A 71805-nucleotide genomic window follows, 5' to 3' on the forward strand; every position below is an offset into this window, starting at 1 on the left:
CCTCTGATTGCTCTGCATCTTTTCCCCTTTTGCACCTCCCCACTCTGATTTTGCAGCCTTCGGGGATCCCTGTGCGTGTGTAGGCCCTCTTGGAGATCTGAGAAGGCAGGAAGTGATCTCTCTTTGAGAACATTCTGGTGTGCTCTAGAGCAAACTCTATAACTCAACTTTAGGAGTTACAGAAACCATGGTAACTCCATGGTTTATGGTGAGCTCTACTCTCTTCTTCCCCTCACTTGTTTTGAGCCATTCCGATGCTCCTAGATTTGAACTGGCCAATCACCAATGGCAACAGTAATGGAAACAGCCATTCACCAAACCAATAGAAGGTGTTGTGATTACTCACAGACACTGTACTGGGTTGTATATTGTCCCCCACTAAATTCATGACTATCCAGAACCTGTGAATGTGACCTCATTTTGAAATACGGTCTTTGCAGATATAATCAAGTTAAGATGAGGTCATACTGGATTAGGGTGGGCTCTAATCCAGTGACTGGTGTTCTCAAGAGAGGGAAATTCTCAGGCTTCCCTGGTGGTGCAGTAGTTAAGAATCTGCCTGCCAATGCAAGGAACACGGGTTTGAGCCCTGGCCTGGGAAGATCCCACATGCCGCAGAGCAACTAAGCCTGTGCACCACAACTACTGAGCCCACGTGCCACAACTACTGAAGCCTGCGCGCCTAGAGCCCATGCTTCGCAACAAGAGAAGCCACCGCAATGAGAAGCCCGCACACTGCAACGAAGAGTAGCCCCCGCTCGCTGCAACTAGAGAAAGCCCACATGCAGCAACGAAGACCCAACACAGCCAAAAATTAAAGAAACAAACAAATAAGTAAATAAATTTTTTTTTTGCGTTACGCGGGCCTCTCACTGTTGTGGCCTCTCCCGTTGCGGAGCACAGGTTCCGGACGCGCAGGCTCAGTGGCCATGGCTCACGGGCCTAGCCGCTCCGTGGCATGTGGGATTTTCCCGGACCGGGGCACGAACCCGCGTCCCCTGCATCGGCAGGCGGACCCTCAGCCACTGCGCCACCAGGGAAGCCCCAGTAAATAAATTTATTTAAAAAAAAAAAAAGAGAGAGGGAAATTCTCGGACAGAGACACACGTACAACAGAGAAGATGGCCATGTGAGATAGGCAGGATTGGAGTCATCCTGCCACAAACCAAGGAATGTCAAGGATTCCCAGCAACCACCAGAAGCAAGAAGAGGCAGGGAAGGATTCTTCCCTAGAGGGGGAGCATGGGAGTGTGGCCCTACCAGTGCACTGATTTTGGGATTCTAGACTCCAGAACTGTGAGAGAATACATTTCTGTTTTTTTAAGCCACCCAGTTTGTGATAATTTTGTTATGGTAGTCCTAGGAAACAAATATAGGCACCATGTTCATCATGAAATATTCCTGCATGAAACATTTTTTTATTTGGGGGTGCCTAATTAGGATGGGGGCCAGGCTGCAAAGGCACTTTGCTTTTTTGTTTTAATTTGTGATTAAAAAAAAATTTATTTTTGGCTGTGCGGCTTGCAGTATCTTAGTTCCCTGACCAGGGATTGAACCCGGGCCCCCAGCAGTGGAAGCACAGAGTCCCAACCACTGGACTGCCAGGGAATTCCCGGCACTTTGGATTGTATCAAAAAGCTAGTGTTTATCTTTGACCCAACTTTCTTCTCTTACCTTGGGAACAGATGCTTCAGGCCTTCCACGGCATATACCTCTTCCTTTCCATGTCACAGCATCCTGTAGAATTCCAAAACGTTCAGACTTCCTGGATGCTCCATTTTGAATGACCCTTCCACTCTTAATGGCTTCAACTTTACCTTCTCCCTATGTTTCTTTCTTTTTGTAAAAAAATTTTTAATTGGGTCATCACACCTAGATTTCCCCTCTACCTTTCTGCACTTCTCCCTTTCTCCTTTTCTGCCATGTTCCCATGCCCATTCCACCTCATGTACTGCTCTCAATTTCCTAAAGAATGTGAGGCAACCTAGAGGTTGCCCATCCTGACTACCCATCTGCCCCAGGGTACAGCACACCCACACTGGCAGTAACAATTAGGTGGCTGACTGTGGACTTTCAGAAGGGCAGGCAAGAATTGTTACCCTCCAAGTAATTTGAGTCTCCCTAGTACCTCATTCCTGCATTTTAGACATGCTCTTCCAGACTGAACGTATCCCAGCATTTTTGCCTTGTAAACTAATTTTTTTTAACCCCAAATAATCTGTAAGCAGTGAAGTGTGTTGAGATGAGCTTCTGCTTCCTCACCTCTAGATACACACATACACTTTGAGTGAGAGACTCCCTTTCCTGTTGAGCTATCTTTCAGAATAAGCTATTTCCCATCTGGCCTCATACAAGGCAGAGAGGGGTCAGGGCTAATACCTGGGCATGACCACAAATAGCTTTTCTGACTCCCTTTTGCCGCCTTTTGTCTCCTTATTACCCTGCAAAGCTGCCCATTAGAGGGTTTTATGTTGTTTTTTATAAATACTTATTAACTCTTGATCATAGACTTCAATTTCCCAATTTTCCCTTGAACTTAATCTCTCTAATTAGGATTTCAAGTTACAGATTATCTTTCAGGAACTATTCTTAGTATAATTTAGAGTTCAGAAGATCGTTAGGGAGACAGAGGTACAAATAAAATTGCTTAAAGGTGTTAAAAAAATATGTTCCCATTCTCCTTTGGTGGGGCTGGCAGAATTACAATGAATGGAAATGGTATGATGTTTTTTTCTCACTTCTCCTCATTTGTTTTGGACTACAGGCTCCATCCTGATTTAGGAGTCTTTCCTGCTCAGTATTTCAGTGATAATTCTCCCCATGGTCTACAGGATCCCTGTTCTCTTTGTTTCTATAGCAACAGTCCTGTGTTGCTTGGCTAGAAGCAATTTTCTGCTGCTGTGGTGAAGCCCCATTTTTTCATTCCTTGCTCCCCAGTTGCCTTGGTAACCAGCCTCTCCCTCTTCTGGTCTCTCAGTGGTAAATTCCACCACCACCACCCCCCTTCTCTCTCTCTTTCTCTCTCTCATAACAGTCACCTGGTCATGACTTGGACAGTACTTTCCCATCTGTGAGTGAGCCTCCTCTGTCATGGTCAGATTGTCATCATGAAATTAGCCTCCCTTTTGCTTTATTTGCATCATTTCTCCGGCCTGCCTTCTTTCTGCTTGTTGTCAAGGTAACTGTACCCTCGGAAAATCTGCAGGCAAAGGCTCTACAGTTAACAACCATCATGTGAGAGTGTCTGCCAATATGTGGCCACACATCTAGATTTTAAAACCAGCCCCAGGCGGGTACCACAAATTGGAGAGAACAAGGCTTTTGATCAAAGCAGGCTGGACTGAGAAAAGGAGGTACAAGGACCCTGGGATATATGTGACTACAAGGTTTAGGCTGGGTCTGCAAGAATGGCCATTATGCCAGGGGTGATCCAAGTGATTGAGAAATGTATTTATTGGCAGTCATTCAGGGCAGGCCTATCATATTCTCTAACCATCCAGGGGTGATTCCTCTGACCCAAGGGTGATATGACCTGTGAGCTAGGCAGAGCCAGGTAGTAATCTCAGGCAGAAAACAATTAAGACTCTTAAATTGGCTAACAAAGGGTTAGTAGAATAGGTATTTAGGCACTTTCACACATTACTGAAAATTCCTCTGCCCTTAGGCTGCTGCTCTAACCTCTTTAGTAAGGCAGATGGGGTGTTACTATTATAATACAAAATGTTTAACAAATGGTGGTGATTATGTGCCAGGGCGTTGTAGCAGGCACTTTTCAGGCATTACTTCATTTTCTCCTTATGGCAGGCAGTCTTGAGAGGTACTTAAGGATGAGAAAACTGAGGCTAAGCGAATTGTGTGAAGTCACTCAGCTGACAAGTGGCAGAGTTGGGATTTGAACCCATGTTCCTCTGGTTCCAACGTTCTTTTTTTTTTTTTTTTTTTTTGGCTACACGCCACATGCAGGATCTTAGTTCCCCAATCAGGGATCCACCCCGTGCCCCCTGCAGTAGAAGCGTGGAGTCTTAACCACTGGACTGCCAGGGAAATCCCCCATAGGCCTTTCTTAAAGGTTGTGTAGTCCCCAGAATTTTGGTCCTCTCTGGACCTAGTTTTCCCCACCCCCACTTTAATCTGAGGGTTGCTACTATTTTATCCTTTCTGCCTTCCTTATTTTTTCCCTTTGTATGTTGTGGGTTGTTTACCTGCTTGTTTTTTTATCTGTTCTCACCCCATCTCTTGCATCTTTTCGCCAAATAGATGAAAAATCTTGTTCTGCCTTATGATTGTGTCTCAGTTTGAGTTGTTGGATGAAAACATTAGAGCAGCCGCCCTTGCCTGAGAACTGGGTAGATCTGATCCTGGAGAACGCCACACCTCTGAGCTCACTGGCTGTAGCACTAGATATGCAAGCCATTCTCCCCTCTATTAACAATTATTGGGTGTCTGTTCGGTATCAGGTACTGTACTGGAGATACAGTAGTGACCGAGGCAGAATCTGTTCCTTGCCTTTATAGAACTAACAGTCTGGAGAGAAAGTCAGACAATGGACAAGAGGTCAATATATAATTTCATATTGTAATTAGTGCTATGAAGAAAAAGAACTGGGTGCCGTGAAAGAATAATACGGATAGATCTATTTTAGATACGACTGCCATGCCCCACTTAAGAGAGGAGGTAGTTGAGGTTCTCACATCAGCAGCTAGTTGATGGCAGTCACAGCGGAAGCTTCTGAGCGTGGGGACCTGGGTCCCTCACCTCCTTCCTCCCTCCGCACCCTCCCTTCAGAGCCCGAGGTCCGCGCAGACGCACTGACGGTTGCCATGGGGACAGCTGCTCCTGCGCAAGCGTAGACTTCTTTAAGATGGCGGCGGTAGCGGCTGCACGAGCTGTGTCTGCGGGCCCTGGCCTCCGGGGTCTAAAACGGACACTGCCTCTTGTAGTAATTCTCGGGGCCACGGGTACCGGCAAATCCACGCTGGCGTTACAGCTAGGCCAGCGGCTCGGTGGCGAGATCGTCAGCGCTGACTCCATGCAGGTATGACAGTGCGGCTGTCCCCAGCCTGGTAAACCGGAGGCCTCTGGCTGATTGGATACCCTGTCGCTTGGTGGTAGTGGGTGAACCCCGAGGCTGTGGGGCGGAGGGGGCCGGGGAAGGGCACCAATAATTCCTAGGCGCCCACCATATGCCGGACATCGTGCCAGGTGTTTCACTGCCATCATCTCATTTACTTCTCAGGATATTACTGTATTACCTACTGGTGTAGGTACTGTTATTATCTCCATTTACCGATGAGGGAATTCACTTAGGGAGGTGAAACGACTATCTCTGTGTCACTAAGCGAATACTTGGAGATGGTATTTGAAGCTTTAAGGTTGACCTATAGGTGTCCATTATATACCTTTTGAAAGAAAATTATTCCAGAGCTTTTGCTATTTAGAGTTCCCAGCGACACCAGGATAAATCATTTACCATCTACGAGTGTCTGCTGAGGGAATGAAGCAGGGTGGATAGTCAGGAGACCTGGATTCTTCTCCCTCATCTGCCATCGACCACGTGACCTAAACAGTGTCGGTTTGGGGGGACGTTATTTATCCGTGAAGTGGAGAAAATGCCACTTACTTCACAGGGCTCTGGTGCTTAATAAGTGAGAACATGAGTGTTAGAAAGAAGAGCAGGGTGGCCTGTCCTGAAAAAGTCCAGGCACTTGGCAAATGCTTTATGATGCTGAGATTTTTAACGTACCGGCTGATGGGAATCAGGAGGCTTTGCCCTCTTCCTTGAGCCACAGGGAGGCCCAGAAGGAGTGTGAACACATCACACCTGGGAGCATTTGTGCTCCGATTGAGGATGGGTGACATTTGGGGTAAATCTCCGATGGAGGAATTACAGGTTAAGAGTTTTCACAGTGTAAATTAGATGCTCGGTGAAATGCCCCGTGCTGAACCTAGCACCTGATGGGTATTAAGCAAGGAGGGGCAGTCCTTCTCCCCACTGTACCCCGTAAACTCTGGGCATGGTTTCCACCCTCATTAATTCATGTGGGATGACACGACCATCAACACACATCAGATGATTAAGATAATTCAACAAATCTTTGTTCACAACCTCTACTGTGTGCTGGCTTTGAGAGGCAGACTTTAGCTCAAATCCCAGCCTTGTCTTTTCTAAGATATGCATCCTCAGCCTGACCTCTTCATGTCTTTGTTTCTTCTGTAAAATAGGAAGAATAATATCAATAACACGATATTATTGTGATGGTTAAGCGAGATTAAATATGTAAAGCACTTAATACAATATCAGGCACATAGTAAGTGCTAAAAATATGATTAGGTGCTATTTTCTGCAAGGCCGTTTTGGAGAGACAAAACTGCAATCCCTGTCTTCAAGGAGTTTTAGTCCAGATAAACATGAAACAAAGCAAGTTAACACGTGTTTGAAGTGAGTTATTAGTGATGCTTTGCAAGGGGTGGGGATGGGAGGTGGGGAGGAGAGAGACTACCGTATTAGATCTTATGATAAACCGTAGAATTTCTGAGAAGAGAGAAATCAGTGAAAGCTGATATAGTCATGGAAAGGCTCTGTGAAAAGGGACTTGAAGGATAGGTGAGTTTTAGATAGATAAAGAAGAAAAGGCATCGAAGGAATGTGAATGAAGATTTGGAAGGTGAAATGAGCTTAGTGTGCATGTAGGACAGTGAAAGGAGACTATTTAACAGGTATTGTAGATATTGTGGAATGGGGGATGAGTAACATGATGAAGACAGTGTGTAAGAAGCATTCATTTGTGAGCAGTATGCTGATGAATTGAATTTGGGGGTGGGTGGGAGGGGCATACCAAAAAAAAATCCAAGAATGTAATAATAATAGGTCTTTGGCTTGATACTTCCGAGACTTGGGTAATATGGGCTTCAGTAAGATGGCGTTGCACTGATAATATCTAAGGTCCATTGCAGTCTTAATGTTCTGTAATTTTGGGCTGGTATGTTAGTGGGAATGAATGGAAGAGAAAGATGTAACATTTTGAAGGTAGTATCATGTTACAGTATAAGTTGGTCACTGATTGTGGAAAGAAGAGAGCAGTGCACACAGTGTGTTTCAGGTTTGTGTGCCTGGGAGAGTATGGTGAGCCTGGAAGTCAGGAAGATCTGGCGGGGCACAGTGGAGGTGGCAGCAGGACATCCATGGGGAAAGTCTAGTGGGTGTGTGAAGAATGCAGCAGGTGTGATCCCATGTTAGGACTCTTACACTCAGAGGTTCCCTCTGCTTGGTGGAATGTCTTCCCCTACATAAGCATGTGGCTTGCTTCCTCTGTTTGTTCAGGTCTTTACTTAGGTGTCATCTTGTTGAGGCCTCTGACAATCCTATTTAAAATAACACAACACTGTTGCTCCCTGTTTCCGCCTCTTCCTCATGTACCACCCATAGTCCTTGTCAGGAAAGCGTTCTCAATAAAACATCTTAATTTTACAAATGTTTTTAAGTAAATTAGCGGGTTCTGGCAATAAGGATTGGTTATAGCTCTGTAATTGCTGTTATACATCATTCAGAAATGTTTCTTTACTCATAGCTGTGTACCATAAGGTTGAGCTTGCTAAAAGTCTTGCTCGATGTGAAATGGGCCACATCAGTTAGAAACTTTGTGCCTTATATAGTGCTGATGGTATGGTAGATCCTTAACATTTGATGAAACATTTGTTGACCTGTCTTATCAAAATGGCACATCACGATCCACTTAGATTCTTCCTGTTGTTATAAATAACTAGAATATGAAAATTAAATTTCTTTCATCCTTGGGATGCCATGAGGATTAATTAATGTGTGAAAAACACTTTGAAGATAATTGAGCTTTCTGCACTGGCAATAGGTTGTGTTTAATATTCAAAACATGGATATATTCCTCTCAGACCCGTTGGAAAACTTTGACCTTTAATTTTTCTTTTCAGTTCAAATAATGAAATAAAGTATCTCTGCCCCATTCACTGTGGGTATACGCAGCTCTTCATTTCTTTCTTTGCTCACCATGCTCCTGGTAGGGTAGTGCTGCTCTGCTTGTTTTTTAGCCAACGAAAGGAGATAATGCTTTTCAGTGACTTGAGGTTGACTCAGAAAATTTTTGTAAGCATGTGAACAAATGACGTTCTTTTTTTTTTTTTTTTTTTTTTGCGGTACTGGGGCCTCTCACTGTTGTGGCCTCTCCCGTTGCGGACACAGGCTCCGGACGCGCAGGCTCAGCGGCCATGGCTCACGGGCCCAGCCGCTCCGCGGCACGTGGGATCTTCCCAGACCGGGGCACGAACCCGCGTTATTTATTTATTTATTTATGGCTATGTTGGGTCTTTGTTGCTGCACACAGGCTTTCTCTAGTTGCAGAGAGTGGGGGCTACTCTTTGTTGCGGAGCACAGGCTCTAGGCGTACGGGCTTCAGTAGTTGTGGTGCTCCGGCTTAGTTGCTCCACGGCATGTGGGATCTTCCCGGACCACGGCTCAAACCCATGTCCCATGCATTGGCAGACAGATTCTTAACCACTGTGCCACCAGGGAAGTCCCTAACCAGCTTCTTCTTTTTTTTTTTATTTTTAAAGCAGATCTTTTTTTTTTTTTAATTTATTTATTTATTTTTGGCTGTGTTGGGTCTTCGTTTCTGTGTGAGGGCTTTCTCTAGTTGTGGCGAGCGGGGGCCACTCTTCATCGCAGTGCACGGGCCTTCTCACTGTCGTGGCCTCTCTTGTTGCGGAACACAGGCTCCAGACGCGCAGGCTCAGTAGTTGTGGCTCACGGGCCTAGTTGCTCCGTGGCATGTGGGATCTTCCCAGATCAGGGCTCAAACCCGTGTCCCCTGCATTGGCAGGCAGATTCTCAACCACTGTGCCACCAGGGAAGCCCTAACCAGCTTCTTAAAAGAACTTTTTCAGCTTTAGTTAAATCCACAGGCAGAATAATAACTTAAATTTGAATAGCACTGTTTATAAAATGCTTACATTTGCTTTTTTATCCTCACAATAACCTTGTAAGGTAGACATTATTATCACCTCACAGTTAAGGAAACAGGTACAAGGTCTTACAGTAGGTAGCAGACCTGGAGTTGGACATAGGTCTCTACTTTCCATGCTCAGTGCCTGCCTTATCCATACACAAAGTTATCCCTTTAGATGAGGCAGGAGCTGTGGGATTCAATTATTAGAGAGTATTTCTTGTATGACACTCATCCTTCACAGGAGTGTGCTGCATTTTGATCAGGGTATAAAATGTATTTTAGGATTCATATTGTGGATCTTAGTGTGAATTCATAATGATATCTCTCAAATTGAGTGTTGAGCTGAGTGTTGGCCATGTGATGCATTGCTAGGGGGCTGAAATTTACTGCAGCTGAGATATAATTTAATGTCAATAATTCGAAGATACCAAAGGCAGTGTTTACTGGAACAGAGGGAAACTAGGCCTTGTGGAGAGCCTAGACTGAGCAGTAAACTTCCTTGTTGTGACAGCCACACAGACTAAAGGGGGACCACATGGAAAGTGGATAATTAGAAAGGTTTTTCAAGTTTCCAAATTGATCTTTCTAAAAATCAGTATTTGAATTTTAATAATCTCTTGCTGCCTGTATTTCAGAATTGTACCAGTAACTCAGAAAGGATTGTAAAACACTGCCTTAAATCTTAAATTCTCTTGCACCTCATACTTCTTTTGTCATCCCTTTGTCCTACCTTAACTGTAGGGTCATCCCAAGGCAATCCCAGCAGGGTACTTCCCATCCAGGGAAAGTGCTTGTTTTTTGTAAACATTGAAGAAGTAAGTGCTCTAGGTATTGAGGTAGCTTCTTTGAGATAAAACCACAATGGGTGTTAAGGGTAGTGTGTCTAGGGTGATAATATTGTCCGGGAACATAATAGACAATGACTTGCTTTTTTAGCCATGTAGCACCTGAGGTCCTGCCTGGCCTCTCACTTCTCATTCTTGTGTCAGTGGTCTGTTGAGTGGGAAGTCAGAACTAACTTTCTGAGGGATTACTTGCTTAGGGACTTCTGCTGGGCTCAACTGTGGATTTTTCATGGTAAGGCTGACAAAAGTGAGAAACATTTGTGCTTAATTTTCTGAGTTTTCCAAACCCCAGTTTCACAAGTTGTAGAAGCATAAATATTCTCAGCTAGCAGTAAGAGTCTAAATTCAAGGAGGCACAGGTAATACAATCCCTGTTTTCCAGGATGGAAAAACTGAGGTGCAGAAAGATTAAAGAGCAGACTAGAGATCACACTGCAAGACACTTGCACACCTGGGAATTGGATCTGGATCTTCTAACTCATGTGTAGTGTCTGATATATTGCAGGAAGATGATACTGAAGGTCTTCTTTTCAGTCTGAGTCTTTTTCTTGCCATGTAAATTTAAGGTACAATGCGTCGCCTTCAGTGACTGGATGAAACATTGTACTGAGAAATTTGAAGGCACTTGCCAAAAGATGTACAATCGCTGCCTGGAAATACAGACTACCAACTATATGCCAAGAGAAAATAAACAAAGTGTTCTATTTGGGTTTATAGAGAGGAAGTATCTCTAATGCCTTATTTCTTCAAGTCCTGTGGAGAAGCAGTAGTCATACATAGGAGCACAGTTCCCTTGTGTTTGCCTAAATCTACAAGAGGGGAAGCAAATTATTTTTGGCAGTCTGACTAGTAAGCAGGCTATGTGTCACCTAATAAATGTGGAGTTCTGCATTCTTTGTCTGCTTTGGAACATAATTCAGGAGCAGTGTTTTTTTACCAAAGGACTGTTTGTCTGATAGTGCTCAAGGGAGATCTGGGTTGCCTGGAGGAGAGATATGAAAGGAGAGATGGGATAGTGGATCACAGTGGCTTACCAGGACATGAAAATGAAAGCTAGAAAAATCTGTTAACTAGGAGAAATGAGGGTTATCCAGAGGCTACTTGCCACAACTTACAGAGGCAGTGTTTTAAAGGACTGAGCTTGAGAGTAGGCCAGAGGAAATCTCAAAACTTTTGACTCATCTAAAAAAATATACATTAATTTCTAGGTCCCTGGGTTCAGATCCGTTGTGAGTGAATTTGGTTTTCCTTTGGCTACAGTATTAAGCTTGGGTGGGTTGTACATATATATTCAGTTTTTTTGCAGCTGTGGGAAGAACTTTAGGGTCAAACCTCCCATGTTATGTAAGGAAAGAGCAGTGACTACTGGCTCAATGGGAAACCATAGGAGAGCACAGATGGGACTTGCAGTTTCAGATCTGTGAGGATGAGGTGCTGCCCTGATGTTTCAGTGCCTGGGGCAGGATGTTGAAACAGCTCCACTTCAAGAAGGAATATATGTTTGAGGGGTGTAAGTTATTTGGGTATATAGGAATTCACCTGTGTGCTCTGCATATACTCTAGTATGGCTTAACTGAACTGGTTTTGGTTTCCTGTATAGTTTGTTGGATTCTTTAGATAAGTTTGAATCAGACCAGGGTCCTGTTTGTCTCTTTGCTTACCTTTGGGGCCCTACTTCTGAGCTGGAACTTCACCGCTGCTCCTTCCTCACTGTGGCAGCCAGAGTTCAAGCTCTTACCACTGTACCATGAATAATAATAATACTGAAAATAATAACAATAATAAAATGTATGTCAGGCAGTGTTCTAGAAGTTTGACATATATTATCTCATTTAATATCCTCAGCACAACCTTATTATGTAGGCCCTATTATTATCTCACCCCTACCAAAAATTACTTTCTTGAACCCTCATCTATGTCTCTATCTGGGGTAATTTTGCCCCCCCGGGGGACACTTGGCAATCTCTAGACGTTTTTGGTTGTAACAAATGGAAAGGTGGGTTCCTAGCGTCTAGTGGGTAGAGGCCAGGAATGCTGCAGAACATCCTACTATGCATAAAACAGCTCCTCCCAACAGAGAATTATCTGGCCCAAAATATCAATATATTGTACTGAGGTTGAGAAACCCTGTTTTACATTACTGTTAGTTATTAAATTTTGAAGTAATTACAAGATTTACACAAGAGTTTCAAAGATAGTACAGAGAGTTCTTGTATATTCTTCACCCAGCTTCTTCTAAAATTAACATATCATCATGGCACATTTATCAAAACTAAGAGATTGACATAGGCACAATACTGTTAACTAAACTGTAGACTTTATTTGGATTTTACCAGTTTTTCTACTACTGTCCCTTTTCTGTTTCAGGATCCAATATAGGATACCATATTACATTTAGTCCTCATGTCTGCTTGTCTCCAGTCTGTGACAGATTTCTTGGTCTTTCCTTGTCTTTCATGACTTTGTTACTTTTTGAAGTGTACTGGTCAGCTGTTTTGTAGATTGTCTCTCAATTTGGGTTTGTCTGATGGTTTCACATGATTATGAATTTTGAGAAGGCATACCACATAGGTGAAGTACCTTTCTCATTGCATCATATCAGGGTATAATGTCAGCATGATTTAACATCAACTGGTGATGTTAACCTTGATCATTTGGTTTAGGTTGTGTCTGCCAGCTTCCTCTACTGTAAAGTTAAATCTTCTTCTTTTCATTTTTAAAAATTTATTTATTTATTTTTGGCTGTATCGTGTGACATGTGGGATCTTAGTTCCCTGACCGGGGATTGAACCTGCGCCCCCTGCAGTGGAAGCTCGGAGTCTTGACCACCGGACCGCTGGGGAAGTCCCTATTTTTCCTTTCTATACTCTCTTTGTTGGAAATGAGTTGCTAAGTCCATCCCACATTGAAGGCGAGGGGATTTAAGCTCCACATCCTGAAGGGAGGAGTATCAAAGAATTTGTGGGCATATGTTAAAAGCACCACAGTAATTAATATTTTAGGGGAGATGCTTGAAGCAATGCAGATATCATGTTTTTCCTTAAAGTTTCACCTCCTAATTTTAACATTTATCAATGAATCTTTCCTGCTATAATTATTGTGGTAATTTCCTTCATTCTTCCTACTTCTATTTTAGTTTATTTTATTTTTAATTATGTGTATGTTTTGGGTCTTTATTTAATTAATTTATTTATTTGGCTGTGTTGGGTCCTTTTTAAAAATAAATTTATTTATTATCTTTTTATTTTTGTCTGTGTTGGGTCTTCATTGCTGCGCACGGGCTTTCTCTAGTTGTGACGAGCGGGGGCTACTCTTCGTTGCGGTGCGTGGGCTTCTTACTGAGGTGGCTTCTCTTGTTGCGGAGCATGGGCCCGCTCTAGGCACGCGGGCTTCAGTAGTTGTAGCACGCGGGCTCAGTAGTTGTGGCTTGCAGGCTCTAGAATGCAGGCTCAGTAGTTGTGGCCCACAGGCTTAGTTGCTCCACAGCATGTGGGATCTTCCCGGACCAGGGCTCGAACCTGTATCCCCTGCATTGGCAGGCAGATTCTTAACCACTGTGCCCTCCAGTGAGGTTATGTCATACATTTGTAATATAATTAGATTCATTTATTGCAGTCTGCGTTCTGTCCTGGTTCTTCAGACATTCTGGTTATTATTTTTTTTTAATTTGCATACAGTAGAGTGCATTCATTGTTGTGCACAGTTCTGTGGGTTTTTACAAATGGAGAGAGTCAGGTATCCACCATCACAGTACCATACTGAACACTTCCATCACTCTAAAAATTGCCTTATGTGGCCTCTTTGTAGTCAACTCCTCTACCTACACCAATTTTTGGCAACCACTGATCTGTTTTCTGTCCCTATAGTTTTGCCTTTTCCAGAAGGTGACATACATGGAGTCATACAACATGCAGCTTTTGAGGTCTGACTTTTTTCACTTAGCAAAATACATTTAAATTCTTCAGTGTTGTTGCATGAGTCCATTTCTCTTTGTTGTCGAGTATTATTCCATTGTACGTAATATGTTCATTGACATATGAAAGGCCATCTGAGTGTCAAGTTTTTAGTAGTTGTAAAGAAAGCTATTATAAACATAGCTAGTGGTTTAACTTTACAGGACTGGTTTAACTTTATAGGAAACTACTATTTTCCAAAATGAATGTACCGTTTTGCATTCCTACCAGCAGTGAATGAGAATTTCTGTTTCTTTGTTTTCTTTCCAGCATTTGATATTGTTGTTTTTAATTTTAGCAATTCTAATAGGTGTGTACTGGTATCTATGGTGGTTAATTTGCATTCCCCTAAAGGTTAATGATGTTGAGCATCTTTTCACATGCTTATTTACTATCTGTATGTCTTTGGTGAAGTGTCTGTCAGATCTTTTTTTGGGGGGGCTGTCTTATTGTTGAATTTTAAGAGTTTTTTTCATATATTCTGTATACAAATCCTTTATATAGACATGTTATTTGCAAATATTTTCTTCTAATCTGTATCTTATTTTTTCATTCTCTTCACAGTGTCTTTCACAAAAGAAAATTTTACATTTTCATTAAGTCCAGTTTATCTATTTTTTTCTTTTATGAATTGTGGCTTTAGTGACATATCTTAAAAACTCATTGCCAGGGAATTCCCTGGCAGACCAGTGGTTAGGACTCAGTTCTTTCACTGCCGTGGCCCCGCGTTCAATCCCTGGTCTGGGGACTAAGATCCCGCAAGCAGTGCGCCGCGGCCAAAAAAAAGCAAAAAAAACCAACTCATTTCCAAACCCAAGGTCATGCTGATTTTTCTCCTATTTTCAAAAAAGAAGTTTTATATATATATTTATATATATTTTTAAATATACATATGAGTTTTATAGCTTTTCATTTTACATTTAGGCCTGTGATCTGTTTTGAGTGAATTTTTATATAAGGTGTAAGATACGTATGAATGTCCAGTTGTACCAGCTCTGATTTTGAAAGACTGTCCTTTCTCCATTGAATTGCCTTTGCACCTTTGTCAAAGACCAGTTGACTATATTTGTGTGGGTGTACTTCTGGGGCCTCTAATCTGTTGCATTGATCTGTGTGTCTGTTCTTTTGCCAGTATTGCATTGTCTTTAGTTACTGTAGCTTTATAATAAGTCTTGAAATTTGATAGTGCAAGCTTTCCAACTTTCTACATTATTGTTTTTAATCTCTGTGTAGTATTCCATTTTATAGGTGTATCATAATTTACTTAACCAGGTTTCTGCTGAAGGACATGTAGTAGGTTTAGTTTTTTGGTTTTTTTTTTTTTTTTTTTTGCTTTAATAAATGATGCTGAGATGAACATCTTTGCACAAACATCTCTGCATTTGTGTGATTCTCTCTTCAGGGTAAATTTCTGGAATGGGATTGCTGGATGAGAGGATGTACATGTTACTTTCTTCTTCTTCCAGTTTTCCAAGAGCTTTATTAGAGTATATACTTTTTTTTTAAAAGCTTTTTTTGTTTGTTTGATGTGGACCATTTTTAAAGTCTTTATTGAATTTGTTACAATATAGCTTCTGTTTTATGTTTTGGTTTTCTGGCCTTGAGGCATGTGGGATCTTAGCTCCCTGACCAGGGATCGAACCCGCACCCCCTGCACTGGAAGGCAAAGTCTTAACTACTGGACTGCCAGGGAAGTCCCAAGAGTATATGCTTACTTTATATTATTTTTCTTATTGAGGTTAAATTCACATAACATTAACCATTTTAAAATGAAGAATTCAGGGACTTCCATGGACAGCGGGCACAGGTTCAATCCCTGGTCGGGGAACTAAGATCCCAAATGCTGTGCGGTGTAGCCAAAAAAAAAAAAGAACAATTCATTGGCACTTAGTACATTCACAGTGTTGTATACCAACTACTACCTCTATCTAGTTCCAAAACATTTCCATCACCACAAAAGAAAACCCGTACTCATTAAGCCACTATTTTGAGTTTCCCCTCCCCGCCAGCCCCTGACAGCCACAAGTCTGCTTTTAGTTTCTATAGATTTTACCTGTTCTGGATATTTCATAGAAATGGGATCATACAATATGTGACCTTTTATGTCTGTCTTCTTTCACTTACATTGGTTGTAGCATGTATTGGTGCTTCATTCCATGCTTGAATAATATTCCATTGTATGTATTGGTCACAATTTGTCCATCTGTTGATGGACATTAGCACCTTTAGGCTGTTGTGAATAGTGCTGCTATGAACATATGTGTAATGTATTTGAGTATGTGATTTAAATTATTTTGGGTATATACCTAGGAGTGGAATTGCTGGGTCATATGGTAATTCTGTGTTTAACTTTTTGAGAAATTGCCAAACTGTTTTACACAGTGGCTACATCATTTTACATTCCCATCATCAATGTATGAGGACACCAGTTTCTCCACATCTTCTCCAACACTTATTTCCTTAAAAAAAAAAAAAAGTTATAGCAATCCTAGTGGGTGTGAAAGTGGTATCTCATTGTGGTTTGGATTTACATTTCCCTAGTGACTAATTGGGCATCTTTTCATGTGTTTGCTGGCCATTTATGTATCTTCTTTGGAGAAATGTCTATTCAGGTCCTTTGCTTATTTTTATTTTTATTTATTTATTTATTTATTTTTTTACTAATATAGTATTTTTATTATTCAAATTGAATTATATTACTAAAATGAATTACATGGGTGATTCCTAATGATTTTAAACATGGAAATGTTGTCTCTGCACTTGAAATAAAACAGTAATTAAAAGCAAATATAAGTATTAGGAAGCCTGGATCTTTGCTTATTTTTAAATTGGGTCCCTTGTGTTTTTGTTTGAGCTGCACACATTACATTTTGATACATATTGCCAGACTGCTTTCAAAAAAGTTTGTACCAGTAGTATGTCTATTTCCCTGTACCCTTGCAATTCTGTGTGTTATCAATCTTTTCATTGTTGTCAGTCTGGTAGACAAGAAATGGATTTAATTTAAATTTCATTTCTGAGGTAGATTGTCTCTTTAAGGGTGCATTGGCCATTTGTGTTTTTCTTTTTTGAATTTCCTGTTCAATACCTATTATGCCTACTTCTGTATAATGTTTTTCATTTTTGTGTTTATCAATTTGTAAGAGCATTTTGTGTATTATGAGTTTTAACCCTTTGTCCAGTCTCATGAGTTGGAAGTATTTTTTCAGTTGGTCATTTGTCTTTTATGAATTTTTTTTGCCATATTAAGGTTTTTATTTTTTTTATTTTTTAACATCTTTATTGGAGTATAATTGCTTTACAGTTGTGTGTTAGTTTCTGCTGTATAACAAAGTGAATCAGCTATACATATACATATAGCCCCATATCTCCTCCCTCTTGCATCTCCCTCCCACCCTCTCTATCCCACCCCTCTAGGTGGACACAAAGCACCGAGCTGATCTCCCTGTGCTATCTGGCTGCTTCCCACTAGCTATCTATTTTACATTTGGTAGTGTATATATGTCCATGCCACGCTCTCACTTTGTCCCAGCTTACCCTTCCCCCTCCCCATGTCCTCAAGTCCTTTCTCTACATATGCATCTTTATTCCTGTCTTGCCCCTAGGTTCTTACAAAAAAAAAAAAATGTTTTTAATTTGTATATTCTTATACGCTTTTTAGGAGTACAAGTTAGTTTTAGTATTCTTTTAGAAAGAGTTGACATCTGCAGTTTATAATCCATTGAACTGTTGGAATTTACAGATGTGAATAAAAGGTGTTGTTGATTCTCTAGTGTGAATGAAGATATATCCAGGGCCTCCTTGCCTTCACTATGCATGTTGCTGTCCCCTTGGAGTCTCCTACGCATTTGTTCAGGTAGATGCAGATTAAGCATGGGATCCTGCATTGTCCAGGCTTACTTAGGTCTGGATACCTTTGGTTAGCTACCCAGTTTCCTTGCTCGCTCTCTCTCTCTTTTTTTTTTTTAACGTCTTGCTGCCTAGCACAATACTTGTAACAATGGTTTTTACCTTCAGCTGCACACTGGAATCACCTAGAGAGCATTAAAAAAATACTGATGCCTAGGCTTATAGTATTCAATAAATACCTGTTGATTCGGATTAGATGATTTGCCTAACTCTTCAGGTGCCAGTATTCTCTCCTAATTTATAGTTAGTCTTTAAGGTTTTCATTTAGCCCACTTATTTAGCCTGGTAGGCAGTTTTATTTACTGGGAAAACTGGGTTTTAGTCCCAGCTTTGCTACTAGCTCACTGTATATATAACTTTGGAAAGTTGCTGCCCCTCTCTGGGCTTTTAAAAAAAAATTTATTTATTTTATTTATTTATTTTTGGCTGTGTTGGGTGTTCGTTGCTGCGCGCGGGCTTTCTCTAGTTGTGGAGAGCGGGGGCTACTCTTCGTTGCAGTGCGCGGGCTTCTCATTGCAGTGGCTTCTCTCGTTGTGGAGCATGGGCTGTAGGTGCGTGGGCTTCTGTAGTTGCGGGACATGGGCTCAGTAGTTGTGGCTCACGGGCTCTAGAGCACAGGCTCAGTAGTTGTGGTGCACTGACTTAGTTGCTCCATGGCATGTGGGATCTTCCCAGACCAGGGCTCGAAGCCGTGTCCCCTGCATTGGCAGGCGGATTCTCAACCACTGCACCACCAGGGAAGCCCCCCTCTCTGGGCTTTAATTTCCTCTTTGGATATGTTAGGGAGGGGAAACTGACTGGATTAGATCAGGGATCAGCAGACTTACTAAAGTCCAGATAGTAAATATTTTAGGCTTTGTGGGCCATACAGTGTCTGTTTGTCTCAGTGTCTAAAGCTCCTTTCAGCTCTGGTATTTTTTGTTTCTCTCCTTTCAAACTCTAGTCAGGGAACTTATCTCAAAGAGCCAAGGAAAATCTTATTTAACCACCAGCAATTAAATATAGGTAATATCAAGCATTTGTGTACTGCTTACCATCTGCCTGGCACAGTTCCAAACATTTTACATATATTAACTCTAATCCTCAGAATGACCCAGTGAGTATAGATGCTGTTATTATCCCCATTTTACAGAGGCAAACTTCAGGCAAAGGAAAATTAGATTCTTAAATAACCTGCCAGATGAAGGCTAACTGGGCTGTAGAGCCAGATTTGAACCTGGATTTTCTGGTTCTGTTATGCTATACTCCTCTCCCTAACTTAGACATATACCTCCAAATAATGGAGCATCTCAGCTATTATACTCTAGCATAACTATCCTAAGAGAAAATATCACTGAAACCATCAAAAGTGTGCCAATCTTGAGGCTGTAAAGATGGCCACAAAATAGAAACTTTATCATTAACTTTGTTTTTTTCTCTTAAAGTAGCCCTTTTGTTTCTGTCTCAGCATTATAGTCACATGGCACTGTCTGTGTGCGTATTTCTAGCTTTCTGTCACACTTACACTGAACCCCTTCAAGGTTCTCAAGAGTATGGTAGCTGTATTCTCCTCAGCTTCTTGAATTTAATTCCACGTCAGTAGGAATTCATTACTTCAAGCAAGCAAACAGACCAGAGTCAAATGAGGATAAAACTTCTACTGATAAGAGGCAGCAGAAACAGCTTGGGTTATAGGCATAGCATCTAGGCTTTAGTTCTGCTTCCACTACCATCAACTATATGGCCAGGGGAGCTCTCTGAGCCTCAGTATTCGCAACATAAAATTTAGGTGATAAGACTGGTTACGTTATCTCTGAATTTCCTTATATCCATGCTTCATCAGTGTTTGCAGGTGGACTGTTTTTTTTAACGTTTTGCTTTTTTTTTTAAATTTTATATTTATTTTATTTATTTCTTCTTGGCTGCGTCGGGTCTTAGTTGTGGCACGAGGGATCTTTTCATTGCAGCACGCGGTCTCTTCGTTGGCAGCGCTTGGGCTTCTCTCTAGTAGTGGCTTGCGGGTTTTCTCTCTCTAGTTGTGGCGCACAGGCTCCAGGGCGCATGGGCCCTGTAGTTGTGGTGCGTGGGCTTAGTTTGCCCGCAGTATGTGGGATGTTAGTTCCCTAACCAAGGAGTGAACCTGTGTCCCCTGCATTGGAAGGCGGATTCTTTACCTCTGGACCACCAGAGAAGTCCCCTGCAGGTGGACTTCTAAGCAGCCACAGCATAGGCTCTGCATTGCAAAGTTTCTCATTTTAACTTACAAGTATGTGCTCATTTTGCATTCTCTGTTCTTATCTGTCTATATTTATTCAGACGTACAAATGTTTCAAATTCTTGTTGCCACCAAGTAATTGATGCTCTGGAAGAATACATCACATACATATTATGTATGCAGGTTTTTTTTTGGTTGTGCTGCGAGGCTTGTGGGATCTCAGTTCCTTGAGCAGGAATTGAACCCTGGTCACAGCAGTGAAAGCCCAGAATCCTAACCACTAGGCGACCAGGGAACTCGCTGTGTGCACTTCTTTTTTCTTATTTATTTATTTATTTTATTTTAATTTATTTTATTTTTGGCTGCGTTGGCTCTTTGTTGCCATGCGTGGGCTTTCTCTAGTTGCGGCGAGCCGGGGCTACTCTTCGTTGTGGTGGGCAGGCTTCTCATTGCGGTGGCTTCTCTTGTTGCGGAGCACGGGCTCTAGGCGCGCGGTCTTCAGTAGTTGTGGCACACGGGCTCAGTAGTTGTGGCTCACAGGCTCTAGAGCGCAGGCTCAGTAGTTGTGGCGCATGGGCTTAGTTGCTCCGCGGCATGTGGGATCTTCATGGACCAGGGATCGAACCTGTGTCCCCTGCATTGGCAGGCGGACCACTGCGCCACCAGGGAAGCCCTGTGTGCGTTTCTTAATTTGATAAGCATAGCTTTATGTGATTCTAATCCCTTTTCCTTTGAAGAGAGATAGCCATAAGAAAATAAAAGTCATGATTGGCACTATAAATTTCAAACCACTCCTTTTACCAGACTGACTGAACAGGTCAAGGTACTGGTTCTCCTGCTTTCTGGGCACCTTAATCTGGCTGTTTATTCAACGTGTCTGCAGTTGGATCTCTGCTAAACAAAGCTAAAAGGAGTAGTTGCCTGCCATGATGTCCCTGCAGCTAATTCATTGTTTCCAATGTAGTGAAGTGTAAATTTTTTTAAAAGGTATCCTTTTATTAAAGAAAAGTTAGCCAAGAGACTGACTTTTTCTCTACTCTTCAACAGCTCTTCAGGTGAATAACCAAATTCAAATTCCTTTAATCAAAAAGGAAAATCAACTTTCTGGCGAGTGTCAACATCTTTAAAAAAAAAAAATTTCCTTTATCCTCCTATGCCAAAACTTTTCCTGAAGCTTGGACTATTAGAACTAGAAGGGATGTTAGATATGAGGAACTTGAGGTTCCAGAAATGAAAACTGACTTTCCAAAGTCACAAAGCTGATTTGTACAGAGCAGAGATTAGCAACATAGTGGGAAAAGAACACTGATGGTGAAGTCAGAAGACATGGATTCAAAGTTTGTCTCTGCCACTAACTAGCTGTGTGACTTCAGGCAGGTTACCTAATGTGTCTACATTTCTATTTCCTCACTGGTGAAATGAGGCAACATAATTTCATAGGGTGTGAAACTCTTAGCATAAGATCCAGCACTCTGTACCTCTGGCACAGAGTACTAATTGAGTATATTCCATGTATTAGACACTGTACCAGGTGCTGAGACTAGAGATAAAATACAGTCTTCCCTCAGAACTTGTAGTCTAGTGGGGGAGATCAAAATACTTCACATGTGCAAGAAGTTCTGTGATAGAGGTAAATACAGGGTAATGTGGAAGCATGGAGGACAAGCATGGATGGGGGAGGATGGGGAGAGATCTCAAGGCAGGCTTTCATTAGAGGTGGTGCTAAAGAGTTTGGGGCTGCATGAAGCCATTTTCATTTCAGAAAGATCACCGGCTGCAGTGTGGACTAAATTGGAACGGTTATACGCTAAAGGAAGGAAGGTCAATGAGGAAGTTGATGGAACAGTTCAGCTGTGAAATCATGAAGCCTTCAATTGATGTAATGGCAGTGGGAAATGTAATGGTGATAAGCTTTGAGATAATTTTAGGAACTTGTGTGAATAGAAGTTGAGACAGATTGGAAATGTGAGGGGAGAGAGACAGAGATACTAGGATCACTTAAAGATTTTTGGTTTGATTATCGGTTCACTCAAGTATGGGTTAGAAGATAAGGAGGTCAGTTTGGACATAGCAGGTTTCAGGTGCCTGTTTGGGGTGATGATGGTGATGATGATAGCTACCTAACATTTATTGCTGCTTCCTAAAGGGCAGGCCTATTCCATATGCTTTGCTGTATCATTTATTTAATTTTTACAATAATCCTTTGAGGTAGATTTAAGATTATCCTTATTTTATAAATAAGGATTATGAGGCACAGAGAGGTTACTGTCTTGCCCAAGGTTACATAGCTAGTAAGTTGTGAAGCCAGGATTTAAATCGTGGCAATCAGACTCTAGAGTCCTTACTGTTAACTGCTTCATCACTATATAATATACCTCTCATAGATGATGGAAATGTCCACTAGGCAGTTAAATGTACAGTTCTAGCATCATGAGAGAGAACTAGATTGCAGATTGGATTTCGGGAGTTATCAGCACAAAAAATGGTTGTAGAAGCCATGGGGGTCACCCAGAGAAAGTTTATAGTACAGAAATGGCAGGTAGATGACATAAAGACTGCCGTTTCTCCATATTGTTCCCGTGACAGACATTGCTAATAGGTCAGTGGCTGGCCTCAGTAAAGTAAACTGAGGAAGGTCCAGTGAGATAGGAAGAAAACCTGGAGAAGATGGTGCATTTGAAGTCCCAAAGGAGAATGATTTATTTATTTATTTTAAATTTTATTTTATTTATTTATTTGGCTGTGTTGGGTCTTAGTTGCGGCACGCGGGATCTTCATTGCGGCATGCAGGATCTTTCGTTGCGACTCATGGGCTTCTCTCTAGTTGTGGCTCTGGCTCAGTAGTTGCAGCGCATGGGCTTAGTTGCCTCGTGGCATGTGGGATCTCAGTTCCCTGACCAGGAATCGAACCCACATCCCCTGCATTGGAATGCAGATTCTTAACCACTGGACTACCAGAGAAGTCCCCAAAGGAGAATGATTTATGAAGGAGAGCTCAGGAGTATCAGATTGTTGTATTTCAATTACATGTTTTGAGAGCTTAGCAGAAAAATGTCATATTTGGCAGTCAGGGTTCGTTAGTGATCTCAGAGAGGGAGACATCCATGGAGCAGTGGTGGGCAGCCAGCAGAGAAGGTGGATGGATAGTTATATTGATGCATAATCCAAGATTGTGGTTTTCAAGGCAGGTGTAATCCCTAGAGGCAAGAAAGAGATTGAAGGGCTTCAGCATCTAATTTGGATTAGGAAGTAAATGGGGTCAGAAGGGGGAAGATAACTTGAGCGGATGGAACCAAACTAGTGGGGGGTAGCTTTTCCTTTTGCTTGTAGACAGCTGTGTTGGTGCATCATAGCCAGCCAGCACTCGGACAGAGCTCCAGGATCTGCCCAGTGTCTCTGCTGGTTAGCACACTCATTAGGACCATCCTACAGCATGCCAACCCCAAAGGGTTGGAGCTGCAAGGAGTGGGACCTTTGGCTGTACAGATTTTGGGGGAGTTTCTCCGAGGTGAAATTTCTTTGGATCAGGGTTTCTCAACTTTGAGACTCTCGACATTTGGGGCTGGATAATTCTTTGTTATGGGGGCAGGGGGTTGTCTTGTGTATCGTAGGATGTTTAGCAGCATCCCTGGCCTCTACCCACTAGATGCCAGTAGCATCCCCACCCCCAAATTGTGACAACAAAAATGTTTCTAGACGTTGCCAGGCATCCCCTGATGGACTAATTCACTTCCGGCTTACAAACAACCACAGCTCTAGATTCTGGTTTTCCTCTAGGTCTCTGTTGTAGATTTCCCTCACCTTCATTAGCTCCTCTGGGCACTTGAGCTCTGTTGGTTTGGAGAGTTTGGGTTATTTCGGCCTTGTAGCCTTTTTTCAGAACTTTTTCACTCTGAAAATAAACTCTCAATAGAGGTGAGACAAAGAGACGTTATTTCCCTATAGTACCCAGTTAAATACCTAGAACATTAAATGTTTAATGATCATGATATTTAGAGAAGATTGTAAGTCAATCTTTAATCTCTCTCTTATAAACTTTATATCACTTATCTCCTTATAGTATATTTGTGTCTCTAGCTAGCTGGACTCCTTGAGGACAAGGACCCTTTCTAAGTCTTTGCACTCCTAATGTCTTGCAGAGTACCTGGCACACAGTAGACTCTCAGTAAATGTTTGCTGAGATAAGCCAGTTTTGTTGATAATTGGCTAAGTAGGTTAAACCTGCAATTTCTCAGAGTATTTCAGTTATCAAGTCTTACAAAGAGGCCAGAGTACCCTTCGTATTGTCAAAATCTGATTTGTGCAGAGAAGCATTTTATCTAATCATTTCTATGTACACAGATCACAGGTGTCCTCTGGGAGAATGGGAAATAGAACAGAGTGACGTGCTGCCTTTAAAAGATAACACAGATCCTTTTAGTTCTTCTGGCACCTAGAGCTGACTATGCTATAGGTAGAGTCACACTGAAACTATAATTAAAGATGGAAAATAGGCAAAATGTCAGGCAGTCAGCTACTACAAACCTGTTCTCGTGGAATGTTTTCTAGACAGGTAATAAAATTATAAGCCCAACTGTGGCATTTACAATAAGAATATGGACCAAATGTGACATTTATAAAGCTGATTGGTTTCTAGGTTTGTTTAGATATTTATCCTTAATGCAAATGTATAAAATGTTGCTCTGTTTTTGCTTTTTGGCCTAGCAGTATGATTTTTTTTAGCAGTATGATTTTAATTGATAAATAATGTGCACCATAAAACACATAATTCATAACTGCACAGTTCAATAAATTATCAAAAAGTGAAAATACCTGTGTAACCACAACTCAGTTCAAGAAATAGAGCACTACCAGCCCTCTCAATAATTTTGAAAAATACCGTATGATTCAGCAGTTCTACTTCTGGGTATATATTCAAAAGAATTGAAAAATTCAACAAATCTTTGACATTTTAATTTTATTGTGCTAATTTTCACTAGTTTCTCATTGTATCTAAAATCTATCATCAAGTCTTTTTAAAGTTGTGGAAAAATATACATAATAGATAAAACTTACCATTTTACCAACCATTTCAGTGGCATTAAGCACATTCAGATTGTTCTGCAACCATCATCATTCTCCATCTCCAGAACTTTTTTCCTCTTCCCAGACTGAAATTCTGTACTCATTATACACTAAGTTACCATTCCTCTCTGCCCCAGCTCCTGGCAGCGACCACTCTACTTTCTGTTTCAAAATTTGACTATTCTATGTATGTCGTATAAGTGGAATCATAATATTTGTCCTTTTGTGACTGGCTTACTTTACTTAGCATAATGTCTTTGGGGTTCATCCATGTCATAGCAAGTTCATCCATGTCATAGCAAGTTCATCCATGTCAGAATTTCCTTTCTTTTTAAGGCTGAATAATCTTCCATTGTAAGTATAGAACACATTTGTTTATCCGTTTATCTCTGATGGACACTTGGGTTGCTTCTACCTTTTGGCTGTTGTGAAAAATGCTGCTATAAACATGGGTGTATATATATATATCTCTTCAACTCCCTGCTTTCAGTTCTCTTGAGTATATACCGAGAAGCGGAATTGCTGAATCATATGGTAATTCTACTTTTCATTTTTTGAGGAACCGCCATACTGTTTTCCATAGCTGCATCATTTTACATTCCCACCAACAGTGGGTGTGAAGTGCTTCCAAAAATTTTTAAAGACTCCTTTTGTTACGGAAATTTCCCAATATATAAAAAAATAGAGGGAATAGTAGTTGAACTCCCATATATCTGTCACCTAGCCTCAATAATTATGAACACTTGGCCAGTCTTGTTCCAATTATAATCTGTCCTTCCTCCCCCACTATTGGAACATAGACCCCAGTCATCATAAACTTAAAGCTAATTAATTTTTAAATTGAAGTATAGTTGATTTATAATATATAAACTTTCTTTTTTTTCTGTTAAAGCAAAATAAAGCATAAAACAATGTTATTAATATAAGTAGTGTATTGTGAATTTTACTTGCATCATAGCTGTGTATTTGATTGAGTGATCCATACCTCTTGTGTCGTTATTAACAAATATTTTCTCAGCATCATTCTTGCTCTTGTACAGTGCAGGTATAGATATACTCTACATATGCCTTTCATCTACCCTTGCCTTCTTGCTTGTTAACACTTTATGAGTAAAATTTTAAAATACACAGTTACTATGATCACAAGCTGCCTCGTCATTTGTAAACACAACTATAACAGCATATCAGTACCTGTCAGAAGAAGTCATATTAGATTGGAAAGGAGTGAAGCAACATCATTATAGACATAGCCTTGAATTACCTCTAATATTTTTTTAATTGAGGTATAAATATTGACATACAACATTATATTAGTTTCAGGTGTACAACAAAATGATTTGACATCTGTATATATTGTGAAATGATCACCATGATAGGTATAGTTAACATCCATCACCATTCATAGTTACAGAATTATTTTTTCCTTGGGATGAAATTTTCAAATTTACTCTTAGCAACTTTCAAATATGCAATAGCGGTATTATTAACCATGCTGTACATTATAGCCTTGTGACTTATTTATTTTATAACTGGAAGTTTGTGCTTTCTGACTGCCTTCATCTGTTTTGCCCACCCCGTGCCCCTACCTCTGGCAACCACTAATCCTTTACCTATGCAGCTCCTATTTCTTTTTAACAATTTATTATTATTTTTTTTTATTTTTTTAAATTTTTTATTTTTTTGCGGTACGCGGGCCTCTCACTGTTGTGGCCTCTCCCGTTGCGGAGCACAGGCTCCGGACGCGCAGGCTCAGCGGCCATAGCTCACGGGCCTAGCCGCTCCGCGGCATGTGGGATCTTCCCGGACCGGGGCACGAACCCGTGTCCCCTGCATCGGCAGGCGGACTCTCAACCACTGCGCCACCAGGGAAGCCCTAAAATTTATTTTTTTAAGGATTTTTTTTGACGTGGACCATTTTTAAAGTCTTTATTGAATTTGTTACAATATAGCTTCTGTTTTACGTTTTGGTTTTGTGGCCTTGAGGCATGTGGGATCTTAGGTCCCCAACCAGGGATCAAACCTGCTCCCCCTGCATTGGAAGGCGAAGTCTTAACCACTGGACTGCCAGGGAAGTGCCCTGATTTCTTTTTTAAAAAAAGACATCATATACTTTTATTTGTATGTACTTCAAAATACTGTACACCTCAAAGTTAAGGACTCTTTTTTTAACATAACCATAAAAGCATGTTATACCTAAAAGTTAACAATAATTCTTTTATCATCAGATACCTAGTTTGTATTACCTATATCTTTATGCTCAGTTTCTTTTAATCTGATGGTACAGGAAACAAAGGGTTAACAAGTCACTCTGAGATGACAGTTTACATTGTTAATCAAGATTCAGTTACAATTTTTAGTTTGTTAACTCTACCAGCAAGAACTCTGTTTTGTTTTTAAACCATTAATGCTCTTCTTCCTGGTATTCATTGACATTTGTATATATACCATAAACAGTACATTAGGCTGCTTCCTTCAGCAAATAAGGTGAGCTTAGTTCTAGGGTTACCTTCTGTTTGATTTATTATTATTCTTTTAATAAATTTATTTATTTACTTACTTTTGGCTGTGTTGGGTCTTCGTTGCTGCTCGGGTTGCCGCGAGCAGGAGGCTACTCTTTGTTGCGGTGCTCAGGCTTCTCATTGTGGTGGCTTCTCTTCGTTGCAGAGCATGGGCTCTAGGTGTGCGGGCTTCAGTTGTTGTGGCTCATGGGCTCTGGAGTGCAGGCTCCGTAGTTGTGGTGCACAGGCTTAGTTGCTCTGCGGCGTGTGGGATCTTCCTGGATCAGGGCTCGAACCCATGTCCCCTGCATTGGCAGGCAGATTCTTAACCACTGCGCCACCAGGGAAGTCCCCTTCTGTTTGATTTATGTTTATGTGTTCATCTGTTAAAACTGGCCATTTTAAGGGGCTCTAGAAAATACACCTAAAGGCAGACACAGGATGAAAATATATCTTCACATTTATCTACTTATCTGATGGAATGTGCTGGTAGAGATGTTTACATTTTGGCTTTTTTGGAGGTGGGGGCTGGTAATTATACATTTGCAACTATACATTTTCTTAACGTTAATCTCAGTGTTAAAAATGAGACTATTTACAGAGGTAAGAAGTCCTCTTTTGGCAAAATCAAGTTGTTGCTGGATTCTTTAACATTGGGTCATTTGGAATCTAAGCTTCAATAGAGCCAACTGAAGGCTGTGGGAAAAGAAGGAGAGGCACACACAATTATTAATTCTTTTTCCCTCCTTTAGTTTTCTTAATTTGCACAGAAGACCACAGTATACAGTATACCCCACTGTATACTGTGGTCTAATGTTTGAAGGAAGTCTTGTTCAAGATACAGGGAAAAGAACACCCTATGATTTAAGATTCCATCAGTATTCAGGTGTAAGAATGCAATTCTCTTGTCAGGCACAGATAAATAAGTTAGTTAAAGGCAAAGCTAGTTCTTTCTCTATGGCTCTATTTATATATTTTCTGTGTGTTGTTTTCTTTTGTGTTTTTTTTTAAGAGGGCTGTTTTGTTGGTTTATTTATTTCAAAGAAAGTTGTACTATAAGGTTTTTTTTGTTTCTTTTTTAAAAATTTTTATTGCAGTATAGATTTACAATGTTGTGTTTCAGGTGTACAGCAAACTGAATCAGTTATACATATACATATATCCACTCTTTTTTTAGATTCTTGTGTGCTGTCTTACTAATTAACAATTTTCTTTTTTCTTGAAGATAGCTTATATCCTTGTTGAGTAAGTAACCTCAGTAGCTAGGAGCACAGAGGCTTCAGAGTGATAGTGACACTAAAATTATTTCCCTTTCTTCTTGTGTTGTTGTGATAGTATTGATGGTAGTAATATGGGTAATAATATAGTGACCCTTATATAGTATTTACCATGTGCCAGGCAAAAACTAAATTCTTTACATGTATTAACTCATTTAATTTACACAACAACCATATGAGATAGATATTATTATCCTCATTTAACTGATGAGGTATTAAGGCACGCAGAGGTTAGTAACTGACTACTCCAAGTACAAATAACTAGTAAGTGGCAGAGCTAGGAATTGATCTGAGGCAGCCTGGCACCAGGGTCCTTCCTCCTAACCATTATACTGTACTGTACTTATTTGACACCCATATAAGTAAAGGGAAATGTGAGATAAAAAATGTGCTTAACATCTTTGTGGGCTCTATGGAACGTATTATTTGTTCATTCAGTGCTCCCTGTAGAATCAGTGATTACAGAGAGAACATTTAATCTCAAAGCATTCATCCCTATTTTCAAACTAGTATTTTCAGATCTGTTCTCCATCTGAGACCTTGCATTTAGAAAAAGTACACTTGAACTTTTTAGTTGAATTGGCAGATCAGGAGCTTACAGACAGGATATTGCCTTTGAGTATTTAGACTGTATTTGCTGACCTCCTGAAGCAGTAATTTGGCACACTGTTTCTACTACAGTTCAGCAGTATTAGGGGTTCTGACTTCAAAGCGTGTATGTGTGTGTTTTATATATATCTTTGTAGATAGGCCACTTCTCCACAAATGGAGCCAATCTTTTACAAATTCTAAAAACCTTTCAGAGCATTTAAATCCAAAAAATATCTAAGCATTTGAAGTAGAACTATGAGCAATGCAAAATGTTACCTTTCTGGAGACTTGTGATAGGTAGTAACAACCTGCCCACTTCTAAATGCTTGAAGTTCAGGCCAAAGAACCTCCAGTTAATCTTGCAGAGTTAGTTCTTATTTGGGCACCGATTTACATATACTTTTTATCTTTAAGTCTGAGTTAATAGCCACTGTTTGATAAGAAAGCCAATGTTCTGTTTTCTTCTGTTTCCTTTGTCTTGGATCATGTGGATCTGGCTGTGCTCTGGTTAGAACACATTTCCTCTGGTGCTTTGGGTCAGTCAAGTGTTTGGCTGCAGGGAGGAATAGATCACCATTTCTGCCCATCAAGTGTGCATCTTATGGAGACAGATGACTTTCTCATGCTAATTTTCTTTCCCCTAGGTTTATGAAGGCCTAGACATCATCACCAACAAGGTTTCTGCCCAAGAGCAGAGAATGTGCCAGCACCACATGATCAGCTTTGTGGATCCTCTTGTGACAAATTACACAGTGGTGGACTTCAGGAACAAAGCAACTGCTCTGATATCCTTAGGAAAGACAGCAACTAGGCTTGGTGGCTACAAGGCAGCCCAAGCCAAGGAAGTTTTCTTTCTAGTGACAATTTCTCCTAAGCAGAGGTACCCAAGATCAATAGTAGCATCCCCATGAGAACTATTCGGATTGAAAAGATAACAGTGTTCTTGCTACTCTGAGTCTTGTCCTCAGCCTGTAGCATCAGCATCACTTGGGAGCTTGTGGAAGTGCTGAATTTGGGCCTCATTCTAGACCTACCGAATCAGAATCTGCATTTAACTAGAGTCGCAGGTGGTTCACATGCATATTAAAATTTGAGAGGTGGGCTTCCCTGGTGGCGCAGTGGTTGCGCGTCCGCCTGCCGATGCAGGGGAACCGCGTTCGCGCCCCGGTCTGGGAGGATCCCACGTGCCGCGGGGCGGCTGGGCCCGTGAGCCATGGTGCGCGTCCGGAGCCTGTGCTCCGCAGCGGGAAAGGCCGCAGCAGAGGGAGGCCCGCATACCACAAAAAAAAAAAAAAAAAAATTTGAGAGGTGCTGTTTTAGTGGAGAGAACACTGATTTAGGAGCCAGAAAATCCATGTCCTAGTTTTAGAACTGCCCCGTCTGACCACAAAAATTTAATTGGGTAAAGCGTTTACCCCACTGAGCTTCACTTTCCCACCCTTTAAATGGGTATAAGAAATTAATTTATAAATATAATGGAATTATAGTTAGAATTCCAAAGGGATTAGGAAAAAAAGTTCTGGGTAGCACCAGGAAATTTTGGAAAAAAGAATAACATAAGGGGGGGGCTGCCCTTAAATTTTAATGTCCAGACTGCCTTTAATATCTGGACTGCTACATATTAAAACATATTGAAAATTCATAATAATTATAATAGCATGGAACTTATGTAATACTAGACAAATTTATGGCACAGATTAGAAAAGTCAGATACAAATTCAAATGGATGTATATATTTAGCTTATGATCAAGGTGGCATTTCAAAACAGTGGAGAAAGAATGTAGTATTTAATAATTATTCCTGGGACAGTTAATTATTTTTGGAAAAAAAAATCAGGTCCTTATTATATGGACATAAATTCCAGGTGGATTTCAGAGTTAAGTAAATATGTATTTTTTTTAAACGAAACTGAAACAAATGGGATAACATATAATTGAGTAGTTATGTGATTTTAGAGTAGGGAAGGACTTTGTAGATATAGTTTTCTTTTTTTTTAAGGATTTTTTAATTCAATTTTTCCTTTTTATTGTGTTAAAATATGCATAAAACTTACCATCTTAACCATTTATAAGTGTACAGGTCAGTAGTCTTAAATATATTCACATTGTTGTGCAGCCATCACTACCATCTATGCCCATAATAGTTTTTTTGTTTTTTGGGGTTTTTATTGAGGAAAATAGCTAGATTTGGATATGTTAGAATTAAGAATTCATACTGGCAAGAAAGTATTTCAACCATTTCAATTCCTAGGTATCTACCCTAGAGAAGCCTTGCCACAAGTATACCAGAAGATGGGTGGTAGATCTAATTTTAACAACATTGTTGCTCTTAACAGCAAAAACATATAAATACCCAAATTCTTACTTACAGAAGAATGTATAAAATGTGCTTTGTTCATATAAGTACTTTTTCAGCAGTGAAAATGAATAAGTTGCAGTTACGTGCATCAGTCAATGTGGAAGAATCTCAGAAACAACATAAAATGCGGGAGATTATAGAAGGATACATAGATGGTCATACCATTTATTATAAAAGTTAAAAAGCAAGCAGAGTTAACCAATATGTTGTTTAGGGTCTTATATACATCAGTAATAATGTAAAGAAAAGCAAGGGAATGATGAAAAACAAACAATACACAAAACAATTCAAGACAGTGGTTCCCTCAGAGAGGGGCAGTAAGGGGTTGTGATGGGAATTACTACATAGGAAGCTTCAAAAGAATTGATAATATTCACTTTCTTACATTGGGTTCATGAGTATTTGTTTTATTTTTAGGCTTTATTATTTACATATGCTGCATATGTTCTTTTGTATGTACTGAATATTTTATAATTAAAAATAATAACCCAGCTCACTAGAAACAAAGTTAAAAAACAGACTAGATAAGGCCAAAAAATAAAAAAATTTGAAAACAACAACAAAAACAGACTATAAACCAGGGGAAAAATATCTGTAACATTAGTATACTTATTATATGAAGAACTCAAAAAATACTTAAAGACCATGAGTAGTAATTCACAAAGGAAGAAATATAAATGGTGATAAACATGAAAAAGAGTTTACCATTGCCATTAATCGAGGCCATGCAAATCAAAATAACAAGATAATATTTTTTTGCCTATCAAGTGGGCAGAGATTAAAATGCAGATAATAATTCTTGCTCTACCTGCTTTATAAAGCACTTATATCAGATGAAGTAATGCATATGAAAGCCCTTTTCACATTAAAACATGTCACCAAATGAACATTGTTGCTGTAAGACAGTTCAGTTGTTCAGAAAGAACTGATGGAAAGTAGAGAGCTAATTAAAAGAGTTAAAGGGCAACAACAGCAGGAGATGACTTAATCAGATCACTTAGAGGTTTGGAGATTTGTGAATTTAAGTAAGAACCTAGAATCAGAGTGTCAGAACTGAAAGTACCTTAAGTATTCGATCAACCTTCTTAATTTGACAGGTGAGGGTAGTAGATACTGAGGCCCAGAGACAAAGGTTTTTGCTTAGGATCACAGTTGTTTCATGGCTTGGGCAGACATGTTAAACCTTTTCCCACCAAATAACTCCTATCCCATCTCCCTCCCTCTTTTCCATCTCTCCCTTCTGGTATCTCACCATTTCCCCTTCCCCTTTTATTTTCCTTGCTTCCTTTCCCTTTGTTAGTCAGATTATATATTTGAAGTTTTATTACAATTACTGTGTAATTGTATGTTTCTTATACTTAATTTATAGGGGGGGATATAGAATTTGTTTTTCTTTTTAAAAAACGAATAGACACGTTTCTTCCTAATGCTCCTTGATTAGTAACATCTTTCTCCCCTCCCTACCCCAACCTCTTATAGAGGGGTTCTGATAGAAAAGAAGTCATCTATCTCTATGCCCACAGACTGGCTGGCAAGGGGAAGAAGTGTGTAAATGAGTCTTTATCTGGGTTGAAAGTCTCTTTATCAGTTATTCTCAGAAGGAAAGCTCTTCGTAAAGCAGATAATTATCTGTTCAACAGAGATTCTAAAGAGAAAAATTCCAAGTAGCAGTGGTATAAAAACAATAATGACTAAAGTAAATTGAGTGCTTACTCAGTTGAAAAAAATATTTCAGGCATTGTCTTAGGGATTTTATTTGCACTGTCACGTGTAATGCTCGTAAGAACTCATGAGGATTTTACAGGTGAGAAAACTGAAGCTCAGACAAGTTGAATGACTTGCTGAGTGTTGGAGCTGGTAATTGAAATCTGTTTGTCTTCACAGCCTTTGCTTCCCAGTTCATCTGGTAGAGTTTCAAGTGGCTGAAATGTGCACTACTACCACAAAATGGTGAAGACTGAGTCTAAGAACTACGGCTTAGAGAAACCAGCTTGTAATTTGCCTTAGAAGGCAAAGTCACACAGGGAAAATCATCTTGGTGGCTTCCTGAGCAGTTGACACTTAATTCTGTGAGAGTCCTTAGGCTTGTGCTTGTTAAGCTGATTTTGAATACTAAGCAAGCTTTGAGTTTTAGCAGCAAGGCCTAGAAAGTTCTTGAATTGGAAGGAATTACCATCATGCATCTGCCTCTGGTTTATGCAAGTCCCTCCAGAACTGATAGGAAATGATTCTGAGAACTCATGAGAAACAGTGAAGACTAGTATCAAAAATATGACGAATGTGGTTTCTTACTAATACCCTACTTCCAAGTGAGTCAGATTTTCTTCTTGATATTAATATTGTGATGTCTTTCTTAACATTCACATTGAAGATATATTTGCCCGAGATAAAATTCCTATTGTCGTGGGAGGAACCAATTATTATATTGAGTCTCTGCTCTGGAAAGTTCTTGTCAATGCTAAGGTATGTTTAGTTCACTCGTAATTCAATGAGGAAATGGGTTCTTCTTTCTTGCCAGCTAATTTTAATGGGAGGAAAGTTGACTTTTGCATATTTCTTATACTCAGCAACTGTACTAACTTTCCTACTTAATATTCTGAAGCAAATGCCACCTCCATATGTGAAGTGTGCTTCTCCAGGCTGGCCTGAGGACAGGGGCTGTGTGTGGGAAAAATGCTCCTCTGTGGATTAATTAGCATCTCCATGTAAGTTAACAGTACATTAGTCTGATTCAGCATTTCCTGGCTGAAACAATCTATGTGTCAGGGAGATATCTTCCACTAACCATTCTTACAGAGATGCTATTGCTTAGGGTGGGACTTTGCAAACTATAATGGGCTGGAAATTCTGGTCCACTCTTTGGTTACACTTGTTGAGAAGACTAGACTCCTCCTGGATGTGTTAATATAGATGTGTTAGCCTGGGTAGCTTGTACTCCCTGAATACTTTCCTAGACAGCTAGTCCTCTTTCCTCTTTGTTTGCTGTGGCCTCACAGCACTACCATGGTGTATTGGAATTTTCTGTTTATGATCTGTCTGTCTCTCACTATATGGCAAGATCTTCTGATTCATCTCTATTCTGTGTTCCTAAACACTTAGTAAAGTGCCTGGCACATACAATGTTTCAGTGTTTGTTGAATTTTTGAATTAAATTTACTACTAAACCTTCATTTAATAGCCTTGGGAGATGGGCACTGAGAAAGTGATTGACCAGAAAGTTGAGCTTGAAAAGGAGGATGGCCATGCACTCCACAAACGCCTAAGCCAGGTGGACCCAGAAATGGCTGCCAAGCTGCACCCACATGACAAGCGCAAAGTGGCCAGGTAAGAAAGCTGGGAGCCAACTGACGCCAAGCCCCTTTAGAGTTAGAGGGCAGTCAGTTCTTAAGTGTGCCTGGGTGAGACAGGTTTGGTAATAGCAGTTAGTGGAGATTGATGTGTTTTAGCTCAGCTGGTTAGGAGGCCCAGAGTTATTGCCTCAGTCCAACTCCCTCAATAAATAGTTGCACCCTACTTTGTTGTTGTTACATTTAAAATGCATAATACAATACAGTTTTTCCCTAGGGCCTATGTGATCTTGCTTCATTTTCTATTTGATCTTTGCTTTTATAACAGTTTTCATATACATTTTTTTTGGCATGAGGTCAGCTGACATTGTGATTCAGGTTTCATAATTGATTGTGCAATGCTGAGTTCTGCCCCAGCAGCTTGCCCAGTGGGAGGCAGGTTTTATAAACTGTCTTATAGATCAGTTCACCTTTACACATGGAGACTTTCTTGAAGGGAAGAGAGAGATGACTTTATTAGTTCATTAACCATGTTTTGTTAGGTTGCTTTGAAATTGCAGCCTCGTGTATTAGGTATACTTTTCTTTCTTCCATCCTTCCTTCCTCCCTCCTTCCCTCCCTCCCTCTGTCCCTCCGTCCCTCCCTCCCTTCCTTCCCTCCCTCCCTCCCTCCTTCCCTCCCTCCCTTCCTTCCTAAGATTAGATGGTTTATTTTTTCCTCCATAAATATGCATCTTCATTGGCTCCATATTCTGTTCACTTCTGACTGCATCTTCATTTTATCAGTCATTTTATCTATTTTTTTTCCTTCCAGTTTTATTGAGATATAATTGACATACAGCACTGTGTAAGTTTAAGGTGTACAGCATAATGATTTTCCTTATGTATATCATTAAATTATTACCCCAGTAAGTTTAGTGTACTTACATAGACACAAAATAAAAGAAAAAGATTTTTTCTTGTTATGAGAACTCTCAGGCCTCACTCTTAACTTTCATGTATAGTATACAGCAGTGTTAGTTATATTTATCATGTTGTACATTACATACCTAGTACTTATTTATCTTGTAACTGGAAGTTTGTACCTTTTGACTGCCTTCATCCAGTTCCCCCTTCCCCCACCCCCAGCCTCTAGTAACCACACATCTGATTTCTTTTTCTATGAGTTTGTTTGTTTTGAAGTATAATTGATCTAGAACACTATGTTGATTCCTAGTGCACAAAATAGTGATTTGATATTTCTGTACATTACAAAGTGATCACCACTTAGGTGTACTTTTCTGTAGTGCCAAAAGTGATACCTTATCTGGCAGAGTAGAGGACCTACTGTATGGATGGTTATACACATTAGATATTTATAGCAACATTTGATATTGACGGGTTATGAAGTATTCCACTCAAATGAGTGTTCTAGATCAGTGTTTCTTAATCCTTTTCTATTATCCCCCCTGCCCCTGAAGCCTTTTTAGACATTTTTTTCCTAATTGTGCTTCCCTCCCTCCCCTCCATGAAATTTTAGTACTGAAGAATAAGATTTTGGGAGAGGGCCACACATCATTGTAATATCTAAGGTTTTTTTGCTCCCTTGAGGGCAATATCACCCTGTTGATAATGCATATTGTAGATAAATGAAGTTTATACTTTCCAGTATCCAAACATTTTATTTTTAAACATTTAAATAGAAATCTTCCCAAAACTTTTTGGAAAACTCAGGGACACTCTGATGAACATTCATTTTTGTATCGTTTTATGGTATGAGTCTAGAGCTTGGTTCTTACCATCTGCTCCTTTTATTAATCAGTTCTTATCATTTCTCCTTATTTTGTGACTTCTAAACTAGTAATGAGTTGAGAATGTGTTTTCGTAAGAACAGTAGGTTCTAAGCAAGAGCTCTAGAGTCTCTAAAAGAAGATTGGAGGACTTCTTTCATCTTTCTTTTAGTTTGAGGCTGTATTCTAGCCTCCAGATAAGTAAGATATCTATTACATTTTTCCCTCTTAGGTCCTCTCTGAGTGACCAGTGATAGGGAAAGATGAGGGGTCTCTACTCTTGTGTTAGGGTTTCAGGAAGTAGAATTGGATCAGGAAGGGAAAGATCACTTTCAAGCTGATAAGTTGCAATCACCCAGAGTGGTAGAGTATAGATTTGAGAGTTAAATTACTAGTGCTGCATAACATAATAGATGCTGACAGAGTGGATAGTGGCTTAAGAATAAGTGTGTAGTTCTTTCTTCAGTGATCTTTGTGCTAGTAGAGTACTGAATTAGAAGCATTTTTCATTAATTTTAGACATATTTAAAAAGAAAGTTGATGAGCTGGATATACAGCATACTTTTGTACTGTGGGAAAGGCATTCCAGCGAGACTAGACTTGTTGGCTTATAGCAAAGTGTCCCAGACAAGCTTTTACTGCTTACGAAAGTGAGTATGTCGTGTTCTCTTTGTGTAGTAGAAACCTGTTGTTTCTGAACCTGTTTAACTGATTTCAGAAAATTTTATATATGTTTAGAATAGTTTTATTTCTTTCTTTACCTAAAGTTTTTCTTTAGAACCCTTTTCTGAGTAGCTATAGGATTGCAGTAACCCCAGACCTTCATGTGTTCAGGGGCTTATGCAGTGAAAATGACAGTGAGGTATTCTATAATAAATAGCCTCTCCCCTGTTTCACTTGAGAATTAATATTTCCTAATGGTTGTTATGGGTGTGCCCACCCTCCCCTTTCAAATGACTTAGGAGCTTGCAAGTGTTTGAAGAAACAGGAATCTCTCATAGTGAATTTCTTCATCGTCAACATGCAGAGGAAGGTGGTGGTCCCCTTGGAGGCCCTCTGAAGTTCCCTAACCCATGCATCCTCTGGCTGCATGCTGAACAGACAGGTAAAAGTCCTTTGGTGTCCTAGAGTTGATCCGAGACAGAGCTTATAGTAATACATTACTGTATATAAAATCTTTAGAGTAAATCAACTATACTTCAATAAAAAGTTGTTTTGAAAAAAATGCTTTAGAACTATTAGTGGCTCATAATAAGCACTAAACAAGTGTTAGCTATTCATTTTATTATCATGATCATTATTCATTGACTTAGTAAGACACAGTGCCATTTCCCTAGGTATCTTTTTGGAAAGCACGTAAAGGTAGCCCTGGCATTAGTATAACATGAGATGAGTATAAGATTAGTATAAGATGAGGATGAGATAAGATGGGATGGGAAAGAGACTGCCATCCAGAGAAAATCCAAAGGAAAAAGAGAAGGAAGGCTCCTGTGGAAGGAGGTCTGACTCTCGGGATTGGCTAAAGCCTGGATCACTGATTATTTTGGAATCAGTAGGCCTGAGAAGTGGGAATGATGGTGAGCTAGCTAACTGATAGTATTTCTTTTTGGTTTTTTGCTAACGCCCTGTGATAATAGTAACTTCTTTATCCAACAAACATAACAGCAAGCATTCAATGAAGTGCCAAGTGTTCTACATAGTACTTGGATTTCAGAGATGAATGTGAGACTACCTGCCCTTAAGGAGCTTCCGGTCTAGTGGGGCAACAAATAACGAGGTAGATACTATGTTGTGATAAACGCTGGGCTAGAAGGTGCTGTGGGGCCACAGAGAAGGGATGATTAGCATTTTCTGGGGGGGAGTCGGGGACCAATTTGTAAAGGTAACTTACGAGCTAGGTCTAGAAAAATGAGATCGATATGGGAACAGGCGGTGTAGTTTAGTGATTAAGAACATGTCTCTGAGCCAGGCTGTCTGGATTCAAATTCCTGTTCCATCGTCTCTGGCTATGTGAGTTTTAAGGCAAGTTGGTTTACCTTTCTGTGTCCCAATTTTCTCTTCTATAAAATGGGGATGATAATAATAATACATATCTCATAGCTTCGTTGAGGATTAGATGAATTAATAATACATGCAAAGTGCTCAGAATGTGCCTGGCACATGGTGAGTCCTCAATAAATGCAAACTTTTTAGGAAGATAGAAAAAAAGGTTATTATCATTGTAAGCCAAGAAATAGCAATAGCAGAGGTGTAGAAGCACATAATTGAAACGGTGGAAATTTGTTAAATTAATCTCAAATTATATTATCTCAAACTTAAATTATAAGGTTATAGAAAAAGATAATGTTTTAATAATGAACATTTTGTAAATAAAAACATGTGTTACAGTGCAGCATCAAACAGTGGTATCTGATTCATAATAAAGCTGTGTTTGACCACCACATTGGAATGATTATCACCTCTCACTCTTTGCACCTTTGTCTGGCTCAGTAGTTCAAGATATACTTAGGATGGCTTTGGTTTAAAGATTCTCATTCCTATTTAAGGTGTCATCTGAGAGTTCTTAAATATGAAATAGCGTAAAGTTAGAGTAACACATATAATGGAAAAAAGTAAGAGTAAAACGGGGCTCTCAGCTTCCTCTAAAATAAACAATGGATATACATTCCATACAAGAATAAAATATTTGTTCTTTCTAGTAGCTGTAATTGTGTGCTCTTTACATAAGAAGAAGACATGCCTCATTCTGGCTGTTTTTATTGAAATTGCAGAGTTTTTAAGTGTGACTAAATATAATTATGAATTATTGTATAATCTTTGGACTGTGAACCTTTTCTTCCATTTGAACAAATTCTCTTCTTTGTGGCAGCCTATGCATTCATCATGTATAGTACACATCTTCGGCAGGCTTGCTGGTTGATGGGTTAATTTGATTCAAGTTCTAGATGAGCGCTTGGATAAGAGGGTGGATAACATGCTCGCCGCTGGGCTCTTGGATGAACTAAGAGATTTTCACAAACGCTATAATGAGAAGAAAGTTGTGGAAAACAGGTGAGAATTTGGCTATTACTTTCACCTCCTCTCCATCCCTTGCTTACGGTCAAAAGACCGTAAACATGTAATACTGGCTTTGGATCTACTTGTTTGCTACCCTTCATCATTGGAAGGAGGTTTGGTGTACTTGTTACAGTTGCAATTTTCTAATCTCAGACATTCCCAGAAGTTAATTTTCAAGGGAAGTTACCTGGGAGCTGGTGGGGGAAGGTGGAGGAAGGATTTCAGAGAGGTAGTAACTGCTAAGGATCTCAATTTCCTCATCTATGAGATGAAATGGCTCAGCTAGATCATCTCCAAGGCCCTGCTAGCTTTCAGATTCAATGGCTCATCTGCTGATGCTCTCCTGTTCCCAGCCAGGACTATCAACATGGTATCTTCCAATCAATTGGCTTCAAGGAATTTCACGAGTACCTGATCACTGAGGGAAAATGCACACCAGAGACTAGAAACCAGCTCCTAAAGAAAGGTGTGAATTCTCCATCTAACCTAGCCTTGGACATCCTTGGGTGACAGAGTGTCCTGCTGCTATGGCCTGAGAAGGATCTGAGGCTAAAAGAGACCCAAATGGCCTTCAGCTCAGAACTGAGATTTTCACCTACCAAGCATCCACCAGTGTGCTGACGTGGCTAGTTTTGTCTAATGCTGGGCTGGATGGGCCTTCCTTTCAGCAGAGTGAGAAGTGGTTAGATAGAGGTTCTTATGTCTACCTTGTCTTTCAGGTATTGAGGCTCTGAAACAAGTGACTAAGAGATATGCCCGGAAGCAAAACCGATGGATTAAAAACCGTTTTTTGAGCAGTAAGTGTCCTTGTTTTTCCTTATGCCTTGGGTCTGCTTTCAGTGGAACATAGATGTTCTCAGCTCACCCAGAAAGTGAACTTTAGTTTCTGGATCTGTTCTAAGATTTGGGACCTGACCTGGGGGGTTTTGCATAAGTGATTGGCCCGGGGGTGTTTTCCTGTGATGCCTCAGAAAACAGTTCTTCCCAAGGAAGAATCTGCCTTATGCCTTGAACACATGAGTGCTGGCTGCAGACAGGGAAGAACAAAATAGCAATACCTTCTTAGCGGAGTTGGTGCTCAGGGTTGTTTTTAGCTTCAGATTTCGTACCTGAAGGACAGTCAGATTTCCGTAGGGAGGCTTTCCTAATTAAAATGGTTTGGGGGCCAGATAAGTAGTATAAAAAGACAAAACTTTCACCAATTCTCCCAGCATCGCTTCTGTGTTCAGATACGTAGTGCTTCAGGCTGCTGCAACTCTTAACTTCAGTTGAACAGCACTTTTAAGGAAAAGGGAACGAAATTCTCATTCATTGGACCCTGTACTGCATCCTTAGCACTAAATTTGGTGCCGTACATATGTTACTGAGCCTTCAAGGTGGGTGGTATTCTTTTCTTTTTGCAGATAAGTAAATAGAGGCTTAGAGAAGTTAAATAACTTGCCAGAAATCCCCTAGCTAATAAGCAGTAGAGTACTGAATGCAGGCCAGACTCTGAAGTCCACACTCAGCTTTACACCATGCTTCTTATTTCCTTTAGTTATAACGTTAGCTGGACAGCATTAGTATTGGGCCTCGGGTAAGAAATTGTGTGGTTACGAGCTAAAAGGAGATTAATTTAAAGGAGATTAAGCATTAAGTGAAACCCTAGTTTCATCTTTTGGGCCCTTTTTTAATATGCTTTGAATCATCCCTGTTTACCTTTTGCCATTGGATTTCTGCTTTCAGTTACAGATACGTACAGCTGAGGTCTCCCCCTCCTCCTCAATGCCTCTGAATAGAAACACCTTGGGCCATGTTGTTGACCCTTGGATCTCTCTCTCAGTTCTCACCCTCTGCTAGAGTTCTCCAGTGTAGTTCTCGCGCCAAGGGGCTTTTTACACTTTCTTCTACTTCCCTTGCTTTCTCTGCATGTCCTTTTAGATAGAAGTCTTTGTGTCAGCTGAAACAAAGTTCCCTACTACAAATTTCTAATGCAGCTTCTCCTCTCCGCAGGGCTAACAGTTAGTCTGTAACAAAAGATGGGTTTTTTTGGGTAATGATTTGGAACTTCTTCCTGTGGTAAAGCCACAATAACTCCCCCATCTCTGAGTCATGAGGGCTTGATGGCACAGTGCATCATATGCCCGTTCCTCATTCATGCGTATGCCGGCACAGTCCTGATGCTAGAGTGAAAGGCACAGCTGCCCTGTAAATCAGGAGCCGTGTGTGATTGGCCAAGGGCTGGTCTGCTGGGATAAGGTTCTGGCAAGAAGCCAGAGGGACTTCCCCACCCCAGCTTGGCCTTGGACCCAAGCCAGAAATAGCAGCTGGGAGCCGAGAACTTGTTGAAAGGTACTTAGACAGGGCACAGAAGCCCAACAAAGGACTTAGAGGGGAAAGGAAAATATAGAGTGGCCTGGAAACAGGTGCAGAGCTTAGCCAAGGCCAGGTGTGCTGTGGATGCTGCCTGCACCCTCCCAGTCTCACCTTTCCGTGTGGTGGCAGGTGCAGCCCAGTCCAGTTTATGAGGAATCTTATTTGTGGTTGGCACTATCAAAAGGCCAGCACCTGCCAGCCGTTGGCATTCTGAGGACTTTGATGTTTTTGTCCATGGGGCAGTGCTCTTTGCCTTTAGGCAACTGACTTAACCTAGATGTGGAAGGCAATTTAATGTATCCACAGACTGGGGAAACTACCAGCAGAGACTAAACATAGTTGGCTCAGATGGATGAAATGCTTATAGCTATACTTTCGGCTACCTCCAGTCTTATCTCCCTTCAGAAGTATTTACCAGAGGGTATTTCTTTTAAAATAAATTTATTTATTTATTTATTTATTTTTGGCTGCATTGGGTCCTCGTTGCTGCACGTGGGCTCTCTCCAGTCGCGGTCTTCGATGCGGTATATGGGCTTCTCATTGCGGTGGCTTCTCCCGTCTCGGAGCACGGCCTCTAGGCACGCTGGCCTCAGTAGTTGTGGCTCGCAGGCCCCAGAGCGCAGGCTCAGCAGCTGCGGCGCACGGGCCTAGCTGCCCCGTGGCACGTGGGATCCTCCCCAACCAGGGCTCAAACCCACGTCCCCTGCATTGGCAGGCGGACTCCTAAGCACTGCGCCACCAAGGAAGCCCTACCAGAGGATATTTCTTGAATACTCCTCTAGATCTGTTTCTTGGAAACAGGGCTCAACTAGTTCAATTCCAAGGCTTTTTTCTAATTTTCAGATTCAGCAGCTCACTGGTTGATACTCTGCTGTTGCCAGCCCATGATTATCAGTATGGTATTAATGAGTTTCGTGAATGCTAGACTGCTGAAGGGATGTATACAAACCTGAGACTAAAGAAAGCTGTGAACTCTCTTGCCACAGAGTGACATCACTGTAAGATGATACAGACCTTAGAACAGGCACTCACTTCAAGCTGCTAATTGCCTCCTGTCACGTGCTACCTTTATACTGTAGCCCATACAGTGGTCACTAGAGCTGTTACTCTATATTGTTTTCCTGACTGATCTGGAAGATCCTACACCTGAGACTCTGGATTATACAGCTAGACTTATTGGCTGCCTACCAGTCAACCTTCTGGGTCTTTCTTGGATTGTGTGTAGCTGTTTGGTTCATGTTTCTGGTTAGATTGAATGGCATGGTCAGAATGTTTATTTCTTTGACCCCATATGTTTCCCTTGAGGATTTTGGAGTCCTAGGAGCAGAATAGATTGGGTCTTGGAGGCTGACCTCTCACAACTTTTCTTTGTCATCATTAGGACCTGGTCCCAGTGTTCCCCCAGTATATGGCTTAGAAGTATCTGATGTCTCGAAGTGGGAGGAATCTGTTCTTGAACCTGCTCTTGAAATTGTGCGAAGTTTCATCCAGGTGATTATTAATCATGGTACTGTCTATTGTCTGGTTTTCACAAAGCTTTCCTTTGCTGACACTTCTGTTGCTATTCTGGGAACGGAGCATTCTTTTCCATGGAGTAGAGCAGAAGGCTGCTTTTAGATCCCTGGAGGCTGCATTTCTACTTTCACTTTCAGAAAGGTTGTTGTTAAAATCTCTTCTCAGCCCACCTGCTCTCTGGGGTGAGAAAAAGGAATCTTGGGAAAATCTCACTCCTCTTAATATCAGAGTATGATATCCAAATCTCTTTGAATCAAATGCTTCTCCCCCATCCCTGCCTTTTTTTTTCCAGGGCCACAAGCCTGCAGCCACTCCAGTAAAGATGCCAAGCAGTGAAACTGAGAACAAGAGAAGTTATCACATGTGTGACCTCTGTGATCGAATCATCATTGGGGACCGTGAATGGGCAGGTAGAGTCTAGGATAGAGAAATCTGTCAGGGTGGGTCACACTGACTTCATGAAAAATTTAAGGTCTTTGGTAGGTTGAATGCTAGAGTCTGCTTGTTTGTAAAAAAAAAAAAAAAAAAAGGCCAGATTCCTCTAACAGCCTTTGTTCAAATTTCATGGAGAGGCCTTCTCAAACGGGAGAGTTATCTCTGTATTCTCAGTTTCAAAGGAAGATCATATGCCCTCTAGCTTCAGCTAGAGTAGATATTTTACTGAGAGGTCTGCAGTTAACTTGCCAGAGCTCCTTTGACTTTCATGATCCTGCCTGAGTAGTTTCTTGGTCTCATGTTTAGACCTCAGTGGGGGTGAGGTAGGATTGTAAGGGAAGCCAGGCAACTCACCCAAGAGGCCAAACGAGCAGAAACAGCTGGGAGGGAACAGGAAGTGCAGTTACTCCTCCTGGGTACATTCTTCAGAAGTGGTGTCTCTCCAGTAACTTTTAAGGTAATACATTGAAATGGTGTTGGTTGCAAAAACTGTGATTAAAAGTGTTAAGGGAAACTGTGTGAAAGCAAGATGGTTAGACACGCAGAAAGACGGTGGTCAAAGGGTACTGTCTTCTTCATAAGGCGCTCCTGACCAACCCAGGAACAGCCCTGTACTGAGGTTCTAGTTCCCTGTTTCAGAGCCTGGGTCTGTCTTTGCCATAGAGTCACATTGCACTCCCCTGTCGGATTTCTACAGTAATCCAGCAAAGCTCAAAAGGGCCTTCGCCTCCAAGCCTTGAATTTACATTGTATTTAGAAACTTGTTTAAGGCTCACTCCTTTTAGGCACAAGTAGGGCTTGTATTTTACCCAGCGGCTGGAATCCTGTTCAGAGTACTGCTTTGCATGGCATTCTCATAGAAGTGGATTTTTTCCCCCATACCAACCAATAGAACGATTAGTTCTATTAACTGTTAACGCTGGCAAAATGAACTACATTGTCAGAGACTGGGGATGGCTGTGATTGCCCAAGCAGCAGAAGAAGCCTCAATTATCGTTGGTTCATAATGATGAAAGGGGAAGAGAAAGAGAGTGTCTGCTTGTTTTTTCTAAAGGAAACTTAGTGGTTTGATTTGTCGAATGTCCTTCAGGGATTGCCACAGAGAAGCAACATTTGTGAGCCTTTGTGAGCATAGCTGTGTAAGCCCTTCTATAGTGCCATCTGTCAAGTCCTTGCTCTCCCATCTCCTGCTGCCATGGAGAGTCAGTCCAGAAGGCCACTTTTTGCCGTAGGCTCTAGCTGGAGACAAAGCTGACTTTTTCCCTCAAGTAAACTTTTCCTTGACTTCTAACCTCTTCCTTACCTACTTTTGCTTCCAAATCCCTAAAAATGATGTTTTAAGTAAGTATGAAAGAATTTAATCTCATTGTCTATCTTTGTAGGTGTTTCCAGGTAAGATTTCCTTGAAAAAGAACAGGATGGTAAAAAGGAGCTTGTGTGAGTTAGTCAGAAGCTGAGAACTGTCTTTGGGGTGAGAGGTCAGAAATTGATATCAGCCAATAGTAGCTTTTCAGCTTTACTGCTCCTGTGGATCCTTCAAAGGGATCATCAGAAAAGAATACTTGCTGTGATCTCTCTGGTGCATTGTGTGCTGGAGAATGTGAGTGTCTGGGTTAGTCATTCAGATGGCTTATCTGACCCAGGCATAGGGATGTCACATCAGGAGGGGCAACCTGAGGGAGCTGGTTAAGAAGAGGGAAGGGCGGCTCTGGGTACTGTAGGCCTGAGCCATCTGTCCTGCAATACAGATAAGAATTTGGATTTGTAACATATATTTATTTATGGCTGCGTCGGGTCTTTGTTGCTGCGTGCAGGCTTTTCTCTAGTTGCGGCGAGTGGGGGCTACTCTTCGTTGCGGTGTGCGGGCTTCTCATTGCTTCTCTTGTTGTGGAGTACGGGCTGTAGGCGCACAGGCTTCAGTAGTTGTGGCATGCAGGCTCAGTAGTTGTGGCTCGTGGGCTCTAGAGCGCAAGCTCAGCAGTTGTGGCGCACGGGCTTAGTTGCTCCGTGGCATGTGGGATCTTCCCGGACCAGGGCTCGAACCCGTGTCCCCTGCACTGGCAGGCGGATTCTTAACCACCGGGCCACCAGGGAAGCCCTGGATTTGTAACTTTTGAGCTGTGTCAGTTGAAATGTATCTGTAACAGGTAGCCCTATATGGGAAAATTGAGTCTGGAGCCCTATTCTGGAAAATTGGCTCTCTTTTTGAGCTATAGGTAATCCGAAGAGCTTACCTGCTGTGTGACCTTGGACACAATGTAAGACCTCTGAAATCAGTCTCCTCCTGTATAAAATGAGCTGAATAATACTGTCCCGCAAGATTGTTGTGTGGATTTAGTGATATAAAGCCCCCAGCAGGTATACGTGATTTGTGGTAGCTAGTTTGCTAGCTAGATGGCCATATGACTTATTCTTCTCTTAAAAATGCTAAGCAGCTGTACCAATACATGTGTTGATCCTGTTATTGTTAAAGAAAAGGATTGTATAGTTAATTTTGAATGCTTCCAGGATTAGTTGTAGAAAATCCTAATTTTTGTTTGTTTGTTTTGCCTTAGCACACATGAAATCCAAGTCCCACTTGCACCAACTGAAGAAAAGAAGAAGGTTGGACTCAGATGCCATCACTACCATAGAAAGTCAGAGTATTTCCCCAGACCATGATATAGAGCTTAAAGAAAAGGGATCCCTAGGGCAGAATGAGGAAGAGCTGAAATCCAGCGTTTAAGGGACTTGTCCAGTGGCCTTTGCAAAGGTGGCGGGGGTCCAGTTCTTTCATTCAGTGGTGTGGTTTTATTTTTTTTATTTTTTATTTCTTTTCTTTTTTTTTTTTTTAGTGGTGTGGTTTTAACATCTCATGTTCTCTGTCATGGAAACAGAAGGCCTTGTTAGCTCCTTGTGTGGCTGATATGTCTGGTCTGGTAATGAGTTTGGGAAGGGCTTTTTTTTTTCTTTTAACCTTAAAGTTTCTATTTTTGAAAGAGGCACAGACTGCACTTTTTTACGTTTGATCTTTTTGGTGATGAATACTGGGATTTACTGTATCCCTTTAAAAAAAAGTTTTATGTCCTTGACTCTGGCTGGAAATATCTAATTTCCAGACACTTGTATAGATGATTGAGTTATTGTGAGCCACAATTCAAGAGTTCTGGATTTGGGTGAATGGCAGTAAAGGATCAGCCCCAGTGAGATAATTAAGTGAACCAAACCAGTTTTTGGAATTCCATCGAGACGGAGAGAATCAGACTGAGGTGGTTGTGATATGGAGCTTGATAACTGAAGACTGACATTTGTGGAGCTCCTCCTGTGTGATTATCACTGCTATCTTTCTATTGAGTTAGGAGACTATATTTTTATTGAAAGTTAAATAAAGAAAAAGTTTGCAAGAACCTCTCTAGTCCTTAAAAATATGTTTATGTTCATGTCTAACTTATATACAGTATGCTTTGTTTTCAACATGAGAGCTTTTTCTCAAAGTTGATGTTCTTAATATGCTATCTATTTGTTTATTTAGCACATGTTTATTGAGCACTTACTATATTCCTGGAAAACATCTGGAGAGGATCTTCTTTTTTTTACTGGAGATTTGTTATTTCCAGTTGAAGCTCTCTTATTGGAGTGACCTGAGCTACCAGCAACGTGAGTGTACATATATATGAATATAACATAAAATTAAACATTTTTAAGTTTGCAATTCAGCAGTGTTTATGTTGTGCAACCAAAACTTTTTCATTACCCCAAACAGAAACTGCACCCCTTAAGCAGTAACTCCCCACTCAAGCAGTATTTTATCTGTTCTGAATCTACTATATGAGAGGCCCTAGAGTAGGCTAGAGGGATACAGAGATAAAATGAAATGTGGTTCTTGCTTTCAGGGAGCTTGTAAATATCTTATATATACACAGACAACAAATTTAGGTAAAAGACTATCAAAGACCATAAGAGCTGTATAGAATTTCACTTTGGAGGGAAGAGGGGAGGGATCGTGGAAGAAGGCGCATTTCTTTGGGACCTGAAAAAGCAGTTCTTTGTGAATGTATGTGAGCTAGCTGTGCAAAAGTTTTATTTTTTCACTAGATGCTTTTACATAGTTCAATTTTCAAAAATCAAAATGATATAAAAAGACAAAGACATTCATTGAGAAATCTCGCTCCTACCTCCATCCCCTTCTCCTCCCATAGATAACCACTTCTTAGTTTTTTTACATACCTCTCAAGCGTTTTTTTAAGTATCAGTAAATATGAACAAATACAAATATATATTCTTATTTCTTCCCCTTACCCAGAAGGTAACAAATAGCACATACCGTCTTTATCCATTACCTTACCTGTTGGCAGTACCTGGGTGTGCATGGGTTTCCCCTGCCTCTGGTGGGTCTCCCGTTTCTGCTCTTTACCACCCTCCCGAGGCTCCCCCAGTTGAGCACAGGCCATAAGCATACTGAACTTCATTCAGATGCCAGGGTTAGGCCAAAACCAGCCTCTGAGGAAATCTTGAGCTATGGCCAGCCCTTTCATTCAGCCAGCAGATATTTTAGAACTTACTATGTGCCAGGTGCTGTGCTGGACTCTGGGAATTCAATGATCAAAAAAGTCCACATTGATCAAATAATTACAGCTGTAGTAGGGCTGTAAAGAAAGGACACTCACGGTGAGTGCAGGTAATCCACAGTCCTGCCTCCGCTTGGTGTGTGGGAGTGTGTGTGTGTGTGTGTGTGTGTGTGTGTGTGTGTGTGTGTGTCAGAATGAGGAAGAGCTGAAATCCAGCGTTTAAGGGACTTGTCCAGTGGCCTTTGCCAAGGTGGCGGGGGTCCAGTTCTTTCATTCAGTGGTGTGGTTTTATTTTTTTTATTTTTTATTTCTTTTCTTTTTTTTTTTTTTTAGTGGTGTGGTTTTAACATCTCATGTTCTCTGTCATGGAAACAGAAGGCCTTGTTAGCTCCTTGTGTGGCTGATATGTCTGGTCTGGTAATGAGTTTGGGAAGGGCTTTTTTTTTTCTTTTAACCTTAAAGTTTCTATTTTTGAAAGAGGCACAGACTGCACTTTTTTACGTTTGATCTTTTTGGTGATGAATACTGGGATTTACTGTATCCCTTTAAAAAAAGTTTTATGTCCTTGACTCTGGCTGGAAATATCTAATTTCCAGACACTTGTATAGATGATTGAGTTATTGTGAGCCACAATTCAAGAGTTCTGGATTTGGGTGAATGGCAGTAAAGGATCAGCCCCAGTGAGATAATTAAGTGAACCAAACCAGTTTTTGGAATTCCATCGAGACGGAGAGAATCAGACTGAGGTGGTTGTGATATGGAGCTTGATAACTGAAGACTGACATTTGTGGAGCTCCTCCTGTGTGATTATCACTGCTATCTTTCTATTGAGTTAGGAGACTATATTTTTATTGAAAGTTAAATAAAGAAAAAGTTTGCAAGAACCTCTCTAGTCCTTAAAAATATGTTTATGTTCATGTCTAACTTATATACAGTATGCTTTGTTTTCAACATGAGAGCTTTTTCTCAAAGTTGATGTTCTTAATATGCTATCTATTTGTTTATTTAGCACATGTTTATTGAGCACTTACTATATTCCTGGAAAACATCTGGAGAGGATCTTCTTTTTTTTACTGGAGATTTGTTATTTCCAGTTGAAGCTCTCTTATTGGAGTGACCTGAGCTACCAGCAACGTGAGTGTACATATATATGAATATAACATAAAATTAAACATTTTTAAGTTTGCAATTCAGCAGTGTTTATGTTGTGCAACCAAAACTTTTTCATTACCCCAAACAGAAACTGCACCCCTTAAGCAGTAACTCCCCACTCAAGCAGTATTTTATCTGTTCTGAATCTACTATATGAGAGGCCCTAGAGTAGGCTAGCGGGATACAGAGATACAATGAAATGTGGTTCTTGCTTTCAGGGAGCTTGTAAATATATTATATATACACAGACAACAAATTTAGGTAAAAGACTATCAAAGACCATAAGAGCTGTATAGAATTTCACTTTGGAGGGAAGAGGGGAGGGATCGTGGAAGAAGGCGCATTTCTTTGGGACCTGAAAAAGCAGTTCTTTGTGAATGTATGTGAGCTAGCTGTGCAAAAGTTTTATTTTTTCACTAGATGCTTTTACATAGTTCAATTTTCAAAAATCAAAATGATATAAAAAGACAAAGACATTCATTGAGAAATCTCGCTCCTACCTCCATCCCCTTCTCCTCCCATAGATAACCACTTCTTAGTTTTTTTACATACCTCTCAAGCGTTTTTTTAAGTATCAGTAAATATGAACAAATACAAATATATATTCTTATTTCTTCCCCTTACCCAGAAGGTAACAAATAGCACATACCGTCTTTATCCATTACCTTACCTGTTGGCAGTACCTGGGTGTGCATGGGTTTCCCCTGCCTCTGGTGGGTCTCCCGTTTCTGCTCTTTACCACCCTCCCGAGGCTCCCCCAGTTGAGCACAGGCCATAAGCATACTGAACTTCATTCAGATGCCAGGGTTAGGCCAAAACCAGCCTCTGAGGAAATCTTGAGCTATGGCCAGCCCTTTCATTCAGCCAGCAGATATTTTAGAACTTACTATGTGCCAGGTGCTGTGCTGGACTCTGGGAATTCAATGATCAAAAAAGTCCACATTGATCAAATAATTACAGCTGTAGTAGGGCTGTAAAGAAAGGACACTCACGGTGAGTGCAGGTAATCCACAGTCCTGCCTCCGCTTGGTGTGTGGGAGTGTGTGTGTGTGTGTGTGTGTGTGTGTGTGTGTGTGTGTGTGTTGGGAGGTGTGTGTCGGGGTGCATGGTGTGACACAGCAGGATGCTGGAGCAGTAGTCTGAAGCCAGGACTGCACGTGGTACCCCGTGATCTGGAAAGCTGGGCTTCTCAACGTGACTTCAGTGGCTTCTCCTCCCCCAGTCTGTGGGATATCCTGGCCCCCTTGAGTTTTATTGAGACTTACCCGCGTTAACTGATTTGAATCTCAAGAATAAATGTATTCTTTGGTCAAAGAAGAAATTGTCATTGAATCCACGTCATCTTATTCTTTAGATTAAATGTGTAATTTTCCCAATCAGTTTATTAACCACTTCAGGAGCTAATGGGGTGGGAAGCGGCATCTTCCCACTGGAAGTGGAGGTGAATACTTATTGTGAGCCAAGGGGGACCAAGCAGTTTATATACATTAGCTTCTCATACAGCCCTGGGAAAGAGACGCTGTTTCTATACATGTTTACCAATGGGGAAACGGGCTCGGCAAAGGCACCCAGCTAGTAAGTGGCAAAGCCGGAATTGAGGCGAGGCCACAGAATTAAGAGTTCAAGCTGTTGAGCCCTGTGTTAAGGTGGCTGGTTTTAAGGAGGAACATTAGTCTCTGAAATGCTCTTCACACAAGTTGCTAAATATGTTTTAAAGCTTAAAAAAAAGTTTCAGTGGAGAAGCAGGAAAAACTAGTTTTAATAATCCTTCTTTAAAAACCTTTAATCCGTCCATCTGAAATACCTGGAGCAGTAACTGCTCGTTGAACTAACTCCCTGCTATCTCTCTGGCAGTTGGAAATCAGGGATTTCTTGAAAAAGAAGAATCAAAGTGCCCAATAGTTAACTAAGTTTAAGGCACTGTGGTTGTGCCTGCTACCCCTGTTCTTAGACTCAGCAGGATGGAATTCCTTTACCAGCAGCAGAGGGCCTGAGGAAGGCAGAACCCTCACTAGGAATCTACTTGGGGCCCTGGCCTGAGGCACTGCCTTGAGGTAGATGTCCCCTCTCTGCCTGCTGCCCTCTGAATGACTTTGCTGTTGTGTGTAGGCAAGGGAGTAGCTCTGTCTAATGATTTTCCTATATGTAGAGATGAAAGGCTCCTTAGCACCTTCTTGTATGGATGGGGAAACTGAGGCCCAAAATGTGGATGTTCCACAGCCACAGAGCAAGTTGTGACAAAGCCAGCACAAGCCTGAGGTCTCCTCTCTCACTCAACTGCCCAATCTCATACCAAAGCTCATCTGAGAGCAGGAAGGGGCCAGCTTTGGGCATTTTGTTCAGCCTGGAGTGAGGATAAGGAATGCCATTTTGTACCATCTTGCCTCAGATAATACCTAGACAAGCAGAGCCTTTCAGTGCAGGTACCCAGAGTCTCCAGTCAATGGCAGTGCTATCTAAATGGCTTTGGCAGTTAATTCCAGCACTCAACAAGCTATTAGGTCCATCTACCTCTGTCAGTAAAAACCTTTTCCCCTCAGTTTTATTGAGAGATAATTGACAGGTAAAGCAGAAGTCTTGACTAGACTTTAGACACTTCTTGTAGTTCAGACAATGCTGTTTTAAGTAGGTAGGAAATACTTGGACTCCGGAAAGAGAGGTGGATTCTTAGTCTTTAAAATACTTTGCTTGTTTTTTAGGGCTCAGCAAAAGAACATTTCATCTATAGTCTAGGTACATGGTTTGAGCCTTTGTAATTCTCAGTAATTATTTATGTTCTTAGCCTCAATCCCACATTCTACAAAGAAGATTTTTCTGCTTAAAACACTCAGCACATTAAAACAACAATAAAAACAAACAGAAAAAAAACACTAGAAAGTAAGCTTTTATGAATGCAGTAACCTGTCTCTATATCCCCAGCATCTAGAAAGTCAAGTATTTGTTGAATTAGTTGCGTGAAAGCCTCACAGTTAAGTGGATTTCTACATAAATAATCTGCTTTAATTGTTAAATAGCTTTTAACTAAGATGAAGAAATCTTGGGATAGTAGCCACAGGAAGGGAATTTCATTATTTGATTATCACCTACTTGGGTGGTTAGGGCTGTTTTCTGAAAAGATGGCTAACGGGTCATTGGTAAAGCTATTTTGAATACGTACAAAGGACGCTGCCTGGTTGTATTAGTTAGGGTAAAGGGCTAAGCTGCTGTAACAAAGAGACTCAACAATACAGTGGCTTAAAGAACAAAGAAGTTTGTTTCCTCCTCACATAACAACTCTGAGGGGAGTTAACATTTCCGAAGTGAGCGGTCCAGGTCAGTGGGGCAGCTCCACTCTAAGCGGTCATTCAGGGACACAGATTCCCTGTATCATGTTGCTTCTCCACCCTCTGGGGGGCATTGTCAACACCTGCCTGGTTAAAGTTGGCTCATCTCTGGTTCCAGCCAGCGGGAAGGAGACAAAGCGTGGAGCAGACACGCCAGATGCCTTAAGGCCTGGACCCTGCAGTGGCACAGATACTTTTGCTCACTTTCTTTTGGCAAGAACTTAGTTACGTGGCCACACCTAACCTGCAAAGGAGGCTGAGAAATGTAGTCAAGCCAAGAAAGAATGGGAGAACAGATTTTGGTGGGCAACTTGGAGTCTCCACTAAATTAGTCTCATGGAAAGAACACTGGTTTAACTAATTAGCTCTGCTAGCTCGCTAGGGGCAAATCTATTTCCCCATCTGTGAAATTGGTGAGTTGTATGAGCTGACCTGAAATATTTCAAAAAGTAAAGCTTGACAAAATCTTGGCTGCTGAGATTTTAGGATGAGAATTAAAAATCGTTAACAGTGAACATGAGACTGAGTGAGCCTTGGGGCCAATGGCTAATGCTCTAAAGATGGTGGAAAGGAAAGATAAATCTCTCTATTTCCCCATCTGTGAAATTGGTGAGTTGTATGAGCTGACCTGAAATATTTCAAAAAGTAAAGCTTGACAAAATCTTGGCTGCTGAGATTTTAGGATGAGAATTAAAAATCGTTAACAGTGAACATGAGACTGAGTGAGCCTTGGGGCCAATGGCTAATGCTCTAAAGATGGTGGAAAGGAAAGATGGAAGGTATTTTGGTGGTATTGCAGAATACCTGAACTAAGGGCTGTAACCATCTACCTCCAGACTTCTTTCGATGTGGGGGAAAAAAACCTTGCTATTTGTACCTGCAGCTGAAGGCTTTCCTGTCTAATATGCTGTCTGTGCGGCCCTGGGAAAGTTGCTCAAGCAGCCTGAATTTCCTCGTATATAAAATGGAGTTATTACCTCCATTCCAGGGGACATTGTAAGGATTAAATGAGGTCCTTCTGAAAGCAGCGTAGTGTTTGGCACTGCAGTGCCTAGTAAGTGGTGGGTATAAATTGGATTTATTTGCTTCATTGGGGAAAAAATTGTTAATGCTACTGAAGTGTTGGTTTATAGTATGGTGTCAGTTCCCAGAAGTTATCAGGGCAAGCTCTGACTTAAAACTGACTGGTTTGGTGGTCCACTGGGCTACTGGCTAAAAATGGGGCTACTGGCTAAAAATTGTGCCTCAGGCTTTATCTGTCATCCAACCAGGCTTCAGCTGTTAGTCGGTACTGTTGTTGTTTTTTAATGCATGTGATTCCTTCATGAGTTAGCTCATTTGCTCGAACAGTCTCCTTCACCTGAAATGCCCTTTCCCCTACTCTTCACTTAGTGAACTCCTGCATATCCTTCAAGGCCCAGATCTGATGTCCTCTCCTTAGACAAAGCTTCCTTGGCTCCTTAGGGAGGTTTAGTTTTTCCTCCCTACGTGTTCCCATAGCAGTTGATTACATAATAGTAGCATATGGTACTACGTGCCAGGCATGTTCTAAGTAGTTTACATAGAATTCATTTAGTCCTTATATCATCATTGTTGTTATTAGCACTGTTTTTTGGTTGAAGAAACCGAGTAGAAGAGTTAAGTGATTTTCTGGAGGGCAAGCTGGGATTTGAAACCAGGTGGGTGGCTCCAAAGTCTGTGTTCTTAGCCACCATATTCTTTTCCCTCCTCATTACTCTGCTACAGCACATACCACCTGAAACTATCTCATGCTCTCGTTGGAGAGTAAGTCCTGCCATGACGTGAGTCCTGTCTTAAGGCAAATGTGAGGCACACAGTGGGTACCCAATAGATATTAAGGCTGGTTTAGACAGGACGTGACTCCATGTCTAAATGTAAACATGGCTACTCTTCATTGGGTGTTTTGCTGTGTGTCAGGCATTGTGTGTTAAGTACATGCATACCTTATAATGATTTCTTTAAACAAACGGACAAGGAAACTTATTATTCCCATTTTATAAACAGGCATATATATACAGAGAGCTTAATGATGGTTGGCACAGAGTAGACATGCAAATATTTGCTGAGGACTAGAGAGAAAGTCCTGTGAGGACAGGAATTTTTGTCCACTGTTAACTGCTTTATCCCTGGCACCTACAAGGGGCCTGCTGCTTGAAAGGCACTTGGTAAACATTTCTTTCTTTTTTTTTTTTTTTTTTTTCAATATTTGTTTATTTGTTTATGTGTTTATCTGTTTAGGCTATGCTGGGTCTCAGTTGCGGCACACGGGATCTTAGTTGCGGCATGCATTCAGGATCTAGTTCCCTGACTAGGGATCGAACCCAGGCCCCCTGCATTGGTAGCACGGGGTCTTACCCACTGGACCACCAGGGAAGTCCCTAAACATTTCTTGAGGGGGGATAGGAAGCCAGTTTGGGCTGCCTTAAAACCTATGCTATAACCATTAAGCTGTACTTCTCCAAAGGCATTCCTTTAGGGGTTTTCAAATGTACAAATTATTTATATCCCATCTATGTATAAGAAGGAATCAAGACAAGAAAAAGCAAAAAAACATTCCGGAAGAAGTAACCCTTCTACTAAGATGTTTGTGTTAGGTAAGACTTATGGTTACAAATGAAACAAGCCAGATTCAAACGACCTTAAGCAAAAAGGTGATCTTATGATAGGGTTATTGAGGTGTCTCATCAAATTCAAGCACAGGAAAGGATCGAGGCCCCAGGTACAACCAGTACCACCTACCCTGGTGCTGTGGAGTCTCCCTCTCTTGTTTCTGTCACTGCAAACAGGCTTTCTCTTTGGTGGGAGACAGGACTACCCATAGCACCTAAGTTTTACCTCTTCCAGCTTTTACATCTGAGAGAGATTGTGCTGATGCTTTCTCTGGTTCTAAGTTCAAAAGTGCCAGGATATCTCACACCCATTAGGATGGATTATATTTAAAAACAAAAAACTCCCAAAAAACCCAAGTGTTGATGAGGATATGGAGGGATTGGAACACTTGTGTTGGTGGGAATGTAAAATGGTACAGCTGCTATGGATAACAGTTTGGTGGTTCCTAAAAAACTTAAAAATAGAATTGCCATAGGATCCAGTAATTCCATTTCTGGATATATACCCAAAAGAACTGAAAGCAGGGTCTTGAAGAGATTTTTGTACACCCACGTTCATAGCATTATGCACAGTAGTCCAGAAGGTTGAAATAACCCCCAAGTGTCCGTTGACAGGTGAATGGATAAACAAAATGTGGTAGATACATAAAATGGAACACTATTCAGCCTTAAGAAGGAAATTGTAACACATGCTGCAACATGGATAGACCTTGAGGATATTATGTTAGATGAAATAAACCAGTCAAAAAAAAGAGCAAATACTGGGGCTTCCCTGGCGGTGCAGTGGTTAAGAATCCACCTGCCAATGCAGGGTCCGGGAAGATCCCATATGCCGCAGAGCAACTAAGCCCGCGTGCCACACTACTGAACCTGCATTCTAGAGCCCGTGAGCCACAACAAGAGAAGCCACTGCGATGAGAAGCCCGCACACCGCAACGAAGAGTTGCCCCCGCTCGCCACAACTAGAGAAAACCCGCGTGCAGCAACGAAGACCCAGTGCAGCCAAAAATAAATAAATGTTTTAAAAAATAAACAGCAACAACAAATTTTGTTTCCACTTATATGAAGTATCTAAAGTAGTCAAATTCATGGAGACAGAATGTGGAATGGAGGTTCCCAGGGCCTGGAGCAAGGAAATGGGGAGTTGTTTAATGGTTATAGAGTTTCAGTTTTGCAAGATGAGCAAGCTCTGGAGATTGGTTGCACAGCAATATGAAATGCTTAACACTACTGAACTGTTCACTTAAAAATGGTTGAGATCGTATATTTTATGTTACATGTATTTTACCACAATTAAAAAAAAAAAAAAAAGAGTCCCAGGAAAGGGATTCATTAGCTTAGCTTGGGTCTGGCGCTTACCCTGAGGCCCATTAACCAGACTAGGATGGAGTCTGGAAAGGATAGGGCAGTTCCCATGGAAACCAAGTGGATGGAATGGAAGTGGAGTGATTTCCAGAGGTAGGGTGTGTGGGTTGCTGGGAGGGAGGGTAACTAGACAGACAAGCAGTGGGTATCCACTGTGGAGTAACTGGCTTCTGGTCAGCAAGACACTTGTTTTTCTAGCAGCAGGGGTGATCTTATGATGCTACGTCCAAACCACTGGGGTAGCACTTGCATTTATCTTCACCATCAGACATCTGTCGTAGTCACTCCTTACATAGTTATAGCTCGGTATGGTTTTAACAGCGTTACATATCTCATTAGTCTTTGCCAAAAATCTTTGAAGTAGTTTCTACAAATGAAGAAATAGACTCATACTATTTAAGTGGCTTAATGTAGGGTTGGTGGCAGTTGTAAGGGACTAAAATCCAATTTGAACTAATTTAGGTATAAAGAAGGATTTATTGGCTCATGGAACCTATGGACAAGTTGAACAACCAAGCCCCTCCTGAAGGGCAGGTCAGGTGCCTCTGGGCATCAGGAACAACTGCCACCAGGGACTCAGGCACCACCAGCACTATCTGCCCCTCCTTTCTCTTCTCTGTATGCTGACTTCACTTTTTCCTCCACACCAACCAGTTGATCGCTGGAAGCTTCCACGCCTCACATCAGAAGTGGACCCGGTGGGCTTCCCTGGTGGCGCAGTGGTTGAGAGTCCGCCTGCCGATGCAGGGGACACGGGTTCGTGCCCCGGTCTGGGAGGATCCCACATGCCGCGGAGCGGCTGGGCCCGTGAGCCATGGCCGCTGAGCCTGCGCGTCTGGAGCCTGTGCTCCGCAACGGCAGAGGCCACAACAGTGAGAGGCCCGTGTACCACAAAAAAAAAAAAAAAAAAAAAAAAAAGAGAGAGAAGTGGACCCAAGGGGCTTCCCTGGTGGTGCAGTGGCAGAGAATCTGCCTGCCAATGCAGGAGACACGGGTTCGAGTCCTGGTCTGGGAAGATCCCACATGCCGCGGAGCAACTGGGCCCATGAGCCACACCTACTGAGCCTGCGCCCCGCAACAAGAGGCCGTGACAGTGAGAGGCCCGCGAACCGCGATGAAGAGTGGTGGCCCCCGCTCGTCGCAACTAGAGAAAGCCCACGCACAGAAACGAAGACCCAACACAACCAAAAATAAATAAATAAATAAAATTAAAAAAAAAAAAGTGGACCCAAGTCCCAAATTTAGAAATCCCAAGGAAGGACTCTGAGTAGAGCTGAATTCTGTTGTCCACCCCCCACCCCAGATTAATCAAGAGAACCAGTCACCCGAGAACTTGGCAACTCACTATAGAACCATAGGACTAGAATGGGGCTGGGGGAAGAAAACAGTTTTCAGAAAGAAGGAGGGGATGGGATTGATGCTGAGTAGAGCAAACTATACATGTCCACAGCAGTGACACAGAGCAAGTAAGTGGCAGATGAGGAGAGAAGCCCAAGTCTTCTGACTGCAGTCCTCAGTGGCACACACACACTAACTGCTGAGTACTTTTCATGCAAAAGGAAGGCCCTCTCTGTGCAAGGCCTCCAGGACAGTGCATCTCACCTGTGAGGCTGGGGTCAGCCTTTGAGTCATCAAATTTGGAGTGATGAGCCATCTGAAAGCAAGACTTGGACGAGAACCATTTAGGCCTGTATTTTTTTGGTCTGAGCTTCCTGGTTATTATCAAGGGGATTGACGGATAAAGATGATTATGTAGATGTTATTTGTGGATTCAAAAATGTCTCTGCATCCTACTAGATCTGCATAATGAGGTAAAGTTGCATGACAACCAGTGAGTTCTTAATGGCAGACGGAAGTGCCAGCCCACCTCTTCAGATATTCACAAAGTCCACACGTGCTTTTTAGACACTACCTTCTTGATAATGACACTCCTGCCTTTCATTTGTTTTAAATGTCAGCATGTAAAGAGAGCAGGGAATTCAGTGATCATATGGTTCAGTTTTCAAACTTGCTTTAGCTGTGTATCCTTTTTTTTCTTTCTCTAAGGAAAACCTCACCTGAATTCCAATATATAATATAGATAGGAGCAGAGTGGCTTGGGGTCGTGGTGGGTCACGGGCCTCTGGACCCTCTGATTCAGCCTCCTCCCCTGTGGAACACACTTTGAAAATCACTGATCTAGAGTAGCCATTTTATTTTGCAGATGGAGAAATTGAAGCTCAGAGAGGCTAAGTGGTCACCCACAACAGCACAAAGAGCAGCAGAGCTCTGATTGGAACCCTGGTCTCCTGGCTTAGGAGTTGTGTTCTTTCTACTGTGTGTTGCTGCTTCTAGCTGTTTTGAATGAGCACTCCGAAAGAGTAGTTGTATTTTTCTTCAGGCTCACAGTAACTTGAACTGGACTAACACGAAGGCAAGTCGAGAACTTTGGGAGCCTAATCCAATAAACAGATGAGAGCTTTATGATCAGGAATGTCTGTTTAAATTGTTCGACAGACTTAGTGCTTACTCTTCACCATTTTAGGGGCTAGAGATATATCAGTGAACAAGACAGTTCCTGTCTTCAAAGAAGTTCAAGTCTCTCAGGCTATTTCAGTGGGTGTGATAAATGCTATAATAGAGATGTCCAGGGAATACTCATGATTGTACCTGACCCAGTTCAGAGGAGTCTGGGAAGACTTTCTGAGGAAATGACATCTAAGAAAACACCAGAAAAAGTGACAGGAGTGAGTCAGGTAGGGAAGTGTTAGGAGAAAGTCTGGAGAGGTCTGTAGCAACCAGGTCATAGAGGGCCCTGTAAACCATTAACCCCAAGAGAGCAACCTCAGATGTGTTTACTGGAGAAATCACTCTAATAGGCTGGAGACAGCCTGGAGACAATAGAGGCTGGGGGAATGGTTCTAGTATTTACCAGGTAGAGTTGACAGGACTTGATGATTGTGAGGAAGTAGAAGGGGTCAAGAATTGAGCAGTTGATTGATGGTGGGTCCTTTGGCCAAGATGGAGAGCACTGGAGGAAGAGAATGCCTGAGGATTGGCCTGAGGCATCAGATGAGTTCAGTTGAGGACTTGTTGAGATTGACGTGTCTGTGGAGAATCCTAACGGGAGGTACAGTAAGGAACTGGATATTCAGGTTGAGCCCGGAGAGAATTCTGGGATATAGGGATCTCTAAGTCATCAGCACTCATGGTATTTGAAGCTGTGCGAGATGAGGTCACTGGAGCAGGGGGTGTAGTGAGAAGAGAAAAAGTCCAGAACGGAACTTGAGGAACATCGACAATTGCATGAGAGGAGCTTGCATCGGAAACTGAGGAGTAGTGAGAGGGGAGAAAGCAGGAGGCTGGGATCACTGAAAGAGTTTGAGAAGGGAGTGGGCAGCAGGGGAGAACGTGTAGAGAGGCCACATATGATAAGGAATGAGAAACATTTCAGTGGATTTTAGTGACAACATCAGTGATAACCTTGGCAAGGGAAGTTTCAGTGGATGGTTAGAAAGTGGAAGCCGTATCTCAGAAATTTGAGGAATAAACAGGAGGGGAGAGAGTGGCCATAGTGAGTGTGGTCTGATCTTTAAGTTACCAAAGGACAGAGAGAGCCAGCGGGAGGCTTGGGGTTGATGGTGTTTTCCTTTATTTCCGAGACACTGTCACATGTTTAAATGCTGCTTGGAAGGGCTAGTAGTTCTAAGTACTAGAAAATGGTTTCCTCCTTTTGTGAAAGATTTGGAGGAACGTCGGTACCAATATGACAGAGCACCTCCTTGATGCCGTCTACAGCTGGAGGTAGAGTGGCCAGCTCGTCCTGTTTAGTCTGGGACTTTCCTGGTGTTGGCACGAAAAAGTGACATGTCCTGGGAAACCCCTCGGTCCAGGCAGACCAGGATGGTTGGTTACCCTGGATACAGACTTCCCTCCGTAAGGCTAAGTAAGAAATATTCTGCAGCTGCAAAGAGGGTGGTTTATCACTTCTCTGAAGGTTCAGAGGAGCTGCCTACCTCAGAAAAAGACCTCTTGCAAGGAACAGAAGAAAATGTAGGCAATGCCTGATGGATGTTTCAATAGGCTTCAAAAAGATGTACATAAGTAATGCAGAGCTAGCAATCCAACAAATGAATCATTTGTTGGAAGGATAAGGAAGGATTGGGGGGAGATTAAAAATGTGGCCATCACTGCTTAGTGATGGCCAGGTTGAACACCGTCGGTTGATTTAGTACGGAAAACCAACTTCAGATGGTCTCCCAGAAGCCAGAGCATGCCGATAAAGCTATGAAAAGAAGATAAAATTGGAGATATGGAGGGCAGAACAATGAAAGGTGAATTTTAGGAATTCAAAAATGAATGGGGACTTCCCTGGTGGCGCAGTGGTTGAGAGTCCGCCTGCCGATGCAGGGGGCACGGGTTCGTGCCCCGGTCCGGGAAGATCCCACATGCCGCGGAGCAGCTGGGCCCGTGAGCCATGGCCGCTGAGCCGGCGCGTCCGGGGCCTGTGCTCCGCAACGGGGGAGGCCACAACAGTGAGAGGCCCGCGTAACGGAAGAAAAAAAAAAAAAAAAAAAAAAGAAGAATGGACTAGTGATTAATAATGAATAATAAGTGAAAACACGTTGAGGCCTTACTCTGTGGCAAGCACTTTGTAAAACCTTTTTTACATGTGTGAACTCATTCAGTCCTCAAACAATACCATGGGAGTGGTGGTACTGTTATCCTCCCCATTTTGCATATGATAAGTCCAGCAACTTGTGCAAGTTTACACAGGAAGCACGGGGGCTGGGGGGTGGTGGTGGCTGGTGAGCCAGGCGGCCAGCTCCAAAGCCTTGGCTGCGAAGTGCCGTGCCTGGTGGTCCCACACTGAAACCAAGTTACTCAGGCCTTCGTTCCGTGTTATGTGGTGTCTCCTATGTACCAGACTCAGTTCTGCTGCTGGGAAAATATCTAGGTCCCTGCTCAGATACAGCTTACATTCTAATACGGAGAGAAAGAAAATATACTAGTAAACAAACAAGGGAAGTTCAACAGGTATTAAGTCCTATGAAGAAAAAACTAAAAAACAGGTTAGAGGGTAACTAGAATTATGTGTGTTGAGGTAGGTGTTACTAGTTTAGATGGGACAGTCGGGGAAGACCCTCTGAGGCGGTGGTGTCACCTGAGTCTGGAATGATATGGAGTCAGCTGTGCAAAAATGAGGCGGGGAGGGAAGAGCAAATGCAAAGGCCCTAAGATGGGAATGAATTTGGCTTATTCAAGGACAAGCAATGTCAGAGTGGCTATAGCAGAGTGAAGGAGGGGGAGATTTATAAAAGATAAAGTCAGGAAGGTAACGGGGTGGAGGGGGGTGCTAAATTAGAGTGATGCTAAGTAAGGATGTTATCCTAATTGCCACTGGAAGGAGTTGGAGAGGTGTTTTTTTTTGGTTTGTTTTTTGTTGTTTTGTCTGTTTGATTTTAGCAGTGGAAGACTATAGTCTGATCTGCATGTTAAAAGATAAATCTAGGGCTTCCCTGGTGGCGCAGTGGTTGAGAATCTGCCTGCCGATGCAGGGGACACGGGTTCGAGCCCTGGTCTGGGAAGATCCCACATGCTGCGGAGCAACTTGGCCCGTGAGCCACAACTACCGAGCCTGCGCGTCTGGAGCCTGTGCTCCGCAGCAAGAGAGGCGGGGCTAGTGAGAGGCCCGCGCACTGCGATGAAGAGCGGGCCCCCGCTCGCCGCAACTAGAGAAAACCCACGCACAGAAACGAAGACCCAACACAGCAAAAATAAATAAATAAATAAATTTTTTAATAAAAAGATAAATCTAGCTGCTATGTGGAGAATGGACTGTAAGGATTTGGAATGTGGAAGCAGGAAAAAGATGTTCTGGCTGGAAGCAGGGCCTGGAGTTCAGAAGTTCTGGGTGGGTTAATGGTTAATGTTAGCTGTCTCTCTGCTCTGGGACATCTCCGCCCCAGTTTATCTAATCACATCTACTAATTTACATGGAGGTCTTCCTGTGGAAAAAGGAATCAGAGATTTCCAACCCACTTCGAGATAAGAAATACCCCACCCCCGCTGGGTTCTAGCTGATTAGAGCAGTGCAGGACCCGAGGCTGAGCCAATCAGACTCCTCCTCCCGAGAATTTCAAATTGCAGCTCAGTCTTTGCTGGGTACACTTGAACGCAGAAATGTAATGCTTGGGCATATACGTAAAATAAATATTCGTTGCACGAATGGTGCATGGCAAAAAGATCTGCAGAGAAGGAGAAAAGAAGCAGATGTGCAAGGGAGGCCCAGACGAGGAGGAGAGAGAGGTTCCTTCTGGCTTCCCATTTCCTGGTTTCTGACCCTGCCCAGGCCTCAGGTGCTTCCTTGGGTTTCTGGACACCTCCGCTTCCTTATTAAAACCCCAGTTTAGCTTAAATGGATTTCTTTTATGTGCAACTTAAGGACCCCTGTTCCAGGGTATGCACGCTATCATAGCTGCTGTCCAAATGGCCACGCTGCTCTCACCTGGGGCTGGTGGTGCCCTTGTTTCCCACAGCCTCACCAGCTTGGGGCTTCGTTACCTATCCTTGTTTTTTCTGGTTTTATGGGCCTATAATGTTGTCTTAAGGCAACTGAATTTGCAGTGATTTTATTCACCAGTAAGACCATCATTTTCCTGAGATCACTTTATATTCATCTTGTTTATAGTTTAAGCCCTTTCGGAGTAGAATCCAGTTTCACACTTACATGCTTAATTCAATTATATGGAAAATAAATGTGCATTTGGTTCTTGTGTTGTTGTTTTTATTGGTACACATATTTCCCCACATACTCTTTCTTTCCTTCTTATATTCTACAGAAGATAAAATACAAATGAATCCAGTCATCAAGCATCTGTTGACTTCCCACTGGATGTCAACCCTGGGGATATAAGATGAGGCTGTCAGGGTTTCCCCCCACCGTCTTCTTTTGCCCACCCTCTGGAAGTTGGGTTCCCTGGCCCTCTTCTCCTCTTGGGCCACAAGCCCTCCCTGAATGATCTCAATGATCTCATCTGCTCTCAGGCCCCAGCTCCCACTTGTTTTGCAGGATGAGCAGGCTTTGGTTTTTTGTTTGTTTTGTTTTTTTAATGATATGTGACTTTCACCCTACGCACTTTGTATTCAGAGTCTGAATGTTCAGTTTGACCCATGGGAAACTCCACTGAGATGTTTTTGTCCCTGTCAGAAACACCTTGGTGCTGTCCCCAGGTACACCTGAGGTAAACTGGCTCATGCACTACACTGCGTCTTCCAATGAACCAGTGGGATCCCATAGAGCTCACCCAGAAGTGGCTCAACAGAGCTCACCTACTTGGACCTTTGCCCTGTGGGTAAAGGTCACACCCCCTGCAAGGCCCTGGCAGGTGTGAGGCTTCCTGTGCCACCAAAGGTGATACTGGGCACCTCTTTGGAAGAGTCAAGTTTGTTTGCCATCTGGACTAAGTCTGCCACCCAGTCCAAAGGGGGGCATGAGGCGGATGCTAGGACGGGGGCTTAAGTGCTCGACGGCTGCGTTTAGGAGAGCCTTTTGACCCCATATCACAGGGTATGAGCTAGAAAAGGAAACCCATGTCTCTGGCCATGGGGGTCTCCCAACAGTTTCAGACCGGAGCCTGTGCACACAGGTGGTGTCCAAGCTCTGTCATAGGCTCCAGACCTTCCTCCTGGACACTTCACCTGGGCGCTTCAATCTTGATATGTGCAAGACTGAACATCCCACCCTCCCACCGCTCCCCAAACTGCCCCTTTCTCACTGTTCTCAACCCTGATTATAATGATCCCACTACCAGCCTCATCACCCAAGCCAGAATCCTGGCCATCATCCTCAACCCTTTCTGTGTCCCCTCCCTTTCCTTCTTGCATAACTACATGGTCATCGGGTCTTAACCATGTGTATTTGTTTCCTATTGCTTGTATAACAGATAACTACAAATTTAATGGCTCAAAACAACACAACTTTACTATCTGACAGTAGTGGAGGTCAGAAATGAGTGTTACGGGGGGTAGAATCAAGGTGTAGCAGGGCTGGTTCCCTCTGGAGGCTCCAGGGGAAAATCTGTTCTTGTCTCAGCTTCTAGAGGCTGCCTACATTCCTTGGCTTATAGCTGCATCACTTCAGTCTCTGCCTTCCTTTCCCATTGCCTTCCTCCTACTCCTCTGATCTCCTGTCTTCCTCTTTTAAGGACCCTTGTGATTTACATAGGGCCCACCCACATGACCCAAGATAATCTACCCATCTGGGGGTCCTTAAGTTGATCACATTTGTAAAGTCCTTTTTGTCACATAAGGTGACATCCACAGGTTCCAGTCATTAGGCTGTGGCTCTTTCACACCATTCTACCCACTTAACATTCCTGTTCCAACTGTTCTGTCTCTGCTCTTCAGGTCATGTCGTCTCTCATTTAGACTCATAAAACCACTTCCTAATTGGTCTCTGCCTCTGGTCCTGCCCCCTTGGATCCATTATCGTTGAAATTGCATCTTGTATGCCCCTCTCTCTTGGTTAAGTTTTTATGGACCCCTCTTTACTCTCAGGATAAAGTCTGAGCTCCTAAGATGCGGTACAAGGTCTTCTGTGGTCTCTCCCCTCAGTCCTTCAGCCGAATCTCCCTCCCGCTTTCACAAAGCCACTTTCGATGCCTCCATGTATAGAATAGCGTGTGTTATAGAGCTTCTGCGGGCAGGTGTCTCCGGCTTGAATCCCAGCTCTACCACTTGCCATGTACGAATTTTGGGGCCAATAATTTAACCACTCTGTGCCTTAGTTTCATCTTTTAAAAAATCTGGTTGTTGTGATGATTAAATTAATATTTTAAATGTACTTATTAAAACAGTGCTTGGCACACAGTTGTCTTTCCTTCCATCATTGCACATTCTTTCAGACCCACTGATGCTGTCTGGAATGCTCTCCCGACACTCCTATGTCCCTGGAAATTCTTACTCATCCTTTCAAGGCTCAGCTCAGTATCACCTCCTCTGCACAGGCCTCCCTGCTGTCTCCTCCCACCACATGCCAGCGCTCTGGAAATTCTGCAGACCTGAACTAGAGACCCTATCATATTGTTTTTACAATTATTTGATGATGTGTGTAGGAGGAAAACATCTTGAAATAGAAATCTTTGTGCTTTTCTCTTCCACACGTCCTTGTATGTGACCTTCCGCCTAGTCCCTCAGAGTCATTCACATTGCCTTCAAGAAGTAGTATTTTTATAGCAAGAGTACAATACAAAGAGAAAGGGGGGAGAAAAGCCTGTGCTTAGGTTTTTCGACTTCCAAACTAGGCTTCAATGTGGAAAATGTGCATAATACTGAAAGCCAAGTGGTGGGCCTTATAGAAACCCAAATAGGGGGTCCTAAAGGAAGCACGGTGTAAAGTTTATACCTTTATAACCCACCCGCTCTTCAGTCCCCAGTGGTGGACTGTTAAGAGCGTAGAAGGATGCCTAGCCCATCCTGCAGGTGGGAAGGCTGGTTAGGGGTCACTCAGGCGGAGAATGGGGACAGGAGTTGATCTTGGAGATCAGGGTGGCCTGAGATGGAAGCAAAGATGTGGAGAGGAGCAGAGTCAGTGTCAAGAGACTGCCCGGCAGCTGGGCGAGGTTGTGCTGTGACAGCCAAGCCAACGTCAGTAACCATTCATGGCGCCCTGCATCTGCACTGCCACCACCTGTGCTGAGGAGCCACGATCCCTGTTCTGCTGGTGAAGTCCTTCTCTCGTCAGCTGCCCGCTGTTGCCCTTGAATCACCCAGCAAGAGTGATGCCCGCCCATGCCATGCCCCAACTGAGCCATTTCCTATGGACACCCACTTGCCGCAACAGCTCAGGGACATTATAAGCCTCATAAAACAAAGGGTGGGATCCTGACGCTGAGTATCAGTGGTGTGGGAAAGTCTGCAGCACCCCTGAACTTGGGCAGAACTGGACATTGAAGCTGACCTGTTTCACATGATGACGCCCCACGCCAGACTGAGGAAGGAGCCCCTGGGAAGGAGCAAGCACTGAGTTGGATTCATCTCTGTATCCCTAACGTGTGGGTGGTGCTTGGTAGACATTTATTATGTTGAAAGAATGAGGGCTTCCCTGGTGGCGCAGTGGTTGAGAGTCCGCCTGCCGAGGCAGGGGACGCAGGTTCGTGCCCCGGTCCGGGAAGATCCCACGTGCCGCGGAGCGGCTGGGCCCGTGAGCCATGGCCGCTGAGCCTGCGCGTCCGGAGCCTGTGCTCCGCAACGGGAGAGGCCGCAACAGTACCGCAAAAAAAAAAAAAAAAAAAAAAAAAGAATGAATGAAAATCACAGCCTAGTGAGGAAGACAGATACACAAACACGTAATTATAATACAACCCAAGTGCCGAGATAAAGGACTATGGAGGAGGAAAAGGGTCCAGAGACGTAGAGATTTCCTGAGGTAACACCAGGATTAGTGCACAAGTTTTTTGAACTGTACTCCAGAGCACCCCTGGGGCAGGTAGATGCTCTGGGGAACGTCTGTCCAGCCCGTGCTGCTGTCTCCGGGCACTAGGACGGGGTGCCTGGCTGTGCCCTCGGCCACAGCTGATGGGCTCCTCGTGCAGAACCCAGGGAGGGCTCTCCCTCCCCTGAGTCTGCTGTTGGGATTCAGAGATGCCAGTCCGTCTCTGCTGCTCACCTGCCCTGAGAAGCAAGAGCGGGTCACAATCGGCCGTGTGTTTAGGAGGTGGACAGTGAGGTTCAGAGAGGGAGAGAAGCTTGCTGTCTGCTCCGTGGTTTTCATCGGGATCCTCATTCCCTCGAGGTCTGTTTGCCCCCTACCCTTGGGTTCCGTGTGACACCTAGGAACACTTGTATTAAATTCCTCTTTTACTCAACTTGCTGGAGCGGTTTTTGTTTTGTGCAATCACGAGTCCTGGCTAACATGAACCGCACTGATGTCACCGTCACGCTCTCAGCAAACACTTCTACAACGCCTACCCTGCCCCAGACTTTGTTCTGAGAGCTTTACATGTAATAACTTGTTAAATCCTCAACATTCCTCCGAGGTAGGTACAGCTATCATCCCTCATTTTCAGAGGAGGAAACTGAGGCACAGAGAGGGTAAGTAACTTGCCATGGTCACACAGCTACGAGCTGATGGAGCTGGGATTCACATCTACACAGAGCCCATGCTCAGCGTTGCAGTTTTATCATATTTTCTTGAGCCGAAGTTTGTATTTTTATACATCTTTAACCCATTCTCCTGGAAGAATGTAGTTCTCAATGCCGAACACCGCGAGGAGCCCTGAGTGAGTCCTGACAGGAGGCTGGGGGGCCCGCTCTGTCCGCCCTCCCCCCACCCCGGGTCCTGCCTCTTGCTTTGCCGGGACTCTGGCAGAGGAAGCGCGGGAAGGAGCTGCGGGGCCGGGCGCAGAGCTTGGCGGCAAAGCTGCTTGTGCGCGGGGGGGCCAGAGCCGCGCCCTGGCACCTGGCAGGCAGCCCGGCCCCGCCGTTGAGAAAATACCTGGAACAAAGCAGTCCTCCCGCCTCCACTGGCCGCCTCTCCTGTGCCTGCAGCGCCTCGGCTGAGGAATCTGACCTCCGGGCCAGGCCAGGCCAGGTCGGGTCCTTACACGGCCTCAGGAGGCCAAGGGGAGGCCTTGATGCTCAGCCTGGAACGCCTGCATGGCTGTCTGCGGTGGGTGTCCCAGAGGGAGGCCTTCATCTCACCCCATTCCCACCCAGGGGCTCTGCTGGGCTGCCTGGACCTCCTGTTACTGCCACACACCCCCCACAAGCTGTCTTCACGGGGCAGGTGGCTTCACGGCTCTAGGGCCTGGCATTCTCCCCAGCCAGGAGGTCTGTCTCAACAGCCATGGCTGCTCAGAAGAGCAGACCGGACAGACATGAGTCTGTGGTAAAGAACCAATGGCCCTGCAGAGGAATTTGGACATGCCACCAGGCGTTTGGGGGAGTAAGTCTGGACTAGGGGCCCGGGAGAGTGAAAAGTGGAAAAGACTCTGGACCCCCGAGGGCAGTGGTGCGGTTCGTGTTAGACATATCTTGAGCAAAGCCCTAGAAGCTCCTCAAAGGGGAGGTCAGCCTCCTGAGGGGGTGGCCAGCCTATGACCTGTTCCTTCTCCTTCCTTCCTTCCTTCTTGTGAGCAAGACTTCGGGAGCACGAATCTGGGCAAGAGACCACCGCACTGCAGCTCTTTCATTCAAACAGGGCCCCGCCCAGAGCCCCAGGCACAACTCCCAGCCCCGGCTGACATCAAGGCTTACCCCACCACCGTGCTCTAGTGACCCCTGCCATCAGGGCCACTGCCAGCCCGTGTGGTGCTTAATGATGATTCAGAAAAGGGAGCTCTTTAGTCCAGGTGGACACAGCCTTCCTCCAGGGCCCCCAGCTGTGCTAAGCGGAGCAGGGCATGGAGCTGGCCTTCGACCTCCGCTTGCTTCTCATTTATGTGAGCGTGCGCAGATCCAGGCTGTGTTGTCTTATGCAGGGGCAACGATGCCTGGCAGGATAATCCCCGAACCGTGACCCTGGGCCCCTGATTCCCAGGCCAAACCCTGTTCCCCTGACCTGGATATTCCCCGGGCTGGACAAAAGGAGGCCATTCCAGAGGTGGTCCCTCTTCACTGGCCCAGACCAACTCCGGACAGCAGGGCAAGGACTCAGAAGGGGTCTCTTAGAAAAAGCTCCCAACACCGTTGGGAGGAGACTTCTGCCTAGGCAGCACTCCCTGGCCCCGGGGTAGCCCCTGGATGAGGAGCTCCCAGCTCTGTTGGCAGCCTCGAGGCTCTTCTGGGGGCAGAATGCTACCCAGGAGATGCTCTGACCTGCAATGTGTCAGTCTGTGCGGAAGATCGGGCACAGGTGGCATGGAGCCGGCACACTCGGGCCTGGCACACTCAGGGGCCACCCTGGGCTCACTGCTCGGTGCCCAGACCAGGGAGCCCGTAGGCTCGGGGCCTGCAAGCGTGTTTCTGTTCATTTCAGTCTCCATCATTCACCACTGGGCCCAGGGCACGGCACCCTGTCCCCACGACAGGGCCAGCTCGGGCTGAGTCCTGCACAAATGAATGAGTGAAAGAATCATCCAGAGCAAGAGGCCCCTCCTGGGGCAGGTGTGGCTGCCCGAGCCCGGGGTGCCAGGACCCCGCCCCTTGCTGCCGTGGGACTCCCTGAGCCTCACCTCCTTTTCTACGGAACGGGCCTAAATGATGCCCGTCTCCCTTGGCTGCTGGACAACTTCCTATTAATAATAAAAACAGCAACAGCAACAATAATATAGCCGCCACTTCTCGAGAACTTCCTCTGTGTTAGTGCTTTGCATGAATCCTCACAACAGAGCTGTGAGCGAGGCACTCTCCCCATTTTACCAAGAACTTGGTAATGACTTAGTGAGGATGAGCCTTGTTCAGGAGATGCAGCCGGATCCCTTCTGTGTGTAGGGCAGTGTGGGTGGTGCACGGGGCCGCGGGTGTCTGTGGAGTTCACAGCTAGGGGAGGAGCCCCGATCACAGTCCAGAATCCATGCGCACCCCGTCTCCCCCCAGGTGCTGAGTGTCCCCTGAGTCTAGGGCCAAGGTCATAGCTGCTGGGAGGCTGGAGTCCTGGGCTCTGGTCCCACTTCTGCTTCCGATCGGCTGTGCCACCTGGGTCGGTCGCTATACCTCCCTGGCCTTGGTTTATCCTATTGTAAAGTGAGAAACAGAGGTCAGATCCCTGATCACCAAGATCTCTCACCACAAAGAAAGGCCAAGAGGAAGTTCGGGCAAACTTGGAGCCTGAGTCTGAATGCCTGGCTTCTCTCTGCTCCCTGGTGGACATCAGCAGCCTAGCACCCGGGGGAAGTGGCAGCCAGAAAACAGTAACTCCCAAGGACTTGGGCACTAGCTATGTGTCCTCCACCAAGGACCCTATCCCTTGGAGCCCCAGTCCCCATCTGTTAAATGGGGATAATAATAGTACCAACATCATCAGGATGGTGAGGATTAAGTGTAACAGTGAATATAAAACACTTGTTACTGGGTCACACACAGGACGTGCCCAATACCTGCCAATCATTATCATTACCCCTTCTTCTCCTCTACCTCCACGTCCTACCAGTCACCAAGCCCTGCCGGTTCTGGTTCCTCTTGTATCCCCTGTACCTCTTAGACCAGGCCTCATGATCTGGATTTCTCCAAAAGCCTCAACCCTGCTCCATCTACCAATGCCCCATCCTGGACGGCTGTCCAAGCCCCTCAGTCAGGCCCTCTGGGACCCTGCCTGCCTCTGCAGCCTCAGTCACCCTGAACCTTTCTGCTCCCTGTATTCTGACCACACCCAGCTCCCAGCATCCCCGCACTTAGGTGAGTTCATTGAAAGGTTACTTCAACTGTCTTTGCTTCCCCCTTCTCCACCTCTGCTGTCTCCCCGAACCCTCTCTAGGTCTCAGTTTCCTTATCTGCCAAACTGAACTGTTGTGAGGATGCAAAGAGGTAGTATACAGAAGTACGTAGCCCACAGTAGCCACCAGACAGAAGCCAGGGGCCTACAGTTGGGAAGGAGGGTTCCAACATCAGGGCAGTGGGGAGTCACATTTGTGGGCGGGGAGGGGACAGAGGCATGCAATGTGATGAGAGCTCCAAGACCCCAGCATGGCCCTCAACCCCAGCAGGGGCACCATCTGAGCAGGTGAGCACAGACTCGGCTTCTAGGTAAAGCACAGGGCTTGGTTGGCCCCTCAGTGTGATCCTGCT

At 42.9% G+C, this 71805-nt stretch overlaps 1 protein-coding gene across 2 annotated transcripts; it reads left to right on the forward strand.

The window, feature by feature from the left end:
• Positions 1-4861: 4861 nt before the first annotated feature.
• On the forward strand, positions 4862-47811 carry TRIT1 (tRNA isopentenyltransferase 1). Of its 2 annotated transcripts, XM_007119513.3 has the most exons (11): positions 4862-5035; positions 29951-30091; positions 34030-34128; positions 34844-34989; positions 37683-37825; positions 39660-39771; positions 40131-40243; positions 40497-40574; positions 43514-43623; positions 43940-44057; positions 46638-47811. In XM_007119513.3, the coding sequence occupies exons 1-11, from the start codon at positions 4862-4864 to the stop codon at positions 46805-46807; spliced, it is 1404 nt and encodes a 467-aa protein (XP_007119575.1). In that variant the 3' UTR covers positions 46808-47811. The 2 variants fall into 2 exon arrangements, with proteins under 2 accessions (XP_007119575.1, XP_028341706.1); XM_028485905.2 differs by lacking the exons at positions 29951-30091; positions 34030-34128.
• The last annotated feature ends 23994 nt before the right edge of the window (positions 47812-71805 follow it).

Source organism: Physeter macrocephalus, chromosome 3, assembly GCF_002837175.3.
Source record: "Physeter macrocephalus isolate SW-GA chromosome 3, ASM283717v5, whole genome shotgun sequence".
Lineage (NCBI taxonomy): Eukaryota > Metazoa > Chordata > Mammalia > Artiodactyla > Physeteridae > Physeter > Physeter macrocephalus.

Excerpts from the sequence above, each read along its gene's own strand:
- TRIT1 (XM_007119513.3), top strand. The coding sequence starts at position 4,862 with ATGGCGGCGGTAGCGGCTGCACGAGCTGTGTCTGCGGGCCCTGGCCTC. Across the intron at positions 34,129-34,843 it reads AAGTTCTTGTCAATGCTAAG|CCTTGGGAGATGGGCACTGA; the intron begins GTATGTTTAGTT and ends TTCATTTAATAG. Across the intron at positions 44,058-46,637 it reads TGGGGACCGTGAATGGGCAG|CACACATGAAATCCAAGTCC; the intron begins GTAGAGTCTAGG and ends GTTTTGCCTTAG.